At 42.0% G+C, this 72089-nt stretch overlaps 2 protein-coding genes across 3 annotated transcripts in view; both read right to left on the bottom strand.

Moving 5' to 3' along the window:
- Positions 1-8466, bottom strand: part of Tlr8 (toll like receptor 8) — a 14124-nt gene extending 5658 nt beyond the window's left edge. The window contains exon 1 of the mRNA XM_028883565.2: positions 8343-8466. The gene's annotated coding sequence lies outside the window, so the exon portion shown is untranslated. The remainder of the gene's footprint in view (positions 1-8342) is intronic.
- A 35502-nt stretch (positions 8467-43968) lies between these two features.
- Positions 43969-70671, bottom strand: Tlr7 (toll like receptor 7). 2 transcript variants are annotated; one of them, XM_028883551.2, is made up of 3 exons: positions 70517-70671; positions 70124-70208; positions 43969-47857 (listed from the first exon to the last, which is right to left on the bottom strand). In XM_028883551.2, exons 2-3 carry the CDS (start codon positions 70124-70126, stop codon positions 44708-44710), a joined length of 3153 nt encoding a protein of 1050 aa, XP_028739384.1. In that variant the 5' UTR covers positions 70127-70208; positions 70517-70671; the 3' UTR covers positions 43969-44707. The 2 variants fall into 2 exon arrangements, with proteins under 2 accessions (XP_028739384.1, XP_028739385.1); XM_028883552.2 differs by having other exon boundaries at positions 70553-70671.
- Between the last annotated feature and the right edge of the window lie 1418 nt (positions 70672-72089).

Here is a 72089-nt window from a genome sequence, read left to right as displayed (position 1 = left end):
ATGATTAGACTGAGGCTATAGGTTTTGGAAGAACGGCATCATTGAAATATAGTGTGTCATTCTAATAAGACCAAGACTACATGCTATCAACATGACTTTCCCAGTTGATGCATACCTTGATCATCTCACTGAGAGAGTTTTGGTAAGGTTCCTATTACAACTTGTAACTACAAAATAAAAAAAAAAAAACATTGATTTTTAAAGAGGACTATGGGAAACATGTGTCATGATAAAATCGTATCCCAGACATTTTCCTTTGCAAACTAATAAAGCTATCAATAGGTAAGACATTCTTGGTGAATCAAGAGAACAGGCTCCATCTACTGTGGCCCCACTTTCTTCAAATTAAGATTTCTATACCTAGTTTCAAACACAATTATCTATTTCATACAAAGCAGAGCAATTGAGCATGAAAAGCACTAGGAACCATTTGCCACCAATAGAGGAGTCTATGGAGGGTTGCTCAAAGTTCTTTCAGGATGAAACCAGTCTCTCACACAGTCTAAAGTAACTGGGTATGAGTCATGGGTCATGGGAAAAAAAAGAACTGAGTGAATAGCTGGAAGTTTCTAACACTAGGTTCTCAAAAGACACCGAGACAAAACATGAGTGGACACATTCCAAATAGCTGAAATTTGAAAAGCACATCGAATGGTGAGCAGTGAGCAGCAAGAAAGTTGAGGAGAAATGGCTGATTGACCAGTTGATGCCTCGACACTCCACACAGGCCCTCACAGAGTTTCTGTTCATTGTTGTCCTAGTTACTGTCTCTTACTGTGAAGAGAAACCGTGACCAAGGCAGCTTATATAACAAAAGGCATCTAGTAGGAGGCTTGCTTACAGTTTCAGAAGGTTGGTCCATGATTACCACAGTGAGGAGCATGGCAGCAGGCAGGCAGGCATCATTCTGGGGCAGTACTGTAGCTGAGAGCTTACATCTGACACAAAGTTGTAGGCAGAAATAGGGGGAGATTGGACCTGGTGCGGGCTTTTGAAACTTCAAAGTCCACCCCTAGAGATACACCACTTTCAAGAAGGCCACACCTCTTAATCCTTCCTAAATAGTGTACCAACTGGGAATCAAACATTCAAATTTATAAGGCTTTTGGGGCTATTCTCATTCAAAATACCACAATTGCTGATTGCAAGGTATTCAGCTGAAGTCCAGGAAACATCATCAAACACTCCCTGGCAGAGCATACCATATCCGTCTGGATTTTAGAGGGGCAGAGAGTGTAGACACCAAAATAACCTATCAAAGGCTGCATTTCTTCAGTAAAGTGTTACTGTAAGGGTAGCAAATGGAAGCTGAACCACCAGATGAAGTAAGGTAGACTTCTTTTTCCTTTTCCTCCTTTCCTCTCTCTCCTCTCCTGTCTTCTTTCTCTCCTCCTTCCATCCTCCCTTTCTTCCTAGACTCTTTGATCCATTTCATCTGACTATTTGTGCTTGATACATACTTAATATGTAGAGCCCTCTTATGGACACAGCCTAGTAGAACATGAACCAAAATCTATCTTCTTTCTCCTTCTTTCTCTCCTTATTCCCCTCACCTCTTTCCCTCCTTCAGTTCTCTTCTCTCTCCTCTTCTTCCTCCTTCTTCTCTTCTCTTCCTTAATCCTTTCTTCTTTCCTCTTCACCCTTCACTCTCCTTCCCTCTTTGATATGTTAGAGATGGAATTTAGGACCTTACACATGCTGGGGCAAGTGCTCTACCACAAATTCATGTTCACCATAGTAAAACACATATAAAATGATACCTATGAGAATAAAATAGAGAAGCAACAACTTTTCAAATAAAACACAGAAATGCAATAATGAAAATAAAATATATAGAAGCAGACAGACAGAGACAGACACATACAGAGATGGGGGAATTCCATGAATAGTTTGCATCATAGAATCCTGGGAAGGTTTGGGAGTTGGGAAGCAAAGCTATCTCAGAGGAGGCAGACCAGTGGATTGGTTAAAAGTCTGAATAAGAAGTTAGACTGGGGAGTGGAGAGAGGGTCCAGTGGTTAAGAGCACTGGCTGCTCTTCTGGAGGACCTGGGTTAAATACCCAGCACCCACATGGCAGCTTATAACTGTTTCTAAGTCCAATTGCAGGGGATCCAACACCCTCCTCTGGCTTTTATAGACACTGAATGGAAGTGATGGACAGACATACAAGCAGGTATAACACCCCCATATAATATATATATATATATAATGTTATGTATGTATTATGTTATATATTTTATGTTAGATTATCCTCATTCCACCCCTTACCAAGACTTACAGTCTGGAATGGTGAAATCCAGGAGCCTTAGACAGAAGTCAAGGCCAGTATGAGCTACTGGAGAGAGAACAGGAAGGGATAGAGGGTTAAAGAATGCTCTGCTGGTGGAGCACAGGACACCATACTCATTCCATGCTCAGCTCTGGGAACTCTGGCATCTGTCTCACTGATGAACATCCACTTCAGCTGCCTGGGCAGGAAGCTTCATGGACTCACTTTGGGGAAGTAGGGTCTGGATCAAGGTGACGCTAGGGAGACACATGTCATAACCCCAAAATAATAGGGGACCTTGAAAACAAAACGTGGTCAATGAAAATCCATGATGGACCAAAAAGCATCTTTAAAAAGGGCAAGGCCTCATTTGCTCCCCTCACCTTGACTCCAGTTCCAACAGAACATTCTACACATAAACAGGTATGGGTTGAGGGCTGAGGCTTGCTGAGTTTTTTATTTTCTTTTTGTTTTGAGACAGGATCTCAGTCTGTAGCCCAGACTGGTCTTGAACTCATGATCCTCCTTAGCTCCCTGAATGCCAGGATTACACTTGCATGTCATCACACCTGGCCTGATTTGTAATTTCTTTCTTTTTATGAACGATTTATTTTTATTTTAAATTGTGTATACTTTGCGTGTGTGCGTGCGTGCGTGCGTGCGTGCGTGCGTGCGTGTGCGTGTGCGTGTGCGTGTGCGTGTGTGTGTGTGTGTGTGTTGGGGATGTGCATGTGAGTACAGGTGCCCCTGGGGGCCAGAATACGATATCAGATATTTTAGAACTGGTGTTACAGGTGGTTGTGAGCCCCCCTACTTGGGTGCTGGGAACTGAACTCTCGATCCTCTATAAGAGCAATGCATGCTTTTAACTGCTGAGCAGTTTCTCCAGTCCCTGGTTTGTTTTTAATGAAAGCAAAACGAGATTATTTATCTTGAATACTGAGCTTCCTGGTGCCCCGTCCTTTCTTAGAGTTCTCTTCAGAGCCCCCACAAAGGATTCCAGTCTGCCTATATCTCGTGGATTTTGGACTTGTGGTAAAAACAGTGAAAGCATATATTTCTGCTGTTTGAGCACTCACATTTGTGACACTTTGTTATACATTGAAGTGATAATGGGTTAAAAAAACAAACAAACAGTGGTTCAGTGGACCCCGCTACCAGGATATTTGATCCAAAAAGCTCTGCACAGTCATGCTCTTGAGCTGACAGCCTAAAATCCCTGCAGAGGGGGAACGAGCTGCAAGGCTCAAAGGATTTATTGGGTGTTACCTTGGTCAACCAGAGAAAACCGAAACTCATTTATTTCAAGAACATCCATGAATCATAAACAGCAACCAAAAAAGTAACAACAGAAAGAAAGAAAACTGCTTAACTTCCTTCTGTCTACCGAAAAACAGCTGCCACCACTCTGGAAGTAGTTTCATTGCTTTCTTTTTTCTGTGCATCATCTGCACACTGATTGCATCCATGGTACACAGCCTTCGGTTCTCTTGAAGGCATCAATCAACCCAAGGAGCTGTATCTTTGTCACCTCACACAAATCTTTCTTTTCCTACTGTACCCTGATGGACACCTTTGGAAACACTGGTGTATGAAAAGAACAGTTCAAAAAGTGCCCCCTAGCTGATTAGGGTTGGGCTGGGAGCCACCCTGTACCTGTTGGTCCAGTGGCCTTCACACAGGAAAGCTCTAGGTGCATGAATACTAGAACCATAGCACCTCTAGGTGAGGCAGAAATGAACCCCACACAATCCACAGTGCAGGTGGGCGGCAGGGTGTAGTGTTACACCCTTTTTGCTAGCCTCTTAGCATTCAAGCAGTCATTTTACATAGATAACCCCTTCCTTCTCCCTCTTCAATGTTTTCTTCAAGACAAGTTTAACTCATAGGCAAGGGAATCGTGAGGCCAAGACCAACCCGAGTTACCTGGTGAGATCCTGTCCTAAAAAATAAAAAGTAAAAACCAAACCAAACCAACAAACAAAACACAAAAAGAATATGGTAATGTAGCTTAGCAGTTGAGTCAGTTGAGTGTTCACCTAGCATGCCAGAGGTCCTGAATTCTTCCCTCTAGCAATACAAGAAAAATAAGTTTGATTTTCCTTTAACACGGCGTAATTTACCTTAGACCAGCTGTACCCCTTTCTGGAAATGGTCCTGCTTAGGCTTGGTAACTCCAAAGGGTCCAAAAATCCTATTGGTCATTATATACAAATTGAATCACTTAGCTATTCTGGCACCATGTGGATGGGTTCAAGCAGAGCTGAAAATTTGCTAGCCTGAAGCTCTGCCTTACTTTCAATGGCTTCAGATTAGTTTTTATTTGATAATATTGATCACTGATTTGTTATGCCAGTTTACTAATTAAGGCATAGATGTACACGGGGCTTAAGAGATGGCTCAGTGCTTAAGAGCACCTACCGCTCTTGCAAAGGATCCTGATTCAGAGCAACCTGTAACTCCAGTTCCAGGGAATCTTACACTGTCTCCAAGGGCACCAGCCATGCATGTGGTACGCTTCCATACATGCAGGCAACCACTTATATACACAAAATAAAATATAAATATTAAAAATAAATAGATATATAAATATGATTTATATTCTTAGTTGATTCTTCATTTTGTCTACCCTAAATCTTATGGATTCATATACTGCTTTGGAGAAAACATAATGCCAATCAAATGTACTTGATGCTGAAGAGATGGCTCCTGACTCAACATATTTAAGGATATGCAAAAAATATGCCTTTTGGATTGTGGAGGGGTTTGCCATAAGGCAAGTACAGTGCATGCATCTGTTTATTTCATCCTCATAAAAATCAGCAAGGTAGGTGGTATCATAAGCTTCTGTTGCCCAGACTTGGAACCTAATACTTTGAGAGGTTAATTTATTCAAGGTTGCTTCCATAGTAGGTAACCAAACTGAAACAGAGCATAAATATGCTCAGATGACTTACTGAGCTAGGGCTGGAACCTAAGGAGCAAATTGACAATTGTCTGGTTACAGTGATGAGCAAAATCATCATAGCTGGGGGCTGGAGAGATGGCTCAGTAGTTAAGAGGCTCATTGTCTTTGCAGAAGACCTGGGTTCTGTTCCCAGCACATATTTGTTGAGTCACAACCATCTAAAACTCCAGCTCCGGGCAATCTGACACCATTTTTGACAACTATGGGCACCAGGCACACACATGGTACAATACACACATGCAAGCAAAACAGTCAAACAACTAACAAATAAACAACTCTCAAAAATAATAAACCATCATATATTTCAAATTTACATGATACAAACACTGGGGGCAGATACTCTTCTTTGCCTTTCTGTGCTGATTAGGCCACCACAGAGAGCATCCCTGACATTCCTGATCCTCTGAATTTCAATAGGATGACACCAAAGCTACTGAGTTTAGATAGAGTTATCAATGAGCAGCTCTCAAATCACCTGAAAAGAATGCATAACTTGGATTTGCTAATGCCCACCCAGAACCACAGGCTTCGTGTTAAAATAAACACTTTGTTTATATTTCTGAATAATCATATGTTTGCATCCATAGTTTAAAAATAGTAAAATCTCAGCCAAGGCTACACAGAAAAATCCCATCTCAAAAAAAAAAATCTTTAAAAAAATAGTAAAAATCTGGCTGGGGATATAGCTCTGTTGATAAAATGCTTGCTTTGAAAGCACAAGGAACTGATTTTGACCTCCAGAACCACCTTAGAAAGGGGTGGGGTGGGGGAGGAAGGAAGAAAAAGAATAGAAAAGAAAACCTAGGTACAGTTGCTGGAAAGGCAGAGATAGTTGTATTAATGGGGCTCAGTGATCACCCAACATAGCCTATTTGGCAAGTTCCAGCCAAGCAAGGAACCCTTTTTGAAACATTAAACATTAAAGTGAACAGTCTAAGGGATGACACATATGCATGCCCTTCTGAACACACAGGTGCACACACACACACACACACACACACACACACACACACACAAACACACACACACACACACACACACACACACACACACACACACACACACGTAAAAATATCAAACCTTTCAGCTCTATTAAACATCCCAGTTAAACTTAGAAAGGCATTACTTCAGAATGGTGATGTCCAGGATAGACCCAGTGGCTGTCATAACGATGTACCTAGTTATTACTTAACTAATTATGGTTAATGACCTCTGCCATGACATTCTCTCTCAGTCTGAGCTTCCCACAAGCCTGTCTTCTCTCCCATCAAATTCTGCTGGTTTTAGGATTATCACATGGAAAGATAAGAAGCAGTGATTGAAGGAGGATGAACTCTATGATGGACAACATAACTGTGTCATAAGAAAGTAGAATATAGAACAGTGAGAGAAAGTAGTCTTGTAAAACTTTGGGTCATCATGCTCAGGCTGAACTCCAGACATAATACTAGTATCTTGGGTTGTATCTGGGCAATCAACTGCCATCATATTTATCCATGACCTCACCTTGTCAGAGAAGTAGATCTGGAACTTCGACTTTGCTCTGTGAAATCAAGCCATGGTGGCTAGTAAACAAGCTTCAGGGTTTTCCAGAATCTTCTCTCCCATACCCAAGAAAATACTATGTTCATTAATAAAGAGACCAAATCCTTCATTTGTCACTGAGAAAATGGTTTTTAACTGTGGCTTCACATTGGAGATACAAGGGGGCTTCAAAAGCTACCAGTGCCTAGATAGACATAACCCTTTTATCCCCTTAAGATTCTCTCCATGGTTCTAATTTGTACCAAGAGGTTCTTGACTTCTACCTGTCACCAATGGGACTGAGGTGGGTAGTTGTACAAGCTTACTTTGATTCTGTTACTAGTCTATATTCTACTTTCTAATGTCACAGCTATGTTGACCATCATAGCAATTTACCAACTGGAAACTGCACAAGTTCAATTGCAATGTCACATGTGCTATTGGTCTATTTGGACCAATCTCATATAGCCCACTGAAGTCATTTATAACATTTAGTGCAAAATAAGTTGATATCCAAGATCCATAATAGACCTTAAGTGAGCATCAAAATTAACTTCCAATAAGTTAAATAAACGTTAAATTATTGTCAAAAAGCACACCAATGACTTTAATAAGCACTAATGGCTGGGGAAAATACATATGGTCAATTTTGGGTGAGATTCTTTTCAAGTCAGACTTTCCAAGTGCTCTTCAAACTCCGCTGAATCTTATATAAAATACATCATTCAGAAAGACTTGTAGTTTGTTTGCTTTTCAATCTGATACTTTTTGACACTGATGAAAGCAGACCACTTACTGTATCTAGACAATGTAGAGCAAGAGGGGCAGAGGCAGTGAGATGTGTGTTTTAAAGCTCCAAACAGGAAAAGTAGCTGTTGCTACTGAAATTCAAGCCTTTAGGAGTTCAGCTCAGCCATCACTGGGCTGCAGAGATTGATCTGTGTCTGTAAAGCAGTGGTTCTCAACCTACGGGCTGCAACCCTTTTTGGGTCACCTAAGACCATTGGAAAACACAGATTTTTACGTTACGATTCATAATAGTACCAAAATTACAGTTATGAAGCATCAATGAAAATAATTTTATGATCGGGGGAGTCACAACATGAGGAACTGTATTAAGGGGTCACAGTCTTAGGAAGGTTGAGAACCACTGCTGTAAAGGGAGGGAGCTTACCATGTTCCACAGCCAAAGGAAGATTAAAAACGTTTGTCTCCCCCATCATCTCCAACCCTGTCATTCCAGAAGAAAATACGCTCTTTAGCGGGGCCAGAAAATAATAGACCAGCTCAAATTCTATCTTGGAAGGGTCTTGCTTTCCTGTTTAAAATGATATGATTTTCACTGCATTGGACTTTCAAAGTTTACTCTCTAATTAGTTTATATGAACATCCACACATGCTCATCAGACAGGTAATCCTCCCCGGCATGCAATGTGTGCTGCTGGATTCCATTGACTTCTGCCACTGCTTTGCTCAGTTAGTACTTTCTTTGTTCACATCAGTAGTCACCAACCCAGATTTCTGGGTAGGAAACCATGTTTTGCAGGAGATCTTTGAGACACAATCAGGCCCCACTTACCTCTTTCCAGTTGCTGTCCCTTCACGGTTCTCTTTCAATAGCTTGCAGCAGCAGCAAGTGTGGTTCCTTGTATACAGTAGGTGTGCAGAGAGAAGACATTGGCTAACTTCTGAAATTTGGTCTCTTTAGCATCAGCGGAACCTAGGATTTGCAGAAGTTTATATGGGAAGACAGGAACTTGTGATTTCCTAACTGTTGCCAAATCACTTATTGGCCGTACTTCAAAATTTCGCAACTTAAATCAGAGGAAAAGTCATTTATAAAATTATTTTCATATAACCCACACAGCATACTTTTGTGAGTTGATATGTATTTATGTCTATGAATATCTTAGGGTGTTGGGGAGCTGGATTGGGGGAAACAGGTGATGAAACACGGAGAAAATATCATTTTAGTGAAAAAAGATGTCGTGTATTCCTTTAAAAACACTTTTGCCATGAATTTGTATTGAATTTGGAATTTCTGAAACTCATGTTTAGTTGTTTAAGTCACAAATGCTTCTGCTTTGTTGCACACATTTTATCAAGGCTGCCACACTGTATAGGTGGCTAGGGGGTTGCTCACTGACCCATGGCTGGGGTCCTTCTACTTCATGTAGCACCTGGCATGCAATGTAAGCTCAATAAATGTTCATTCAAAGAGTAAAATGAATGTTCATTGCGTGAAAGAATGAGTGAGTAGACAATGAGCATTCTAAAAGCTGGGGATTTTTCCTTCTTGGATTTGGTTGGATAAATTTAGTCTTAAAGCTTCCAGGGCCAGGACCACATCAAGTTCCCCCTGGAAAGGTGTCCACAAGTCCACAATCAAGAACCTTGGAACCAAATCTGGCCCAGAATTCAAAATGAAATTTTACACAGGAACATTTGACAATTTGACATGCTGATTAATACTACCAGCTTTGATCTCTAATTATAAAAATATTATCGTGCTCAAAAAGTAATTTTATTTTTTTCATCACTAAGTAGATAGTACAAAACTGCCCTCAACTGCTATTTGGTTTTGAATTTTGTAAACAAAATAGCTGTGGGAGATTGTTTTTCTCTCACTATATGAGGACATATATGATACCAGAAATTTGCCTCTTGTCCTGAAAAGCCAACTCTTTCCAGAAAGAGCTTGTTGGCCTCTGGAGAAAAAAAATAGGTCTGAGTGAGATGATTTGTCCTATAGTACCCTCTCCCACCAAATAAGAGGTAACTACAGTGAGGTGACATTCATTTATGTGAACCATAGAAGGCCTGGTTATGAAGGAATGCCTTGAAAAGTCACAGCATGGCATGGGTGATCATTCCTAGACTGACCAGTCCTTGAGGAATTCAAGATTTGGCCATGGCTGGGAAAAGCTTTCCAGGACCCAGGTCATCATGGAACATAGGCAGCTCAGGCATTTGTGACATAACCAGCCATTTTTTTTTAAGAGAGGAAAGATTTATTTTTGTTTTCATTTGCTTTCAGCCTAAGAAATGATACAGTCCATCACCACAAGGAAAGCATAGCCTCAAGAGTACCAGGAAGGCCTCAGAAATCATAGACTTCATCTATATACCTCTCACTTTCTTGGTTTTGCTTGAAACACTGTTCAGAAGTTCTAGCCAAGTATGATGGTACACACTTATAATCTGAGCACTTGGAATGTAGAGGTGGGATGATCACCATACATCTGAGAACAGCTTGGTCTCCATAGTGAGATCCAGGTCAGCAACTCTTTCCAGAAAGTGGCTTCACACTGAGATTCTGTTCCAGAAAACCAACACTCTAAACAATAACGGCACCAATAGAAAAGCAGCAAGGTGGCTGAGCAGGATATCTTGGACTAGATATTAGATACTAGAATATGACTCTTGTGGTCTGGGTTCAAAGGCTCAAAATACCAATGAATTATAGAACAGTTAATTGGAATCTTCTAAAATATGATTATACACACACACACACACACACACACACACACACACACACACACGCACACACACACACACAGGCTTTATCTGCCAGGCAAATGCATAAAATAATCTGTTACTGTTTCCAACCAATGATGAGAATGAAAAGAGAATTGACAGGAGGGCAGGAAGGACCCTGAAAAGAAGAACTTCCATCCAACACACAGAGTGGTCAGCTAATCCTGCCCTCTGGTCAAGCCCAAGAGTTAGCATTGGTAACTGTTGGGATTTCTCTGCATTCCCTGCCTGCCCTGTCTCTGACTGGCAGGTATAAAGCTATTGGGTACCTCCTAAACACACATTTCCCTTTTCTCTACCAAGCCATTTACCCTTGACTCATTCCCAGTCTCCGTGGTTGTTTTCTATTTGTATACCTATTCCTCACTTCAACTCCTAGCTCGAAGTGTTTATCTCTACAACTTCACGGTGCTCCTTAGGAACTGATGGGCTCTCTGGACAGACACGTTAGCCAGAGACACTCTTCTATGTGAGTTGATAGAGTTCCAAATCAGTGAACAGAACTAGGTAAGAGGAAGGAGGGCTTAAATGACAGGCTTATTTGACCATATGGTTGAGTAGGTAGGCTTGCAGAGGACAACCTTTGCAACTGTGCACAATAGTGCATTTGACCGTGATGGAGGGGCCTGTCTCCTTCCAATGGTTAGTATAACTGCACAGTAACAAGAGAAGGCAAGATCCCCACAGTCCTCTATAAGTTTTTTCTTGAGTCCTTCTATAGCTAAAGAAGAATCACCTGAAAACTCTGTTCTTCCCCCCAGTTCCCATTCTTTTCTGCATTTGCTTAAGCCAGACTCTTCCAAATACTGACCTGTGATCCCACAAGTAAGCAGAGAAGTTAAGAGCTAAAAAGGGTCCTCAAATCTTATGAGTAAGGGAATTGAATCCAAAGGCCAAGGGTTCAATAATGGGAAAGTAGGTATTCAAACTCTCACCACTCAAGTTCCACGCTAATGCATTTCAAAGTCTCTCTTCACACATGTCCCAAATGAAAAGTTGGATGGTATCGAGTATTCTGTCACTGTTTTGAGGAAAGGGTAGTAATGCATTTTCCATCTCTTTCAACCAGTGTCCTGTCCTTACTTCCTAGCTCTTTTATAAAAATCCCATCATAACCACCCAGTTTCTCTGCTTTCATGTACAAATATTTTAGGATTTTAAAATTACACCTAGTACATTAGCATGTGTGTGGGGGGCATGCACTACGGCTTACATGTGGAGGTCAGAGGACAGCTTTCAGGGGTTGTTTGTTGTTTGTGTGGGTTCCAGGGTTCAAACTCCTGTCGTTAGGCTTGGCAGCAATGACCTTTACTCACTGAGTCATCTTGATGGCCCTGTATATAGATATTTCAAAATATTTGTTGTTACTTTTGTTTGTGTGTGTACAATGTATATGTGTGCATGCATGTGGCTGTGTGTGTGTGTGTGTGTGTGTGTGTGTGAATAAGATCATATTCAGGCCACGGTGCATATGTGAAGGTTAGAAGACAACCTTGGGTGTTGGTCCTTACTTTCCACGTTGTCTGGTACAGAATTTCTTTGACTTTAGTCTAGCTAGCCCATGAGCTCCTGGAGATTGTTCTAGCTCCACCTCCCATCTCCTTGTAAGGGGTCGGAGATAAAGGTCCTTATGCCACCATGTTGTGCTTCTACATAGGTTCTGGTGGTTTCAACTCAGGCTCTCATGTTAGCATGGCAAGTGATTTTACCCACTGAACCATCTCTCCAGCCCTCATCACAACCATCTAGTTCATTTCTCTAGTGACGGACTAGATATTTTTTTTTTCTGGTGATCATTTCTGTGCTTCTAGGTCCACCAAAGAAAACTGAGGTATGGATAAATATTCCCAACCTAAATGGATTTATGAATCAGAGAATCATTATAGGGAGTCTACGTATGGCAATACCTCCCTTCCTCTAAGTATGCCCGCCACCATGATATCTCTAACTCCACAAATAGACTGCTGGGAGTAAGGTGGGAGACTCAGTAGATTTAAACAAAAGGGAGCAATTTCTAAATGTAGATGCTATAGGAAAACTATACAAGAAATAATTAGTGTACCATTCCATAGGCAGGATGGATTGGCTCTGGTCTGGAGAAAATGGACTGCAAAGAGAAACAAAACAGGGAAAGATCTGTTTTGTATCTCAACGGAGAGGTGGGCCAATGATTAGAAGTTCAGGATCAGAGGGAACTTAGAAGCCCTGGGTAAGTTGTGAGACTCAGAACAAGAGGAACTGGTTACTTCACAGCCCATTTGAGTCTGAGAAACAGTAGTATCTGGAATTTTCCTCACCACTACCGAGTGGGAGAAGAGAAGGCTCAAGATTGCTACTCCGGTTTGTCCTAAGTCCCAGAATACCATAACATGGACAGACTTGGAGAAAGAGTAAAGGCTTGCTGCAAGATTGAATTCTGGATCCAGTCAGGTCAGGGGACCTGTGGTTGGCAGCAAGGACTGAGGGCCACAGCAAATAGGCTGGTTGATGAAGCAACGCCATTCTGTAGATTGTTGTTGTATCTGAAGTCATGTGGAAATGCTTTATAGCTCATTACATTTTAATCACCAGCATTCATTATCAATAGGTAAAGGGATGTCTTTCTAGAGTTGAGAGGCAACAACAAGTGAAGCCCATGGGGATCAGTGGCCACAGGACAGTGCCAGGGCTCCAGCAATAGGAGGCCATATGACCACAGATAGGAAGTGTTGGCTTTGGGGACAGGAACACATTCATGAACATGTTCACATGAAATTGAGTACTGGGTCAAAGAGTCTTCACCAGAGAAAGGAAGCCCTTCCTGCTAGCTGACTTTTGTCAGCTGTTCTGGGTTATGATTCTGTTGTCATTGTCCTGGCCATTTAAAGTTCTTCTGGGTACACTCACTGACACACCTACCGGAACAAATCAGAAAAGAAGGGATTGGGAGAAAAGGATACTTGCAGCTTGGCCCATAGGAAGGTCTGGTTCCTAAGAACTTGTCTTTTCATAGCATCTTCTAATGACTTGACTTGCTACTGGGAATACTGGAAAATGGATGGGATTTCTAATTGTTTTGCAAGTCTATTTTTATTTTTTAATGAAACAAAATCTACTATCCAAAAGAAAGAAAGAAACAATGAATGAAAAGAAAAGAAGAAGAAAAAAAATTTTTCTAGCTAGAGTAAGATTCCAATGGCTAGAACCGGGGAAATACTTTAAAATATATGGGACTTCAGCCCAAAGTATGACACAAACATCTATGATTTCATGCAGAGATAATATATGAATAAATGATTAAATACATGGGAGAGGAGAGACATCTTTCACATTTTAAAGAATTCCAAAGAGTTCATGGAGATTCCCATCCTGTCCCACCACTCAACTGCCTACTTCCTACATGGACTGCAATTCATTGTCAAAGAGTACATCATGGAAATGAGGGTGTTATTCACCGTTGGGAATTCTAAGACAGCCATGTGACCAACAGTGCCATGTCCAGCTGGCAGCAGGTGCTTCTGATAAGTGTGATGTGGTGGTTTGAATGAGAATGGCCCTCATAGCCTCATATATTTCAGTGCTAGGTCCTTAGTTGGTGAAACTGTTTCAGGAAGGCTTAGATGTGGCCTTGTTGGAGAAGGTGTATAACTAGAGATGAGCTTTGAAGTTTCAAAAACCCAATCTCTCTCTAACTTGTGCTTTTTTTTTCTCAACATGTAAGCTCTTAGCTTCTGCTTCTGTGCCATGTCTGCCTGCCTGTTGCCATGCTCTCCACCATGATGGTCATGGACTTACCCTTTGAAACTGTAAGGAAGCCCCTAATTAAATGCTTTCTTTTCTAAGTTGCCTTGGTCATGGTGACTCTTCACAGAAATAGAACAGTAACTAAGACATGACATTGACATGACACTTTGAAGTGCGATCCTAGTTAGTCTTATGAGGGAGACCAGCTTGGGCCCCTCCCCCCCCGTGCCCCCCGTACTCTTGAGCAGGGAGAAATAAGGAATATGTAGATAGAAATATAGAGGAGAGAAAGACAGTTAGAAACATAGGATAGCCTGGGGAGGGTCTGGGTCAAAACCCACCAACCTCTTCTGTCTCTACTAAAGGACTTTTAAAGTAATGCCAAGAGGTGGAGCAAAAGACCTCCCCCAGCACAGCCAGGTGTAGACCATCCCAGATACCTGATGCCATGCATGTGGTCCAGTCATCCTCTAATGCAGCCCTGTTGTGTAAGGCAAGCTCAGATCTCACCAGAAAACCTTTGTGGGCTCCCACAGTCTTAACAATAAAAACCTGGAGTCAGATGTTGGGGTGAAAGCTGATAGATCAGAGAGTCAGAACAGCCAGCCACCAGAGACTTCTTACCTCTATGAAATCTCAGGCTGAATGGAGGCGAGGGGGAGCTATCCTGTGTATACGAACCCTCAGACTGAGTGGGCCAAGATCCTGTCTTCACATCCCTAGTGCTAGGATTAAAGGTATGATCCTCCCAAGTGCTGGGATCAAAGGCATGAGATCCCAGTGCTGGAATCAAAGGTGTGTGCCCCAACTGCCTAGCTTTCTTTCTCTTATAGAGTGGTTCAATCTCATGCAGCCCAGGGTGGCCTTGAACTTCTAATCTTCCTGCTTTCTCATCCCAAGTGCTGGGATTAAAGGTGTGTGCCACCACTACCTGGCCTCTATGGTTAACTAATGGCTAGCTATGCCCTCTGATCTGCAGTCAAGCTTCATTTGTCAGAACACAAACAAAACATAATACACCAGCACTTCACCTCTCTGTGGGTGTCTCATCTCAAAAAACATCATGACCCCAGTCTAATCATGAGACAGTCATTATACAAAATCAAATTAAGGAACATTCTACAGAACACCTTACCTGTACTCCTCAAAATCAAGGTCACCACCTGCCTAGGCTCAGTGTGCCAGGTTCTACTGACTCCCCATGGGAGACCTTGATTTGGGGGATGTGGGGATGTGGGATCGCTTGGGAGGGAGGGCTAGGGGTGGGAGGAGGGAGGAGAGGGGATCTGTGGGTGGTATGTGGAGTGAGTAGAAAATGTCTTAATAAAGAAAAATGAAAAAAAGAAATAAAAATCAAGGTCATCAAAAATAAGGAAAATCTGAGCAACTGTCATAGGAGCTTAAGTAGATGGGATGAACACTATAATATAATGTATCCAGGACATTATAAATAAGCTACTGCAGTCTGAATAAACTGTGATGTGTAATCAATGAAAATATGTCAGTATCAGTTCATTAATTGTGACTAATTTCTCATAGTAATGTAAGATACTAGTGGTAAGAAAAACTGAGAGAGAAAAAAGAAAACTGATAGCAATATTTCTGAAAGTCTAAAATTATTCTAAAGTCACACAACTATTTACTCATTAAAAATAAAATAGATGAGCGCTGAGATATGGCTCAGTGGTTAAGAGTTCCTACTGCTCTCCTGAGGACCTGAGTTACAATATCTAACACCTACATCAAGTGACTCACAATTGCTTATAACTTCAGCTCCAGGGCATCTGACATCTCTGGCCTCCAAGAGAACCCATATTCACTTGCCCATACCCACACACAGACACATAATCAAAACTAAAATAAATCTTTAAATAAAATAGATGGACAGGCCCGCCTGGCACTTTGTGTGTCAGGCAGGTGGAAGACACCCATGGGGCAGCCTAGGTCTTCAAGATCTGGGCTGCCTGAAGCATCCACAGGCTAGCCAGACACCACAAGGCACCAGGTGGTTGGGTGTCAATATCATGAACAAGTATATGGTGGTGAAATTGGAGAGAAAGAGAGGCAGAATGAGGTGGAATGGTCCATGTACTGTCGTAAGAGGAAGTTCTGAAGAAGGAGGATTGAGAGGAATGGGCTGATATTGGTGGCCTGCTTGCAACCCGGGATCAAGGTGACATCCAGGCCTGGGCTGCTGCCTACAGCCATATCTGGGTCTACAACAGCCGGGGTCTATGTTGATGTCCATGACTCATGTTGCCACCAGGGCCTCAGGAATGCCTGGAGTGTGGGCTGACTGACACCTGTGGCCATTGTTGTGTCCATGGGCTGTGCCACCACTTGGGGGCATGGTGGTCTGAGTGAACTGTGCTGCCACCTGGGGAAAATGATGACACCAGGCCTGGGTTGCTGCCAAGGGCCATGTCTGGGTCCATTCCCCTGCAGCAGCCAGGGTCTGTGTTGATGTCCAGGGCTTTGGTTATTATCGAAGGCTGTGCAATATAATAACTGGGTTGTGGTCAAACACCTGAGTCCATGTTGGTCTCCAAGGGCCATGCTTCTGTTGGAGCCATGCTAATCTGGATGGCCTATGCTGACACCTGGGGCCATGTTGATATCTAACCCTGGGCTTCGTCGAGGGGTCATGTCTGGGTCCATGGCCCTACCACAGCCAGGGTGGTTCTGAGTCTATATCTGTGGCTCCTGATACCATTGAAGGCTATGCTGAAGCCAGGGGTCTGGACCTCCATCTGGGTACATGGTGACATCCAAGCCCAGTCTGCTGCATGGAACCATGTCTGGGTCCATGGTCCTAACACAGTCAGGGTCTGTGATGTATGTGGCCAGTGGTGCCACCAAAGGCCACACAGATACATGGAGTCTAGGCTGCTTCCTGTGGCCATGTTGGTTTTCAAGGGTTGTGCTGCCACAGGGGCCATGGTGTCTTCTGGGCCAGGGCTGCTGCTGAGGGCCATTTCTGGGTCTGTGGCCCTACAGCAGTCAGGGCCTGTGTTGATGTCCGTGCCTCTTCATAACATTGAGGGCAGTGCTGATGCCAGGGGTCTGGGCTGCCACCTGGGCCATGTTGATGTCTGAGGGCTTCACTACCATGGAGGTCAGGCCAATCAGAGTGGCCTACACAGACACACAGGCCCAGGCCCAGGCTCCTGCCATGGGCCATATTTGGGCCAGTGGTCCAACAGCAAGGTCTGGACTGATGTCCATGGCTAGTGTTGCCACAGGGGGTCATGGAACCTAGCGTGTTGAAATCCAAAGGCCATGCTGAACCAGCCCTGGCCCTCACTGGCCCTCACTGGACAGTATAACAGAGAGCTGGCGCTGCTCCTGCCCTTATGAGAGAGCTGATCCCAGCACTTGAGAGAGATGCTCCTTCCCCACACCATGGGCACGGGAGAGCTGGATCTGCCCCGCATCTGAGGGTGTGGTCCCAGTGACACAGACAGACCAGCTCCATTGCCACCCAGACCCACATCCTGGGTCTTAGGTTGGCTCAGTTGTTGGTCCAGCTGCCTCATCTTTGACCTGCTGGAGTGCACAAGTGGACTGGTCCTACAGAACAATAACCACAGAATCTCCATGACTCGGGGCAGCAACAGGCTATCTGAGGAGAGTTTCGCTGAGGGCCCAGTTCAGTGATGATGGAGTACCAGAAACCAGAGGCCTTGAGTCAGACCAATGACTCATTGAAACGAATGTTTTGTGGTGGGGTTGATACTGCGTGACACACCACAGCTCCCAATGCCACTAGGATGAATGAAGAGGTGTTAGAAAAATAGAGGAGCGAGATGCGTTTTTAATTTTTTCAGTTATTTTGTTTTTAATTAATTTGGAGGGGCATACTACAGGGGTAAGAGATAAATATGGAGGGATTGGGAGGTGAGTGGGATTGGGGTGCATGATGTGAAATTTCAATAAAGAATTATACTTAAAAACACAGAGAAATTTAAAATAAAATAAAACAGATGATTTTGCAAACTGAGACTGAGAAAGGCAGCCATTATGGATATGTGTATGTATATGGAAGCATATATATAATAAAATGTGAATTGCCTTGCTTACAACAAATAACAGCAGTAAAAATCATATGAGCTAGGCACAGAGGACATGCCTGCAATCATGGGCTTGGAGGGCAGAGACAGGAGGATCAGAAGTTCAAGCTCATCCTCCGCTATATGGTGAGTTTAAGATCAACCTGGGTGACATGAGACCCTGTCTCAAAAAACAAAGCAAAGCAAACCAAAAAGCAACAGTATAAAGAGGAGACAGCTTTTTCCAGAGCCACAAAGATAGAAACTATGAATACTGGTGGCATGTGGAGAAAGCAATGGTCATAAAGGAGAGGAGTCTCTCTGTTCTTGCTGTATTCTAGTTCTTTGCATGGGGTCTAGCATGTAGTAAGAGTTCCACGAAAATGAGCTTTATTTTCCTGGATTTATTTATCTTATTTTTTATGTGTTTGAGTCTTTTGACTACATGCATGCATGTGCACCACATGTGTGCCTGGTGCTCTTAGAGGTCAAATCCCCTGGAACTGGAGTTGTAGATGGTTTTGAAATACCATGTGGGTGCTGGAAACCAAACCAAACCTAGGTCCTCTGTAAGAGCAACAAGTGCTCTTAACCACAGAACCATTTATCCAGTCCAAAATGAACTCCCCCACCAAGAGCCCAGGACCTGGCACTTGCTAGGCAAATGCTCTATCATTGAGCTAAATCCTCAGCCACACAAATTTTAGTGCAGTTTTAAAAATGTGTATCAGGTATCATAGTCTAGCTTTAAACTCACTATGTGGCTAAGGCTGTCTTCTTGACCTCCTGATTCTCTTGCTTCCACCTCCCAAGTGCAGGGATATAGGAATGGATCACCGCTCCTGGCTTATGTGGTGCTGGAGAGCAAACCCAACACTTTCATGTGTGATAAGCAAGTGTTCTACCAACTGAGCTACAGTTCCAGCCCTGAAAATTCATCATTGAATCAAAGTTATGGGAACAGAGCTGTCACAGGGGCCAAACAGAGCAACCCAGGAAAGAGGACAAACCAGGATTGAGCACAATGATGGGGCTGTGTTTTGTGATCGCTCCACGATGCCATGACTTGCCTGGACTTGCCTCACTCCTGGCTCTATTGAGGCTCCTGTTTTAGGATCTCAAGGGTCTAGTCATTCTCTGCTTCCTCCTTTCAAACTCTTATCACAAAAAAACAAAAAACAAAAAAACAAAAAAGCCGGGCAGTGGTGGTGCACACCTTTAATCCCAGCACTTGAGAGGCAGAGGCAGGCAGATCTCTGAGTTCGCAGCCAGCCTGGTCTACAAAGCGAGTTCCAGGAAAGGCGCAAAGCTATACAGAGAAACCCTGTCTTGAAAAACAAACAAACAAAAACAAAAAACAGCCCCCCCAAAAAAGCAAAAAAACAAACAACAACAACAACAAAAAACCTCTTATCACTCATTGGTCAAACAGTGTGGAAGGCACTCTAGTTTCTCCAGGAAGGCAAATGCTGTCCATTTAATCCATTGCACTCAGCCCTGGTGGCTAAGTAGATATTTCTAGAATAGGGAGGGAAGAAAAGAGGAATTAAAAAGGAGAACCTGTGGTGGATAGCTGTGACTATTTCCATTTCTTACAGGGAGGAACTTGTAAAGAAAAATTGGGTTATGCTGGCTCCTGAGTTTGTGCTCTTAACCATCATATAATAGTGCAATGATGCTCAGCGGTACAAGAAACTGTAGAAGTCACCTAATTTGTCAAAGAGAACTTTACCCATGACAATCAAGAGAGTAGTTTTGACAATGTGGAGGTAGAATCAAGTCTGGTTGTAGGCTAAACAAGAGCAGAACATGAGCAGATGTGCAGCAGCCATCCAGTCCCTTCCACATTCCCAAGGTGCTGTGCAGGTTACTATCATTGCAGCTCACACACTGCCATATGAATGGACTGGTGAGCTGCTAGTCAACTTTCTCTGTAATGGAGAGGTATTCTCTTCTCAACCGCCCCTCACAATACTCCAGAATCTCCATTCTTGTGGCCACCTGAGCTTCTTGATAACGCGCTAAGTCTTGGCCTGATTTCTATTTCTTGGACAGGTCTCTGGAGGCTTCCACTTGACCCTAGCTCTGTAAATCAGGGGGACTCTCATTCTGTGCTCTCATGAGTGTCTCCGGCCATGATCATTTGGGACACAGTCTGTCACAGTTCTGTCCCGTTTACTGTCTTCTTCTGGTGGATGTAGACTCTCTGCATTCTGTCTCCAAGTGCCCGTGGATCACTCAGTGGTGTCCATTGACCTGCACCCATCTTTGATCCTTCTCTTTCACAGCTCACACGCTTCTTTTCTTGTTATTAGAATCTCATTCTCAGAATAATACGAGCGGGCTTGCTGAGAACCCGTAATGTACCTATGCTTAGTTGCTAAGCTGGGATTTGAACGGAAAGCTCCCTGGCGCTTTTCATTGTCCGTTCTAGATTTATTTTTGTGGTTCCACCCGACGTTCTGTAGCACATTGGGAAATGTGTTGGAAGGCTGGGGTGATGGTGGCTCAAAGAAGTAAGTGCAAGCATGGAGAGCCAAGACTGACCCCTGGACCCATTTACAAAGCTGGACGTGGTCGTATGCACCTGTAATATTCTAGACGGGGCAGTGACTGGCGGATCTCTGGGGCTCGCTGGCAGACCATCCTCACTTAATCAGTGAGCTCCAGGCCAATGAGAGACCCTGTCTTCAAAGGCAAAGTGGTTGGTTCTGAGAAAGAAAACCAGGTGCTGACCTCTGGCATCCCCCTTACAGATACACAAGTGTGCACATGTACAGGCACTCACAGACAAGTGTGCACCCACGCTCACCTGTTTTATTTTAGTTTGAGAATAAGGGCTCTTTGAAGGTCAGGCTGGCTTCAAACTCACTTTATAGTCCTGACTGGCCTCAAATTTTCAATCCACATTCCTCAGCCTCCAGAGTGCTGGGATTATAGGTTTGTAGGTACCACCATGTCCAGCAAGACTGTAAAACGTGAAACCAAAGAATATTGTATGTATCCAAGTCAGTCTTACTCAATTGTCAGTTGGTAAAATGAAATGGAGACACAGAGGGTGGCATTGGTAGAATTGATACATATATACATATGATTATATTATTATGCATATGTATTACAATATTATTCCCATGTGATTCCAAACATTTGAATACAAGAATGGATGTTTGTTCTTCAGAGTTTTTAAAAATATGTATCTTATCATCTAACTGCATACAAAATTCGTTTGGAAAGATGGATCACAGGGGTCAGAGATGTGTCTTAGTGGGTAAAGGCACTTGCCACCAAGCCTAAGAGCTTCAGTTAAATCCCTAGAACCACACTGTAGAAGGAGAGAACTGATTCCTCCCACCCACAGCAAAAATAAATACGTGTCTGAAAATGTGCTATTTTCTAACATTTTTGTGTGCTTAACACTTCTGTTTTGGATATAGATGTGTCTTCTGTTTTTTTCTTTTTTAATTTAATTAATTTAGTTGTGGGTTTGGAAGGTTTGTTTTGTTTTGAAACAAGATCTCTGTCAAGAACCTAGGCTCGCCTGAGACTCATAATGCCCCTGCCTTGAGCTCCTGTGTGCTGGGATTATAATCTGACTTTTAAAAATAATTATTTAAGAATGATATGGATATAGCATTTTATTTCATGCGTCTCCTCTGGACCAACATTAGTGTTTCACGTCCAGTTTTTGAAATCGCACACCATGTTAGAAGGAAGTTAGTTGGAAAACGAGGATGGTTCCTGTGAGGAGAAGGCATCCCAATGGAGAAGAGCGGTTCCCCAACAGATGAAGTAAAGGCAAAGAGCCAGTTTCAAGTGAGAAGACCGAGTGATCTGCACGGAGAGGGTATGGACCGGCTTTCAGTTTAGAAAGGGGAAAGTCTGCCTCTTCTCGAGGCCTGGGAAGGAAGGCAGACAGGCGGGTGTGTGTGAGGGTGGGGTTGAGACCTCTGGTTTCTGTCAGATCCTGGGGAAGTTGGTGACAGGAGACCTTTTACTGTAGGGGGAGGGTATTTGAGGAAGTGCTTGTGTACTCTGGGAAAGGCTGCCTGGCTGGAAAGGTCGGTACCAGAAACTGAAGACTGAAGACACGTGGGAAGAACCTGGGGCCAGTGAATGATTTCAAATACACTAGGACAGCCTGGAAAGTGCAAGAGAAGGTTTGAGACCCTGGACACGGTATGGAGATGAGGATCTGTGAAGGGGATGTTTCTGTTAGTTTTCATTCTCTTCAAGCTTTTCCTTTGTTTAAGGTCTCACAACTTCTAGGACGTCTGTTTCCCTTCTTTCGACATGTTTTTCTTTCCTCTTTCCTTCTAGTTCTCCTTTTCAAGTTTATAATTCTGGGAGTGCCACATGTACTATTGGAGAAAGCCTCCTGTCAGTAATGAGTGGAAAACCCAACCAACGGCGAAAGAACTAATAATCATTCTGCCACGAGATGGCGCTCCCACCCAATGGTTCGGACATCTTAACCAGCTGCCTATCTGTGCACCTCACGAATAAAACTTTCGTCGCTTGGATCAAGATCATCTGGGTAGGGTTTTTAAAAATTATTATTATTTAAAATATAGATAATCGAGATCACATTCAGAGATCCGTAGGCACTGCAGCAGGACCTAGGAATGTGCCCAGAGTTTTTCCACCAGGGAACTCTGAGAACCACTGGACAAAGTAAACATGGTACTAAATGCATCCTCTGGCTAGTGGTTGTCAACACTGTGACCCTTTAACACAGTTCCTCATATTGTGGTGACCCCCAACCATAAAATAATTTTCATTGCTACTTCATAACTGTAGTTTTGCTACTATTATGAATCATAACGTACATAAATCTGCATTTTCCGGTGGTCTTATAACTCCTGTGGAAGGGTCATTGAAACTCTGTGGGTAACGACCCACAGGTTGAGAACCTTTGCTCTAGACCCAGCTCATCAGAGATGCAAATAACTGGGCTCTATCTCCAGACTTCCTTCCACTGGGAACAGAAATATGAGTATTAACAGGTGATGTTTATTTTTCTAGCACTGAGGGTCAAAATCAGGGCGATGAGCTTTCCCAGTGAGTGCCATCCCTAGGCCTCTCAGATGACTTCGATGGCTGTTTATGTTGGAAAATCTGCTGCAATAAGATTGATTGGATTGGAAAGTAGTGCTTCTTTCTCCTTTTGCTGATAGGAATCCACCTCACATTTTGAAATCCAAAGCTGAAGCTTCAGTTTTAACCAATTAAATGAGAGCCTGCATAGTGCTTTATTTGTCCCCCCTTTTTTTAGCTGTCCAGGTAATTTCAAGGTGCAGTCAAACTTAAGATTTACTGTAAGCTAGGTGATGGTGATGGACACCTTTAATCCCAGCACTCTGGAGACAGAGACAGATGGATCTCTGTGAGTTGCAGGACACTCTGGTCTACAGAGCGAGATCCAGGACAGCCAAGGCTACAAAGAGAAACTCATTCCTGAAAGTAAAATAAAAAAAAAATACTGTAAAAAGTGAAGGAATTATGGCTGAGGTTTACTGGGACTCTCACAATAAAGAAATATCCCTTGCTTGAATGTTATGGTTTTATCTACACAATAAAACTCCTCGTGGTTGTAACCTTTGTTATGGAGAGGACAGAGTTCTCTGCCACTTGGGTGCTTACCTGGGTTTTAAAAAATTGAAAGCCACAAGTTGAGAACAACACAGCTCAACTGCATTCCTCCTGGTGTATGGAACAGTAGATATAATGATGAATTAAGAGTACAGAAAACTTCAAAGATATACATACATACATACATGTAAGCAAAACACTCATATACTTAAAATAAAAATTTAAAAGAACAAGAAACTACTTCGCACTTCCTCTTCTATCAGGTTCAGTGTCACTGGATTTATGTTGATGTGGTGATTTTGTGTCCCCCAATATATTGTGTGCCCTAAAAAACTTATCTGAGGTCAGAGAACAGAATAGCCACTAGATAGACTTAGAGGCCAGAAAATGGTAGCACACACACCTTTAATCCTATCACGTGGGAGGCAGAGAGCTGTCTGGATCTCTGTGAATTCAAGGCAACACTGGGAACAGAGTCAGGCATGGTGATACATGCCTTTAATATCAGCACTAACCAGAGAGGTCTGGAGGTCTGTACAGGCAGACAGTAAGTGATAGCGCTGGGCAGGAAGAGGAAATGATGTAGTTGGGCTGAGAGAGCAAATGAGAGAACAGAATAGAAAGGAATATAGGTAGGTGTGGGTAGACATGAAGTAGCTCACTTTGGAAGCTGCAGAATTGGTAAGGTGAGGTTAGCTGTGGCTTTTCCTATTCCTCTGATCTCTCTCAGGCTTTAACTCCAATTTCTGACGCAGAGTTTCTTATTAATAAGACCATTTAACAATTCATCTACATGTTGAGGTCTTTGATTCACTTGGACTTGAGTTTTGAAGTAACCTTGAATGTATTGCCACAGGAGACCACTTCCTAAATATAACACCAGTAGCATAGACACTGAGAGCAACAATTAATAAATGGGACCTCCTGAAACTGAGAAGCTTCTGTAAGGCAAAGGACAAGGTCAATAAGGCAAAACGACAGCCTACAGAATGGGAAAAGATCTTCACAGACCCCACATCTCATAAAAGGCTAATCTCCAAAATATATAAAGAACTCACGAAACTAGACATAAAAATACCAAATAATCCAATTAAAAATTGGGGTACAGATCTAAACAGAGAATTCTCAACAGAAGAATCTCAAATGGTATTGCTCAACATCCTTAGTTATCAGGAAAATGCAATTTAAAATGCCTCTGAGATACCATCTTACACCTGTCAGAATGGCTAAGATCAAAAATACCAATGACAGCTTATACTGGAGGATGTGGAGTAAGGGGAACATCCATCCACTGTTGGTGGGAATGCAAACTTGTACAGCCACTTTGGAAATCAGTATGGTGACTTCACAGGACATTGGGAATTAATCTAGCTCAAGACCCAGCAATACCACTCTTGGGCATATACCCAAAGGATGCTCAATCATACCATAAGGGCACTTGCTCAACTATGTTCATAGCAGCTTTATTTTTAATAGCCAGAACCTGGAAATAGCCTAGATGTCCTTCAACCAAAGAATGGATAAAGAAAATCTCGTACATTTACACAATGGAGTGTAAATGTAAAAAACAATGACATCACGAAATTTGCAGGCAAATGGATCTAGAAAAAATCATCCTGAGTAAGGTAACCCAGACCCAGAAAGACAAACATGGTATGCACTCACTCATAAGTGGATGTTAGATGTAAAGCAAAGGATAACCAGGCTACAATCCACAACTCCAGAGAAGCTAGGTAACAAGGAGGACCCTAAGAGGGACACACATGGATTGCCCTAGGAAAGGAAAAGAGGTAAGGTGGGGGTGGGGAATGAGAACATGAGGGAACAAGATGGTCGAGTTGGGGGAGGGACAGAGAGGGAGAGCAAGGAAAGAGATATCTTGATAGAGGGAGGCATTATGGGGTTAGGGAAACCAGGTGCTAGGGAAATTCCCAGGAATCCACAAGGATGACCCCAGATAAGACTCCAAGCAATAGTGGAGAGGGTCCCTGAACTGGCCTTCCCCTGTAATCAGATCAATGACTACCCTAATTGTCATCATAGAGCCTCCATCCAGTAACTGATGGAAGCAGAGGCAGAGATCCACAGCCAAGCATGGGGCTGAGCTCCTGGATTCCAGGAGGGAGGAGGCATTATATGAGCAAGGGGGGTCAAGATCATGATGGGGAAACCCACAGAGACAGCTGGTCCAAGCTAGTGGGAGCTCATTGACCCTGGACTGACCACTGGGGAGCCTGCATGTATCCAAACTAGGCCCTCTGAATGTGGGTGTCAGTTGTGTGGCTTGGGCCATTTGAGGGGCCCCTGGCAGCGGTACCAGGATTTTTCTCTTGTGCATCAGCTGGCTTTTTGGAGCCCATTCTCTATGGAGAGATACCTTGCTCAGCCTTGATGCAGCAGGGAGCGGATTGGCCCTACCTCAACTTGATATGCCAGATTTTGTTGACTCTTCATGGGAGGCTTTACCCTTTTCTGAGGAGTGGGTAGGGGGTGAGGTGGGGTGGAGGAGGAACTGTGGTTGGTATGTAAAATAAAAAAAAAAAACTTAAAGAAGAAAAAATTACAAGAAGCTATAACAACTACCCTCCTCCTTCTGTCCCCTCCCCTCTCTGAAACAGGATCTTGCTTGGTATGGAAGGAACTCGTGATCCTCTCTCTTTTGTCTGCCAAGTGCTAGGAATACAAGACTCTGTGCCACCATGTCAGGCTCAATATTCTACTTTCACGAATGCCTAGCAGTTGTTAGTGGCTAGCTGAGGGAGGCACCCTTATAGGAGCAAACTCTTACATTATTTCAGTGTGTGTGTCTTTCCATTTGGTTTCACCTAAAATTATTTTTGGGGCCTGGGGGAAGGTGAACATGCCCAGTGGTATATTTCTGTCTGCCATCTTGATAATGCAGCTAATAATGCCCAGAAGTGTTTCTGTCTTCCATTTTTTTTTAACCTTTTGAATGTGTGCTCCATGGATTTCTTTCTCCATATCTTAAACCAAGTACACCCAGTAATACCCTACCCTCATTCCTTCTCCAACTATGACCTTAAACTGAGCATTCTTCGAAATGTACATCTTAAACTGAGCATGCCCAAGAAGATGCTGGCCCCAATGTGCTTTCCTATATGAATATTTATATACCCCCTGAATAAAATCCTGGTGCTTCCTTTATCAAGGAATGATACCAGTATTCTCTTCCCTTTCTCCATTTTTTTAATCTTCTGTTTGTGCTTATTGACTTTGCAGTCACCAAGAGGAGACCCCACTGTGACAGTAACAATTTCAAATGTGTTTGTATTTTTTTTTCATAGGCGTTCATTGTCTGAATTAAAGTATCAACTATTGAGTATCTTTGAGACTTTAATAAAATTATTTTAAAAAGGTACTACTAGCTAGCATCTCAAAAATAGAAATGCAATCAGAGTTCTGATGTCTGAGTTTGTAAATCACACGTTTTCCTTTTTACAGAGCCAACATGTTCAACCGTATGTGAGCCTTTTAAATCTGTGGAGAGTAGCATATTTAAGGCACTCACGTGGTGCAAACCCATTGTATAAGGGCAGCTTCTTTTCTCCCCTAAACTAACCAGATTTCAAGAATTTCCCATTGGTTGAGTTTCCCAACACCTAATGTGTTTAGGAGTCATCTGGGAACTTCAGGCTCTTCTCTAGGGCCTGAAGATTACGACTCTAGGTTTGGGAATCTGCTTCTACATTCTGATGCTGCTCTCTGAGGACCATATTAATTCCCAGGGAACTAACTCTCAGTCTCAGTTTCCACAACTCCTACTCCTTTTCCAACAGGACTTGAACTTCCCTCTTCTATGAACAGAGCTTATTGAGGGTAACAGGTAGCTTCCATTCCTCTAGGTAAAGTGAGCATGCTATAGTTCACCTCTTCATTGGCAACATCTACCTGTCTGTGGCCTCTTGATCTCTTAGCGTCTGTTCTCCTGGGACTCCTCCATCCTCCAGTCTCTTCTTTTGACCTTCTTTTCCAGGTTCATCTACAAACCATGGAAGATGAGGACAATTCTAAGCACAGTTTTTTATCGTTTTTCCCTCTTGTTCCCTACCCTGTGCCTATTCAGTTGTTGGCAGATCTCAGAGGAAGTTTTGTTGTATTGCCTAGGGGATATTTGACATTGTCTGGGAACATTTTGAGTTGTCACGATTTGGAGAGGTGGGGCATACTGCTAGATATCACAGAATGCACAAAAAAGTTCTTATCCCACCACAACAATGAATTTTCTGCCAACAGTGTAGAGACAGAGGAATTCTACCATAAAGAGGTATAGACCTGCTTCCTAGGGTCTAGGGAGCACCTGAATTTATTGTTAACTTTTAGATTCTAATTTAGCTGATCTGTGGTGGAGCCTTAGATATTGTACGGCCTCTTCTCTACCTTTTCTTCCTTCGTGTGTGTGTGTGTGTGTGTGTGTGTGTGTGTGTGTATGTGTGTGTGTATGTGTGTGTGTGTGTATGTGTGTGTGTATGTGTGTGTGTATGTGTGTGTGTGTATGTGTGTGTGTATGTGTGTGTGTGTGTGTATGTGTGTGTGTGTGTATGTGTGTGTATGTGTGTGTGTGTATGTGTGTGTGTATGTGTGTGTGTGTATGTGTGTGTATGTGTGTGTGTGTATGTGTGTGTGTATGTGTGTGTGTGTGTATGTGTGTGTATGTGTGTGTGTGTATGTGTGTGTGTGTATGTGTGTGTGTGTATGTGTGTGTGTGTGTGTGTGTGTGTGTGTGTGTGTGTGTGTGTGTGTGTATGTGTGTGTGTGTATGTGTGTGTGTATGTGTGTGTGTGTGTATGTGTGTGTGTGTATGTGTGTGTGTGTATGTGTGTGTGTGTATGTGTGTGTGTATGTGTGTGTGTGTGTGTGTGTGTGTGTGTGTGTGTGTGTGTGTGTGTGTGTGTGTGTGTGTGTGTTGTGCAACCTTAGGTGTCATCCAACACGATTCACCCTTTTTTTTAGACAGGATCTCCGACTGCTTAGAGTTCATTGATTTGGCTAGGCTGGCTGTCAGGAAGCCTCAGAGATCCTGCCATATCCACCTTCTCCCCTCTCCCTTGCCTTCCTAGGATGGCATGGGCATTCTCCTCTCCCTGGCTTTCTTAAAATGAGGGTTCTGGCAATCAACCCCCACCCCGGTTTCTCATACTGATGAGACAAGTGCTTTACCAACTAAGCCACTTCCCCAGTTCCAGATACTGCATATCTAACAAGCCTCCTGCGAATACCAACGTTTGTGCTCCGAGGACCACAGTTTGAATAGCAAGGTCCTGCCCCAAACGCCCATCTATCACCACCACTGTCACAGGAGACTGCAGCAGCCTCTCTCGAATTCAACTCATTTTCTTAGACTTCATAGGCCACTAAAAATGACTGAATTAGCATCTCCAGTTTAGCTATTTGAGGGCTCCCTGTTGCACAAATCCTGATTGGTCTTATAATAAAAATCTGGAGTCAGGTATTGGGGGTAAATGCTAAAAGATCAGAGGAAACAAGCCACAGCCACTTCTCATCTCGCCAACTCCTCAGCTGAATGTCTCTGAGTCCTCAGGTGACAGGAGGGGGCTGAACTGTCATCTCCTTCCTTGTATTCCCCTCTCTAAGGCCAGCCGTATCATGTCTGGTCTCAACCTTCCTAGTGCTGGGATTAAAGGTGTGTGACTCCCAAGTACTGGCACTAAAGGTGTGTGCCACTGAAAGGGAAAAATCAGTAGCCATCTTGAGAGACTCTTGCCCCTCCCCTCCTCCAAAGATACTTGCTGACCAGCAGTTTTAAAAGTGATCAGAAATTGAACTTATGAGGCTGGGTTAATAAATCTATGTATCCTGGACTTGGCAAAACAAGATATGGGGAGTAATGGACTCAACTGGCCAGAAGTTGACCTTAGAAGAGAGTAGGACTGCAACAAAAGATCTGAATGTGTCAACAAAAGCAGGACATAGGGAATCAAAATGTATGTCTCTATAGATACCCTGAATCCTATTAGCAATTAGTAACCTTGTGCTACCTCACCCCTAGCCCCCTTGTCCAATACCAAGCTGCATGTAAACTTTTCCCATATAAACCCCTTAAAGTGAGTGCTCAGGGTCATTCTCCTCTACCTGCTGTGTTGGATGTTGGATGGCAGACCAAGCTTGCTTGTTTTGTTAATATGAACTTCTGTGGTGTGCTTGCATTGGATAATGGCTCTGTGGTGGCCTGGCTCTGTTTCTCTTTTAGACTGGATTAATCTCACATAGTCCAGGGTGGCTTTGAAGTCACAGAGATCCCTCTGCCTTTGCCTCCTGAGTGCTAGAATTAAAGGTGTGTGGCACCACTGCGTGGCCTTTATGGCTAACTCTATGGCTGGCTCTGTCCTCTGATCTTTAGACAAACTTAATTTGTTAGAGCATATACCAAATATTACCACAGCTCCCAAATTTAATATTATTAAAACAGATCATTATCTTCCACTTATTATCTCAGGCAAATAAGGTCCTCTTTCACTCAAGTAGCCTTCCTTGGGGCAGTTTATCCCTCATACTTCTCACTCTCACCCAGTTCTTGAGAATTATATAGTCTTACCAAAACCTCTTCCAGTGTTTCTTTTCTTTTCCTTTATGGCACTGGTCAGATGAACACTTTCTGAATAATCACAAGTAGCACCATGCTAGGCCCATGGCAGGCACACATTTGCTGACTGGCTGAAAGAATGAATGGAGTTGATAGCCTCCAGTTATTACAGCTATGCAATGCAGAACACAAACGTCACCATCTAACAAATTCCTGTAGTAAGGAGTAGAAGAGAAAAGCAATAGAAGCCCACTGATAATAATGAGTCTTAGAAATTATAGCTTTAGCCTTCTGAAGGTAGATACATAGTGAAGAGAAACACATAAATTTCCTATCTGCTTGAAAGGGAAGGATCTTCCTCATTGAATGAATTCAAGAATAACACCGTGTTTTGCAGACTTCATTTAAAAAAAAAACTTTTATTGATTCTTTGTAGATTCCACTTATCTCCTATCCCCTTGCATCTGCCCTGTGCTCTTGCAATCTCTCCCCACAAATCGAAAACAAATTTGAAAGAAAAATCAAATACCAAACAAAACAAACAAAGAAAACAAAACAACACACACAAAAAAGAAGACTCTTGTCATGGAAGCTGTAATGTGGCTGGTCAAGTCAAATAGTTTACCCTTAAGTCCATTCATCTTTCATCTTTACTTGCAAGTAAAGGTTGCCTTGAGTCATTGGTCTGTCTCGAGGCCTCTGGTCTGGGCTCTAACACCCATATTGGGCTCTCATTTGGGCTCCTTTTGGATATCCAGCTGTCCTGTGTCATGGAGATCCTGCTGTTTTGGATCTATAAGTTCATCCCTTCTGACTTCATTTATTTATAGAGACAACTTAGTTGTGAACTTATTGTTGATTCAGAATAGTAATTCAGAGGGTACTTTCTCTTCATTTCAACACAAATCCCTATGAGGAAGGATGGGTACTTCTCCCTGATTCACCCCTCCCCCATAATTCTTATGCTTCTCAGGAGAGGTGGAATGACTTGTTCCATGGATGACAATGGGGAATGGTCCTTTCACCTTTTCCCTACAATCCCATGGCTTCAACTCTCCTGAGGCAGTCTGCCCAGAAGGAGAGTGCCTTGTCTTTGCTTCTTCTGCCCTAGATAAGCTCCAGGATTAGGAGCCTTCACTCTAGATGAAAGGCTTGCATTTCTACTTTTCCATGCATGACTGAGTGGGTCATCTCAATTGAGTGGAGAGATTGGAGATTTGCAAGATGACATTTCCAAGTAGTCTTTCAAATGTAAAGAATACTAGTGAGAGGACCAAGCAGATGCCATAACAGGCTGCTCAGTCTTCTCTCATTGATCAGGCCTCAATTTCAGTTTCCTGAGACTTGAGCAAGCAGTTTCTGCGAGGGCCATGAACAAAAGACATAGTCCTTGCAGTAGCTCCCTTTCTGCGTGTACTCTGACTGCTCAAGGTTCAGCCAATTGTTTACTGTCTGGGACCCCTCACCAACTTAGAGCTATGTGCATGAGTCAAGGACAGAGCCTAGACCACTGAGCCAGTCCCCACACTCAGTACATGCTGGGCCAGCCAGCCCCCATGGCAGCTCAAGGACAAAGTCTGGGACTTGTCCAGGCCTGCCTAGAAATAATAACGGTAACCCCCAACCAGTAAATTCAAAGGTTACACACCCTCACCCAATCATATGATGCAAAGTCTTGTACCACTCTGCTTGTGGTTTTTCCCTTTAAAAACCCCTCACCCTGAGAGCTCAGGGCCGTCCTCCTCCACCCGCTGTGTCAGAGTTTTGGGCATGGACAGCTTGCTTGTTGTCAGTAAACTCCTGTGTGTTTTGCATTGGGTATTGGCTCTGTGGTGGTCTTGCTCAGGAGTCTTGCAACACAGGCGGGCATAGCACGAGCTTCTTTTTTTTTTTGGTCAAGGCAAAACTTCACTCTTGAACAACAGGGTATGCTCAGAAGAGTGAACATACTAAGAATGGTACATTTGGTATCACTCTAACTCAGGGGGCATCTGTATCTTTTCCTCACTGACTGGGGTCTGACCTCACAGTCTTAGGCCAGTCCACAAAGAATTGACACACAGAAAATGAAGGAGGTCTGGGAAAGGTGTCACCACTCCAAAAGGGTCACTGCTTCAGGCCATCAATATGCAGCAGGGTGCCTTTGTGTAAACAAAGGTTTTCCTGGCTGGAGGGGATTAAAAATTTGCATTATAGTCTTACAAAGTGAGGAAAATAAAAAGATTTGAATACATTGTCCTAAAGACAAGTTTTATAGTATTTGGTAAAAAGGACTCCTATTTAATTTCTTACAAATCCTTCCTCTTATTTTTCCTCAAACTCATTAAGAAGTCAGGCCTCCTTTTCATCCAATCTAATAGGGAGATAGCATCTTTTTAGTAATAGTTGACTCAATAACCAGAGCCAGGCCTCTACTACAAAGAAATAATTATTCTATTGCATTGCCATGGTTTTCAGTGAACAGGCTTCTAGGGATGGTTCCTTGGCCAGGAGATTGACCCTGACCCATTGGAATATTAGGTCTACCCAGGCCAGAGATCCTATTCTTGATCAAGAAGAGTTTTCAAAGAATACTCACTCTTTACCTGACCCCAGCATGAAGTGTTTACCTAGAGAGTGGTGTGGGTAAGCAGCCCCCTCAAACCCCAACAATGCGGAAAACCTCAATCTTGCTAAGTAGACTTCCAAAGTTCCAAGTAAGCTCCATTGTGACTAAACTTGGCCCAAGCATGGAGGCCAGCACCACCTCAAAAGATGTAAAGCTTGCCCATCACACTCTTGGAAGAAATCACTTCATATTTTTGTGTATGCACACCTTGATATGATGTCCCTAAGGTTGCATTTTAGATGAAGTTTTAAGAGAAAAGGCTACATCAGAAGAACATAAACACACATACGACAATGAAGAAGACCACATATATCCAGAATCAGAGAAAATCTCAGGAATGGGAGAGCGAGGGAAGAATAAGACAAAGTCATTTCTCATTCTTTAGAGAAGGAATCATAAGCCAGCCTTGATGCATGGGGAGGAGCTCTGTCCTGTCTCAAGGGCTGCTCATTTCTGAATGGAGACAGAGGAGCAGGTAGGGGGTTGGAGGCGAGGTGGGAGGAGGGGGATGAGAGGAGAAGAGGGAAGGGAAATTGCTGTCGGTATGTAAAATAAATGAAAAAAATTGTATTTAAATAAAATAAAATTAAAAGTTCATTAAAAAAAGAGTAAGGAACTATCGTGTTTTTGCAAACCAACATTTGACACTACTTCACACTTTTATATCTTCCTCCTCCTCCTTCTTCCCCTTCTCTCCCTTCTCCTCTTTCCCCTCCCCCTCATTTGTGTGGAATCACAGGAACCATGAGAACAAGGGAAATCTGGGACCTTGGACCAAGAAAAGGGGACTTTCCTCAGATAAGCTTTCAGCAGGAAATGGTTGGCATTCTTATGGCAGAAGAAAGGTAATAGAAAATGAAAAATGTATTTAAGAGAAGAAAGTTTACAGAGATAATCTCTGGATATCTGGCAGAGTTAAGACCATAAATAAAAAGCAAGACTGACCAAAACAAGCTTAAGAATATATATTGAGAGCTGGGTGGTGGTGGCACACACCTTTAATACTAGCACTCAAGAGGCAGAGGCAGGCAAATCTCTGAGTTTAAGGCCAGCCTGATCTACATAGCTCCAGGATAGCCAGGGGTACACAATGAGATTGTGTCTTAAAAACAAAACAAAACAACAACAACAACAAAAGCAATATATCAATATATGTTGAATAGAAGAGCTAAGTAATTGTTGTCTTTTAAATTTAGCATTTAGAGGCTGGAGAGATGCCTCACCAATTGAAAATAATAGCTTCTGCTCTTGCAAAGGACTTAGGTTTGATTCTATAACTCCAGTGCTAGGGGATCTGATATCCTCTACAAATATACAAGCAAAACACCCATACACATAAAATAAAAACAAAATCTCAAAAAATATAAATTTTGAATTTATATAATTTATCAATATACTATATAGCACTTTGTATACAGTAGCTATTATTAGTAAAAATCTTCCCAGTTATAGTCTGCTAAAAGAAAACAAATTTCAAAAATTCACCTCATGAGGAATATGAAATTTACCTCTTGAGATGACTAATTTGATCATAAATCCAAAATAATAGAATAAAATTAATAGTTAATATTTAACAAAGCATTTGGTAGATAATCAAGCCCTGTGCTGGATAGTTTCATAGATTATCTCACTTTGCCTCACAACTAACATGTATAAGGTGGGCTGGCCTTTTCAGTATTTATAACACATGACCAATAAGCATATACATACAAGCATACATGGGTATATATATATATATATATATATATATATATATATATATATACATATACATATATATGTATGTATATGCAGAAGTACAGTGTGTGTGTGTGTGTGTGTGTGTGTGTGTGTGTGTGTATGTGTGTGTATGTGTGTGTGTGTGTGTATGGCATAATCTTTGACTCATTTTGACCTTTCTGGAAAGTAGGCATGGAGTCTCTAAGCATGAGCCTATTCAGCAGTATTTTTTTATGAACTGATAGTCAAGCAAGGGGAAAGGATGGCTAATACTCAAACTATGGAGTCACAGCAAGTTTCAAAGGCACCATTTCTAGACTGTGGATAGCTTGTGGTAGGAGAGGAAAGCTATTGGTTAGGTCTGACAGATGAGAGCTACAAAGTGGATGAAAAGAGAGAGGTGAAGAAGGGGTGTGTGCTCTTTTACTACTCAAATAGGGGCTACATTCTAGGAAAACAGGAGAATATATTGCAGTGAAAAGAAGCATGCTCAGCTAGTTACTGCAGGGTTACTCATCTACATAGGTTTTCCCAGAAGGTCATGTATGAGTCTAGACCCACCTTGAAACATTAGGGAAAAACAATGGGCATAAATGGTTGTGAGGGTTTATATAGATTGCCAACTTGACAGCATCTAAAATCATTTAGGATCCATGTTTCTGGGCATGTCCATGAAGGATTTTCTAGAATGGGCTAACTGAAGAGGGATGACCTACCCTAAATATGGACATCATAAGGGGTCTCTTAAAAAAGTTATCTGAGCACCAACATTCATCATGCTCTGCTTCCTGACTACAGATACCATGTGACCAGCTGCTGTTCAGCTCCTGTTTCTGTGATTTCTCCACCACAGTGGACTGTTCTCTGGATCTGCTGGCCAATAATCCCTTCCTTGCATCCTTTTGTCACAGAAGTCAAACAAGTAACCAATACAGTGGCAGAAAAAGATTTGATGCTCTGTGCTCCCATTTTTATGTTGCCCTTTTACCAGTAAACCATGCTTATCACGCCTCTGGCACATTGTTGCACAAATACACTGGGTATGAAAAAAATGATAGCCACAAATATATGTTTTAAGGAGTTCTGTGAAACAATCCTTTTGTACACTATGAATATGTATTACTTTCATTGGCTAATAAAAGCTGATTGGCCAATAGCCAGGCAAAGAGTATAGATGGGGCGATCAAACTGAGGATACAGGGAGAAAGGAGGGTGGAGTAAGAGAGTTGAGAGAAGAAGCAGGGAAGCAGGAAGAATGTGCCACACTAAAAGAGTTATTACCACGTGCCAGAGAGTAAATAAGGAATATGGGTTAATTTAAAATGTAGGAGCTAGGTAGTAATAAACCTGAACTACTGGCTAAGCATTTACAATTAATACAAGCCTCTGTGTGATAATTTGGAAGTGGCTCCTGGGACAGGAAAACTCTGCCTACAAAGGAGAGGAGTATGTTTGTTTTTATGTGGTATTTTCTTTCCACTTTGGAGACCCAGCTAAGAAGCTCAGAAACAGGACATCAGCACCTAAGAGGGATCCCATGCTCCACTAGATGGCACTCTCCACCATACATACAGAACAACAGTTGGTGCCTAGGTATTCAGGAAGCTATTAGGAGAATTATAGTAAATCTATTTCGCAATCCCCACCCCCACATGCAATTTAAGTAGTCGTTTTATTGACCAGCTCTTCCAGGGCTAATATTCTTTTAGCTTAAATTTGTCCCAATGCTCTTGTTCAATTTTTTTTTCCCATATCTTAGCCCTGAGCAGAATTGCTGCTTCCGTATATAAAGTCTATCTCCACCTACAAATGGTGCCTAGTGGGGAGCTCTATTTGTGTGTTTAAATACAGTTCTAGTCGCTGGTAGTGGGATAAGAGAATCACGGGTCATACTCAGAAGAGAAGGAGCTTTTAGGCACCTCGGGGTCTTAAGCTTTATTTGCTACAGAGATCCACATATGAATAGCTACTGGTGCCCCTGAGGAAGATGTGCTTCCCAAGTTTCTCTGTGGGTCTGCTTCCTCACAAATGTTTGGGATCGTTGCTGAAGTGCACATTCCTGGGCCCCAGAGACCAGAATTTCTGGTCTGGTACGGCCTGGATTCACATTGTTTCCAAGCTCTTTGGGAAGATCCAGCCCCAGATAAAATGAAGATAACCGACCAGACGTGTTGGGTAGAGATAATCGTGTTTTGATGGGTCGGTTGTTTCCTCTGTAGCCTTGAGCCGTCACCTTCACCTCTCTGATCACTCCTCATTTCTGAGTTATCCTGTTATCTGTAAGATAGGACCATTAACACCGATCTCAAAGACTTGATACAGTGATTTAATGGAATAAATGAAGTACTTCCTTTGCATTTGCTGCTTAATAGATGTAGCTTCTTTCTTTCTCTTCCACCCCACCATTGGAGAACAGAGTTGGGGTACCAGTGACTTCATCTTGTAGCCTTCTCCCTAAGATCCTAATCACTTTCTCTTAGCCTGTCACTCCCTTTTATGATCCAGCCCTCATGAACAGGAACAAAAATATAGAATATTTGAAAACACATTCTCCAAGAAACAAGCATGGTGACACACATCTATAATTCCAGAACTTAAGAGGCAGAGGAAGAAGGATTACTGCAAACTTGAGGCCAGCCTGGGCTACATAGCAATACCTTATCTCAGAAAAACAGAAACAAAATCAAAGCCCCAAATCTCTGGCCCAAACAATATGCATCCTTCTCATTCATTAGTTAGCCTGACTTGGATTCTTCTCAAAGATTCTGTCATGATCTGTTAATAAGCAAGAACAATAATGTGTTAAAAACAGTCCTTGTGGCTTATGTTACCCAGGAATTTCAGCCATGATACCCTAAACTAAAGGCAACTACATTGTGGGAAATGCAGGCCTAAGAATAAGACATAAGAACTTTAATTTGTCTTATTTAATTAGTATCACTGGGTAACTGTCTTGGTTATTGTTTTATTGCTGTGAAGAGACACAGTGACCAAGAGAGAAGAAAGGAAAGCATTTTGCTGGGAGTTTGTTACAGTTTCAGAGAGTTAGTTCATGGCCAGGATGGTGGGGAGCATGGCAACAGGTTGACAGGACAGGCATGGACACTGAAGCTGTAGCTGACCAGAAAGTTGGAAGCTGAGAACAAGAGACTAGGTCTGGCATGGGCTTTTGAAACCTCGAAGCCCAGCCCCAGTGACACACCTCCTCCCACAAGGCCATACCCTTAGTCCTTCCCAAACACTCCTCCAAGTGAGAACAAACATTCAAATGTATGAGTCCATGGGGGCTATTCTCATTCAAACTACCATAGTACTTATGCCTTGTATGCTGGGTATCCATCTGGACCTTGCCCGAGAATGTTGTTCACTGTGACTGCAGGAGGGCAACCAAGTCCCAGTTAGTCACAGAGCTCAGGGGATCTTTATACCAGAGTGGTCCTCTTGGATAATGGGCCACAAATATGGGCTCATGTAGCTGAATTCCCCCCCCCCCCCCCGCGCCCCATGAGATGTCAACCTTTACAGTTTGCTGCTACGTGAGTCCCTGGAATGTTCATTCTATTGCATTGCCTCTGATGGCGATATCATGTGCTATGTTGGGCTGACAAAAGCAAGACAGTGTTCTGGTTATGCATCTCTGACTATCCTTAGCCTTGAGAGCTGCATCCAGCTGGAAGAACACTCAAAGTCCTTTTCTGTCTGTGGCGGCAACTGCCTGCTTCCCACTGGCAGCTGCTAGGTTTAAGGATGTCGTCTACAAGGCCACGAGGATTTCCTCTTTCCCTGCAGATCCTATCAGATGAGTTCTGGAGAGTGTTCATTTTGAGACACTGTGACTCAAACCTCTTCAGTCATTTTAAGTCTGTGAGCTTTTCTAAAAGTTTCAATTAATATAAATCATCAAGAAGGGGCAGGGATGAGGATGCAAAGAAATGCAGTCACTGGAATGTCATAAAAATATGTTAGAGATGAACTAGTACCTGAAATTCAGGGAACCTTCAAGGCAGCGTATCTGGTTGTGTCCAGTATTTTAACTCCCGTGGTTGGAAGTTGCAATAAGAATTAAGAATCTGAGCCAGGTGGTGGCTGTGCATGCCTTTAGAGGCAGAGATAGCAGGATCTCTATGAGCTTGAGGCCACCCTGGTCTACAGAGAGCTAGTTCCATGATAGCCAGAGCTACACAAAGAAACTGTCTAAAAAAAAAAAGCAACAAAAAAAGAAAGAAGAAAAGAAAGAGGAAATAATCTTCACTTGAATGTGGCAGAGCAAGATATCACTAAGCCAATTATAGACAATCATGCTCACTAAAGTAGGTATGTGAAATAGATTTTTTTCCCCACAGTCCACACACAGATAATTGGCAAATGAAGAGTCCACTTACAACCCTGACTACCTTCTCTTTCTCAGGAATTCCTAGAGACTTTCTATGGCCTTCTAAAACCAAAAGGAAACTGAGAGCAAATGGCGAGATAAAGGAAAACCAGAGGGAAAGAAAGAAATCCATCTGTGGGGGCTGGGGAGAGGATTAAGTCCCAAGTGAATGTGTGTTATTGACATGTGCATGGCCATGTCAAGGCCTCCAATGCCTCAGACCCATGGCAATGGCAAGGCCTTTTCTGTGTGGAAGTATGGATGGATATTGATGGTATGTGCAAAAATTATGAAGCAAAGCTCCTTCCTCTTGGATGACTGCAGCTTGAGACTGCCCAGAGAAATTCTCTACTGGGATTAGCTAATCTACTTCCTCCTCCTTTTTTGCTGTGTATAATAAATACCCTGAGTTTCTCTGTTGCTGGTGTGTCTCCATCAGGATGCACAGCCCACCAAATCCCAGCTTTTCTATAGGTGTGTCTGTTATGTCTTCATTCTCTTCACTGTCCCAGTTAGCTTTATCTCAAAGCCATGTAGATCATGGCAGAAACTAGGGTATGAAACTGTCTTGTTGTAAGTTCAGTCTCACTAGAACCTTAGCCGAGTATGTTCACCAGTGATCTCCACACCATCTCCTCACGAGTCTGGCACTTTTTCTCCTTTCGACCTTCACCCTTCTCTGTAGTGCTTGGTTTCATATTATCTTCATCACATTGATCTTTTGGTTGTTTCCTTCTCACACTCCTTGCTGGCTATTTGGCCTTCAGTTTGAACAAATAAGTCCCCAACATTCCTTAGGGTCAAGGGCTCAACTTTCAATCAGATACAACTGTCAGTGCACTCATAATTATTGATAACATTCCTAGAGCCTGACAACCCAAAGCTCCAAGAAGAAATGAACAATCCTACTCAGTTGCGGTGCCTATGAACTGTAACACTAACCAGTATGGCACAATTACCCCAATGATGCAATAGTGGCATTCATATCCTGGTGCTAACTTTGTTCTCTACTTGGACCCAAGGACCATTCAACATGAGGGAAACCATGCCTGGTACTAGAAACCTGGCCAACTACCCACAGCTAGTGAGGTCATAGAGTTTAGAGGAGAATCTACTATTAAACCAGCACAATTACTAACCCCACTCTAAATATTTATCCCCATATGCACAGATGAATATAGCTCGCACCCCTCATTAAAGAAACTTCTGTTTGTAGCAGACAAGAGACCATTACAGAAAAAAACACAACTGGTCAAAACGCAGAGAACAAGTGATTGTGTGGTGCCCAGTCAAAATTGATACTTCCGTAACACCACTCCTGCACCCAAGGCTCTGGGAAGAGGAATCCGCTCGATTTGTTTCCTAGAAATGACAGGGAAGCTTTACCCTCAACAATATGGCTGCCTAAAGGAGGTCTGAACAGAGCACAACACCAATAGACATGCTTCACCTTAGACAAAGATCTACAGGCAACTAAAGAATCCTGAGAATGAGAGGGATAGTTCTTTCCCTGGAGTGAGCCCCCTGACTGGTTATCCAGCATCAAGTAGTTATCTCTGAAATTATATATACACAAGTAATGCTAAATGGATTGAGAAGGTTGTGTGTGTATGTGTGTGTGTGTGTGTGTGTGTGTGTGTGTGTGAGAGAGAGAGAGAGAGAGAGAGAGAGAGAGAGAGAGAGAGAGAGAGAGAATAATAATAATAATTAAAGAAAAGAGACTATGAATTTGAGAGGGAACAAGGAGGGATACACAGGAGGGATTAGAGGGAAGAAAGGGAAAGGGAAATTTATGTAATTATATTTTGATTTTTGAAAAAAGATTTGTTTTGTTTTAGTTTATGTGTGTGAGTGTTTTGTCTGGATGGATGTCTGAGCTCCACATCTGTGCAGCACCAGTGTGGCCAGAAGAGAGCACTGGAACTGTATGTAGTTAAGGATGGCTGTGATCCACCTTGTGGATGCTGGGGCTTGAACCAGGGTTCTTTGGAAGAGCAGTCCATGCTTTCAACAACTCATCACCCTCTCTCCAGTTATAAATGGCTTGTTCTAAGATTGGAGAACAGGTTTTACCCACAAAGAAGTCTGTGTCCTCATTACCCTCATCATAGCTTCTTTTGTGATGATTCAAGATTCCCATATTCCCAGATCACTGCATTCCTTTATGTACTCCATATTCCTTGACTACTTTAGGAGACCTAAAAAAGTTCAGGTAGATAGAGCTGCAAGTATTAGGATGCTGGACCCAGAGAACCCGAGTCAGGAATAGTGTGCTACATCACATTCATCTTTTCTCTCTGCTACAAACTGAAGTTGTTCACTTTGTCTTTTTCTCAGCCATATCATGTACTCTGCCCAATGCCCCGTGTCCAGGATCATTAGAAATATCCAAATCTTGCAAAGGTACAATATCTATCCAAGACCAAAGGACAAAACCTCATCAGGCCATGGTTGCAAGTAGCCAGAAGTTAAATATTGATGGTGGAGTGAGATTTAGGGAGAATCCTCAAGTCTTTCCTAGGACATAGGACATCAACAGGGAAACTCCTTGTTCAGAGCTTTCTATGGAAGTAAAGTTCTCATGGTAGTCAGACGTGGTAGCTTTGATCTGTGCACTCTATGGACAGCTCCACTCCTATTGACCCTCACAGAGAGCCATTAGGCCATTAAAAGAGTGACTCCTCATTACAATAAAGCTATGCAACAATAAAAATCTGTTGGTGTGTTCTGAGTCATTTTCCCACATCAAACCACTGTACCTAACATCATGTGGAAATATACTGGTTCGTGAGTTGTTGCATTTTTAGTTTCCCTTCCTCTTAGTGCTTTTCAGAAGATACTTAAGTTCTCAAAGTGATTTAAGCTTTATAAATCATCAAGATAGCGTAAACTTGACGAATTTAGGTGTGTTAGTAGAAGAAAATATATAGCAGCGAAGGGCTGGTTTTCGTGCCATTATCTGTGCTTTTGCGGAAGAGCATCATTTATTAAACACAATGAAGCTCAGAGAAATTGTGAAATGCCTGGCTCTAGTAACGTTAATTGCTTCTCTGTGGTTCCAGAGGTTATTTTGGAAATTTGCAAACCTTCTTAATTGTTTCCTTTGGAAACAATTTATGTACTATTTCTTCCCAGATACACCTAAAGTAAAACTTTTGGTATTTCCACATACGAAGAAAATACACTTCCCCTAAGCGAACACTTCAGGTTTTGAAACCTATACACATTATTTTCCAAATGGCAAGTTGGTCATATTTCAAACTTTGGACTCAGGTAAATTTATACCAAGTTTATCTTAATAATATCTGGGTTCTTTCTGTTATCTTTGAATATGAAAGCTGAAATTAAAATTGATGTTTTCAGCATGGAGAGATGGCTCAGTCAGTAAAGCCCTTGCTCTGTAAGCATGGGGGCCTGAGTTTTATCCCCAGAACTTCTGTAAAAACGCCAGATTTCGTTACACACACTCTAAGCTCTGAGGCAGAGACAGGCAGGGTTTACTGCTCAGGCGGTGCAGCTTAGTTGCTGAGTTCCAGGTCAATAGGAGACATTGTTTTTTTTTTGTTTTTTTTGTTTTTTTTAGGAAATAATTATTTTTTATTTTATTTTATAGTTTAATTTAATTTTACATATCAGCCACGGATTCCCTTGTCCTCCCCCCTCCTGCGCCCCCCCCACCGCCTTCCCCCCAGCCCAGCCCCTATTCCCATCTCCTCCAGGGCAAAAACTCCCCTGGGGATTGAGTTCAACCTGGTAGACTCAGTCCAGGCAGGTCCAGTGCCCTCCTCCCAGGCTGAGCCAAGTGTCCCTGCATAAGCCCCAGATTCCAAACAGCCAGTTCATGTACTGAGGACAGGTCCCAGTCCCACTGTCTGGATGCCTCCTAAGCAGATCAAGCTAATCAACTGTCTCACTTATCCAGAGGGCCTGATCTAGTTGGGGGCCCCTCAGCTATTGGTTCATAGTTCATGTGTTTCCATTTGTTTGGATATTTGTCTCTGTGCTTTATCCAACCTTGGTCTCAACAATTCTCGCTCATACAAACCCTCCTCTTTCTTGCCAATTGGACTCCTGGAGCTCCACCTGGGGCCTGGCTGTGGATCTCTGCATCCGGTTCCTTCAGTCATTGGATGGGGTTTCTAGCACGACAATTAGGGTGTTTGGCCATCCTATCACCAGAGTAGGTCAGTTCATGCTGTCTCTCGACCATGCCAGTAGTCTATTGTGGGGGTATCTTTGTGGATGTCTGTGGACCTCTCTAGCACTTTGCTTCTTCCTATTCTCATGTAGTCTTCATTTATCATGGTCTCTTATTTTTTATTCTCCCTCTCTGTTCTTGATCCAGCTGGGATCTCCCGCTCCCCTAAGCTCTCTTTCCCTCGACCCTTGCCCTTCATTACCCCCACTCACGTCCAGGTTGTTCATGTAGATTTCATCCATTTCTCTGTAGAGGTTTGCAGGCATATGGATGGATCTAGAAAAAAATCATCCTGAGTGAGGTAACCCAGACTCAGAAAGACAAACATGGTATGTACTCACTCATAGGAGGATACTAGATGTAAAACAAAGATGACTAGACTGCTACTCATAACTCTAGGGAGGCTACCTAGAAAACAGGATCCCAAGAAAGACACAGGGATCGAGACATTGTCTTAAAAGAAGTGGATATCATTCCTGAGGAGGATACCTGAGCTTGTCCTGTGGCTGGCACGCACACATACACAGACACACACAGACACACAGACACACAGACACACACAGAGAGACACAGACAGACAGACACACACACACACACACATAACCCCCCTGATGATTGCCCTGTGCTAAGCTCATCTATCGTGTGTGTCATTCCCCTCTGCATTACAAACAGAAATAAAGTCAGACAATTGACATCCATCTAATTTGTCATCCCTGATAACCCTAAACACATATTCTTTCAATCTCCCTTTTGAGTTTATCATGGAAGCCATCTAATCATTATGCACCATGGTTGCAGATACTTACAAATATTGGCACGAGTTCACAAAATAACATTAATTAACACAGTCATTTTAGAGAACATTTTACTTTGGAAACAGTATTTGCCACACACATAGCATATTTCAGCAGATAATTATCATCAAATGCAAAGAACGTAATTTTGCCTGAGGGGATATCATTCTCTTTTTTTTTTAAATTTTTTTTTCCCGTTTATAAATTGACCATGTCCATGGATGGCAAAAACGTTTCTCTGTTTCCCCACAGAACCCATCAGTAGCCCCCAGGGAAATGAGTAGGAAGCACTGAAGCAGCTACCAACTGTCCAGTACCATCATTTGGTGTGTACCGCAGGGGATGCTCTATGATAGTGACCCAATTGGCTGAGAACTTCTCTCTGTTCTTATTGCATTGAATTCTGGGACAGTTTAGTATCAGAGAAAAGAGCTTGAGTATTTTTTGACCTATTATTGAAAATACTAGTACTTCTTAAGGGCAGATGCAGGGTTCTTCTCAATTGCATGAAGATGAGTCAGAGCCTTATGTTTCCTCCTAGCCATTCTTCTTCAAAAAATATTTTATAGATGAGCTGGGGGAGATATTGAAATATGGATGGTGACACAAAGAAAGAAGAAATGTTGGTCTATCAATCCCCTTTCCCTAATTTCTTTGTCATGCATTGATGATTTCCCACTAATTTGAGCAATGGCAGCTGTTAGGAAATTTTCCGACATTCTTTTATTGAAAGCTTTTTGAAAGATTCAGGCAACCAGGCCTGTTGCCACATATGATCACATTCTGCAAAGAGCTAAACTGTTTCCTTGAACATTCGACTGTAAGCCACGTGATTGTCTGTGGTCAGAGCATTTTTTAGGCACTGCCAAAAGTATGGCTGAGCCTGTGGATTTGAAGGCCACTCAAGGACGGAACTCCCACAGAGCCTCTTTCGGAGCTGAAGAAACTTAGACTTCTGCAAAGGCTTCTCCAAGAATATCAAGATAATCACATCCACTTTTTCATCCATGAGCCTCTGATGGGACAAATAAAACGCCACCTTAAAACTCTCTGTCTTGGCATAGTTCTGTGTCATCACAAACACTGTCTTTTTGCTGAGCTGTATGCTCTGGGAAAGGTTTTCTAGAACTGGCTGCCCTGGTAGCCAATCCCTTTCTTCTAGACACAAATTAAAATGTTTCTCTCTTGGATCTTCCAGTTTAGCCACCAGCTCCTGTAAAACCCATTCTGTCACAGCCGAGTTTTTAGTGTCATACACAATAAAAGCATCATAGCAAGACTCCATGGATTGCAGGCGTTGGTATCCCTTTATCTTGGCTTTCCAGAAATAGTAAATGTACCACATATCCCAGAAAAAGAGGTGACTTGCTGTCATAACTACCATCAGAAAGAGGACTGAAGATACGGAAATGGAGAATAGAATTAGGTTAGTGAGATCTAACTCACACGTATATAGATCCAGGGATACGACACTCTGGCCTTTGTGTGCTCCTGGCCCTGCACAAGTCACTTCAGTGGCCAGGTAAGGAATGTCAACATCTGTATGATTAACCCACCAGACAAACCAGACAGCATCACAGTTGCACAGAAAGCGATTGTGATGTAAAAGCAACCTATCTAGACTGTTGAGGACATTTTCTGGGAAGCTAGTCTTCTGAATGACCTGGATCCTATTTGAACTGAGGTCTAGATAGCGCAACTGGAAAGCATCTTCTAGAAAATAGTTTGTCAAGTGCCTGATTTGATTATGCTTAAGAATCAGTTTCACGAGACTTTTGGAACAGTTGGCTAATCTCTCAGGGACATTCTTCAGTTGGTTATGGCTGAGGTCTAAATTTTTCAGACGTTTCAGTAATGGGAGTTTATCCCAAGAGAAATTTTTGAGTCCATTTTCAGCCAAGGAGAGAGTCTCTAGATTTGGTGGCATACCCTCAAACACCCCATGAGGCAAAGAATTCAGGGAATTTCGGGAAATATCTAATTCCTCTAAGTTGAACAAATTCTTGAAGAAGTCCAAGTATCTGTTATCACCATCTCGCCATAAAACATCTAAATGGTTGCCTCTGAATTCCAGCACTTTAAGAGAGTCACTTTCCATGGTCCTGCTAGCAGAGGTAGAGATGTCATTGTCATTCATCATGAGCTTCTTCAGAGACCGTAATTTCTTGGTGAAGTTTAGCATGTGAGTAATTCCTTCTGCTTGAAAATAGTGGCTGTTACTACTTAAATCCAGAACTTCCAGTTTGTGGAGCTCTTCAAAGGCTGTTGAGTACAATAAATCAAGCCGGTTGTTGGAGAAATCTAAGTAGCGCAGCTCTCTTAGTGGCTGGAATTCACTGCCATTAAGAGTTTGGCCAATGGTGTTTCCTGACAAGTTGAGGCATTTGAGGAATGAAAGATGCTGAAAATCAGAGGGCTTGATAAAAAATATATTATTTCTACTTAGGTCTAAGGTCTGCCCAAATGCATGGCAGTTTGCATTCAAAGGTAGCAAAGTAGGCAACTCTCTGGTTTTGAACCTACAGCTCCGTGCATATTCATCATATCGGAAATAATGTAAGGTCTCTAGGACCTGGGGCCCATGCCGGTCTACAGAAGTTCGGGCATTAAAACAGGAACCAACTGCTCTTGGCTCTTCTGAAGGGGATATTTTATTCATCGAAAGGTCTATGAGTCTGAGGTTTTCAAACTGTTTGAAAATGTTGAGGTCAACAATTTTTATGAAGTTAGTGCCAAGGTCAAGAACTTCAAGACTGGGAAGCTTGTGCAGTGCAGAAAGGCTAGAGTTGTTCAGCTCTTTAAAGACATATCCCTTGATATGCAGAATTTTCAAGTTTCTCAGTGAAGAGAGTGAATGTGGTAAAGTTATAGATGCATGGTAGACCTGTAGCTCATAATTGAAGGACAGATCCAACTGGACAAGATTGGGGAGAAAATTCAAAAATTTGGCCTCCTCAATTTCTCTGGCCAAGTAGTTTTGGGAGAGGTCTAGTTCTTGGAGACTTCTCATGTTTTTAAACCACGTGTGGGGCACATGCTGAAGAGAGTTACTGTGTAGACGTAAAACTCTTAATTCTGTCAATGAATTGAAAGCATTGTCGTGGATCTGTAAGGGGGAGTTATTTTCACACGGTGTGCACACATATGGGACATTATAACAGCGAGGGCAATTTCCACTTAGGTCGAGAATTTGCAATTGGTTGAGGTTACTAAAATCGTCTTCTTGGATTTTTGTAATGATGTTGTTATAAAGATAGAGTTCTATTAAATTAGATGGCAAAATGGTGGGGACAGCTGTGACATTGTTATCCTTCAGTGAGAGAACCTTTAAATTATTCATAACAAGGAAAGCATCTTTTTCAATTGAAAAGGAAACATTGCAAGGATTTCGATAATAACAATTTTGACCCAGGTAGAGTGCTTCAATGTTGGCCAGTTCTGTTAGATTCTCCTTTGTGATGGAGAAGATATTGTTGGCCTCGAGGCTCAGAAGCTGTAAGCTGGATGGGAGATCCTGAGGTATCTCTAGAAGTTGGTTTCCATCCAGATAAAGGGCTTTCAAGTCAGAGAGTCCACTAAAGCTTCCAGGTCTAATCTGCAGCCTTTTAGTACACACATTGGCTTTGGACCCCAGTAGAACTGGTACACAGTTGCATCTGAAATCGATCTCTTCCAGGTGATTCAGCCTACGAAAGGAGTCTGGAGAGATGCTTGGTATGTGGTTGATGGTAAGGGTGAGGTTGGTGGTATTAGTGGGAATGCCCTCGGGGATTTCTGTCAAATGCTTGTCTGTGCAGTCCACAATCACATGGGTCTTTTCGAGATCTAGCTTGACATCACAAGGTAGAGTTTTAGGAAACCATCGAGACCCAAGGACTCTAGAAACTAAGGTCATATTTAAAAAGATGAAAATTTGTCTCTTCAATGTCCATATTGGAAATACCTGAAAATAAAAGGAAGAATAAATTATTGTTATAAAATATACTGAGGAACAATTCAAAGGTCCCATTTGTTTCTTCTCTCTCAGTAAATTATAAAAATAAACAGCATAGGTTTTTTTTTTTTTTTTTTAATATATAATAGTGTCAATAGCACCTCTGGTCCTGTGACTGTACTTGTCAACCACTGATGTTTCTGATAAATTGCTTTTATGTTTTGCTTGTAGAATCTCAGCTTTCTAACAAAATATCTTACAGAATTTATTCATCTTTTGTGAGTATACATGCGTGTGTATGCATGTGGGTGTGCATACAGCAAGACAAGATTGTGGAGGTCTGAGGACAACTTGTGAGCATCTGTTCTCTCCTTCCACCTTGTGGGTCCTGCAGATCAAACTCAAGTCATCAGGCTTGTTGGCAAGTGGCCTTACTGTCTTAGTTACCGTTCTATTGCTGTGATAAAACACCATGACCAAGACAACATATAAAAGGAAACATTCTGTCAGGTTCTTGTTTATAGTGTCAGAGGGTGAGTCCATGATCATCATGGTGGGTAAGCATGACACTGGAGCCGTGGCTGAGGGTTCACATGTGATATGCAAACTGCAGTCAGACTAGGACGGGCATGGAAGTTTGAAACCTCAAAGCCCAGCCCCAGTGACACACCTCTTTCAGCAAGGCTACACCTCCTCCAGCAAAGCCACACCTCCTAATTGTTCCCCAAAGATCCATTAACTGGGAGCCGAGTATTCAAACATTAGCCTATGGGGTCGTTCTCATTCGTACCACCATAATTACCTCCACCGAGCCTTCTTCCTTGCTGCCCCGAACAGTTTTGAAGTTTCGGAAGCAGCATTGTCTCGTAGTTGTTACATAGAGTGCTACAACAGAGAGCCACTAAACTACAAGATTTGGGGGCTAAGAAATGCTGAAAATATATACACTTGAGAGGAACAAAGCATTAAGACTCCAGTATAATTAATGTTTTCTTGCTCAACCTTCCTTGGAACATACGCAAAAATCTCTCATGATTGTCAAGTCCCATACTATTCTAAGGACAATTTTTTTTTTTTAAAAGATCCATTCTCTATTACAAATTAAGACACAGCTCAGCAGCAGTAACTGGTTTTCCAAATGGCATTCGATTATTAAACATGTGTTTCTGCCATTCTGTAATCTGGGTCTCCTTTTGGATTGTTTTTGGAAGTCACTGCAGAAATCACTTCCACGATGATTTGCCATGCTTTCCCTGTACATGGGTTTTGTTAGCTTTTAGGGTTTGAGATACCTAGTTGGGGGAGAAAACACAGAGTTACACCAACCTTGAGGCAAACTGCTGCTTCAAGCTGACAATGCATCAGGATTTGAAGGAGAGCATTACCCTGATTGGGGAGAGTGGAGCCTGATCTTCGAAGGGTCTTTGTGAGAGAGGAGGAAGAGAGGAAGGTGTTGGACCATTGGGATAGGGTCCAAGGTTTACTGACATCACCATTGTTAGATTAGAGACACTTTCTTTTTCCTTTTGAAAAAAGAAGGTGTTTCTGAGGAGGGTATTTGAAAAGTCTCAAGGGTATTCTTGGAAAAGGCGCTTCTGGAAAAAAATGGGTCTAGTTAGTATGTGATGTATCCAGTGGTCACTTTTCCTGCCTGTTAGCCAGACTCCATTTAGGGCTTCATTATCTGGAAGAGCCCATTCCCAGGGAGCTGAGGAGGGGAGAACTGTGAGGGGAGGGAGGATACAGCTGGGGGTGGCCTGTCAGCTTCCAACAGTGGCTGGGTTGATTACGAAAGAGACTGCATCTGGAGGGTGTGGACTGTATGATGTCACTTTGGAAAGTTACGAGAAGCATCATCAGGGCACTGCCTGGGTGAGCCATACTCACATCAGCCACACTACTGGTAGAATGGGATGTCTAATAGGACTGAAGGAGACCATAGTTAATCATTGTGCTAAGACTAAATAAACCAAGGACCTCTCAAGAAAAATGGAATATATAGGCACCCATTTCTAAAGGCAATCCTTATAAAAATCTAAGTGTAGCATAGGAGGCTTTCCAGTGATAAGTGAGAGACACTGAAGAGGTCTGTTTACCCACTGGCACCAAGGCAGAGTGGCTTAAAGCACAGGCTCGCTCTTCTGTTTCAGGAGTCTGTTAGTAGTCTACTCCAGAACTCTCTTTCAGATTCACTAATACTTGTACATGGGGTGATCTAGCCTGATTTGCTATGACAGACTTCTAGTTCAACTATTGATTATGTCCTAGCATTGACTGAGTCTGACAATATATTATTGGTGCTATCTAATAAACCAAATGTTTACATTCCTTAATTCCTTTAATAGGGGACAAACAAGCCACAAAATTTTCTCCGTCTTTCTCTTCCTTAACACAGGATCAGTGGTTCTCAACCTGTGGGTCAAGATCCATCCAGGGGTCGTATATCACATATTTATATTACTATTTATAACAGTAGCGAAATTACAGTTATGAATTAGCGACAAAATAATTTTATGGTGGAGGTCACCACATCATGAGGAACTGGATTGAGGATTCACAGCATTAGGAAGGTTCAGAACCACTGCACAATCTATCTCTTAAGGATCTCATAGGGCTCTTTTGTTGTGGTAGTGGTAGTGGTTTTTGTTTGTTTTGATTTGCTTCGTTTTTGCTGATTTTCACATACCTAAAGTTTGTGCAAAATTGTCTCCTCTCCTTCTCTTTCAGTGCCCTCTATTTTCTTCCCTATAATTAAAATTGTTCACAGAAAGGCTGGAGAGATGGAGCTATTGATAATGTGCTTGACACAAACTTGACCTGAATTTAGGACAGAGGCTGATGCTTGGAGCTCACTGGCTAGTCAGTCAGTCTAGCCTGTCAGTGAGTTCTGGATTCAGTAAGAGACCTTCTCTCAGTCAAAAATGTGGAGAGCAATAGAGTAAGACAGTGTTGATCTCTGGCCTTGACAGGTATATACCTGTTCATGGACAAGTGTACACACATGTACACACACACACACACACACACACACACACACACACACACACACACACCACAGTGAGTTTGGATGAGCTCCTTCATTGTCTTTTTCAACATCCTTTTTGCTTTCTCATTTTTAGAGTATTTATCTTATTTTTTTATTTTATATGTATGGGTGTTTGGGCTACATATATGTCTGTATACCATGGATGTGCCTGATGCCTGCTGAAACTAGAGATAAAAACAGATGTAAATTATCATGTAGTTGCTGTAAATTAAACCTGAGTCCTTTGGAGGAGCAGCCAGTGTTCTTAACCACTAAGCTACCTCTCTAGCCCATGCTTTCCCATTTTTGCTGACACAGTATTTGCTATGACTATTCCAAAACTTTGTCTCTAGGATCTTATTCTTCTAACTCACATTATCCAATAAACTTTCCAGCCTTCAATCATTATCATACTGTATAATGTTCCAAATGGTTCTCTTTTTTATAATATTAACTTAAGGTTTTTATCTATTACCAAAATCTTGCCTGTATAGATAATTTTTTAAAGATTTCTCACTGGGTGGTGGTGGCACATGCCTTTAATCCCAGCACTTGGGAGGCAGGCAGATCTCTGTGAGTTGGAGGTCAGCCTGGTCTACAAATCGAGATACAAGATAGCTAGGACTGTTACACAGAGAAACCCTGTCTCAAAAAAATAAAAAAAAGATTTCTGTCTCTGTCTCTGTCTCTCTGTATGTGTGTGTGTGTGTGTGTGTGTGAGAGAGAGAGAGAGAGAGACAGAGACAGAGAGACAGAGACAGAGAATCAGTCTGTGTTTCTCTCTGTGTGAATTACATGTCTGTTCAGGTGCAGAGTCCAGTAGAAGGCATTGGGTTTGTGCTTGGGAGTGGGGCCTGCCCTGGAGTGTGGTCAACCTACCAGGCACCATGTCATTACAAAAAATGGACTCTCCCTCTCCCAGCACCTATCAAATGCTAATCACCCCTCAGCTAGTAGTAGGATTTCATACCTACCTCCCATTTCCATGCTGGAATTTTCTCTGTCATGAGCTTGCTTACTTGCACATGCTGTTACAATTGCTGTGAGTTTGTATGTGCATATGCCCTGTTATGACTGAGAAACTATTTCTTTGAAGTCATCCTCCATCACTGGCTCTTAAAATCTTTCTGCCCCTTCTTCTGCAAACTTCCCTGAGCTTCAAGGTATGGGTTACCCATTGTCCAGTCATGAGTATCTGTGTTAATTGTCATCTACTGTAAGAAGAAGTTTCTCTGATGAGGGATGAGAGATGCACTGATCTTTGGTTATAGTGGTAAGTCATTAGGAATCATTTTAGTACTGCATTCACTTAGGAGAATAATAGTATTAAGTTCTCCCTTAGGGTCCACAACCTATCTACCTACAACCCTTTAGCCCTTTTAATCTAGTTACCCTTCAAAGTTATATTTGTCCAACTGGAACACTCAGAGATACCTGGATTACATGGCAGTAGCCCAGGAGCTACAAAAAGCCCTTAGATAAATATGGTGATAGATATGGACATCCTCCTAAAATATCAGTATAGAGACTTAGGGGAAATGTTCACTACAGTTAAATGAGAGAGTCAAGATAGGAGAATGGACCTTAGAAGAGAGAAGTAGAGTATACTCTTAGTGAGGATCCTAGACCCTGGGTCTCAACCACAACAATGCTTCTGACAGAAGATGTGATGCATGTATGATGGAAGACATCATAATTGTACAACCAAGATACAATGTATTGCTAGATGTGATAGTGTGGACCAGAGAGGTGAGCTGTATTCCAGAAGAGGCCAATCCAGATAAAGGACAACAGTCAAGGGCTCAGTGGTGAGGAGCGCTTGCTGCTCTTCCTGATGATCCAAGTTTGATGCTCAGCACCCAAGTAAGGTGGCTCACAACCACTTGTAATTCTGGCTTCAGGGGATCGAGTGCCCCCTTCTGTCCTCCACAGGCACCAGAACTCATGTGCACATTCATGTAAGTGTACATGTAATTAGAAACTAAAATCTATTTTTAAAAAAGGACAATGGTTCATTGGGTACTCTCTTCCCATGAGATCTGTTGAAGAACAGAAGTGGGACATCCCCAAGTTAACTGATTTAAGAGAGGGAAGTGGTAGAGTAACCAGCAAACTAAGTTTCCCCAAATGTTCCTAACTTTGATATTTCATCTCACCCCAGTTAGAATGGCCAAGATCAACAAAACAGCTGACAACAAATGCTGGCGAGGCTGCAGAGGAAGAGGAACCTTCATTCACTGTTTTTGATACAGTCACTCTGTCAATTAGTATGGAGAATGCTCTGAAAACTTAAAACCGCATCTACCATATGACCCAGCTACACCACTCTTGGGCATATGCCCAAAGGACTCGACATCCTGCTCCACAGACACTTGTTCAGCCATGTTCATCTCTCTCTTAGTCACAATAGCCAGAAAATGGAAACAACCTAAATGCCCTTCAACACATGAATGGGTAAGGAAAATGTGAACAAATGCACAATGGAATGCTATTCAGCTGCAAATAGAAGGGAAATCATGAACTTTTCGGGTACATGGGTAGATCTAGAAAAGATTATGTTGAGTGAGATAACCCAGACCCAGAAAGACAAATGCCACATGTTCTCTCTCTCTCTCATCTGAGGTTCTTAGCTCCAAATCTTCAGATGTGAATATACAACATGGAGTAACCACAGAAAAAGGGACCATAGGTTGGGGTGGGTGGGAGGGAAGTACCAGGATACAGGTGATATGAAGTGACAAACTGAATAATGAGGAGGGGACTTCTATAGGGGAAGAAAGAAGGTCAGTAAGGAAGAAGTGATGAATAATATCATGCTTGTATGTGAAAGGCTCAAGAAATCATATTATTTTATATTTACCTGAAGTTATATACTATATATATATATATGTGTGTGTGTGTGTGTGTGTGTGTGTGTGTGTGTGTGTGTGTGTGTGTGTGTGTGTTGGTCAGGGTAGTCTAAAGGATACAGGTTATTGATGTAGCCCTTGCCCTTGGTTGCTTTTCAGGGGTTGAAGGGAGACCCTATTGCTGAAGACATCACATACTTAGGACACATGATTCAGACGACTGGAGCTAGATCTGACATTAAAGTCTCTTTTCTGCAGTCCAGCTTCCATAGGACCAGAAAATACTATGCAAACTGCCAAGAGAAGGAAGCAATTAAACATCTTTACTCAGCTGCAATGTCTATGAGCCATGACAATGACCAGCATGGCAAGACATGCATAAAGGTACAATAAGTAGTAATTACATATTAATGGCAACCAACAGCTATATAATTAGACTTATGGCCCATTTGACCAGAGGGAAATCATGCCTGGTGCTGAAAACCTAGTTGGCTTCCTAGGAATAGCAAAGTCATGGATCTTAGAAAAAAAAATCTATTACTACCACTTATAGCTAGACCAGCACAATTCTTTACAATATTCTGAATCTTATCCTTATACCCTCAAATATTAGATAATTGTAGCTTTCACCCCTCATCAGAGAAGCTTCTCTTCACACCCAATTGAGTCTATCACGGAAAACCAAACCTGGACACACTGCAGAGATCACCAGATCACTGGGAGCCCTGCACAAACTGATGTATCTACGTGACAGCTCCTGCATCTGCGGCTCAGGGAGCACTTCAGAAGAGAGAGCAGAAAGACTGTGAGAGTCAGAATACTTGGGAAGTCTGCTGTGAAATAGTCTTTCTTAGAAATAGCTGCATAGAAATAGAAAAGACCAGAATAATGGCAACATCAATGGAAATGTTAACATGGAAGAGGGAAATTTTCACAGGGTCTCACCCCTAGACAAAGAACTACAGGCAGCTATTGATTACTGGGAGAAGGAGAATTAGCCTCTCCCAGGGCTGAGCTCTTATTGATTGTTTAGTGTGAAGTCATCAGCTTGCAAACCATAAACACACAAACAACAAAAATGGACTCCACAGGTTGTATTTTTATGTATTTATGTGTACACATATGTACACAACAAATATAATCAAAGAAAAGGTGGCTATCAGCTTGAGAGTGGGAGAGCATGGGAAGGGTTTGAGGGAGGATAGCTGGGAGGGCCTGGAGGAGGAAAGGAGGAGGAAGGGGCATAGGTCTATTTTAAATAAATCCATTTTTAAAAAAGAAAAATGAAGACTCTAAGGAAGCTTAATCACAGGCAAATGAAGTCAGGATTTAACTAGTGGTGGACGGGAGTTTAACAACCAGCTCCCCCCACCACAAAAAACTCTCACTTGCTAAGTCTTGATTTGTTACCACTCTCAATTTCTTTTTTAAAAAAGAATTATTTCTATTTTATGTGTATGCATGTCTACACCATGTTTGTAAGTGCAGCATGTGCATGAAGTACCCATAGAAGTCAGGAGATGGTGCTCGATCCCTGGAACTGGAGATACAGACAATTGAGAGCTGCCATGTGGGTGCTGTGACCTGAATCTGGATCCTCTGGAAGAGCAGCCATTGCTCTTAACTGCTGTGTCATCTCTCTAGTCAAGCGTTTTTAATTTCAGTTGTGTAAATATTGCCACCTGGCCAATTTTGAGCTACAAATATGATATCACTTAGTGAACAGTTGGGGATAGATGCATACAATTGCTCCTGTAATCCAGTATTTGTTGAGTCTAGCAACCACTAGGCTTAAAACACACAGAGACAGCGACTGTGAAATGCACCACATTTACACACTGACATACTACAAATTAAATGCAAATTTAATCAGAAAGCCTTTCCTCCCTCATTTCTCAATTCTCTCTACCACCTGCCCACTCTTCTAGTCTGCTACTACCTCCCTTCCCCAGTTAGTCATTTGCTCTCATGTGGCCTCTGCAATGGCTGCCAAACTCATCTTCCTGCTTCTCCCCTTCTCGAGGATTCGTTTATCAAAGAGCATCAGAGCATTCAACATGAACCAGATCAACTAGAGGGATTTCTAACTACTCATTGAATAGAACACAAAGTCTTTGTCATTGTTTATCTTGTTCAGGGCCTGAGTTTGGTAGCCTTCTCTGACCTTGAATCATCTCTTCCCTTTCACCACATACCAGCCATCTGGTCTGCTTTCTGTTCCACATTCAAGCCAAGCTGATCACCATGTCATTCTTGCCACCTGCTGTTTCTGACATTGGCTTTCTCCTCTTCCCATGGCCAGGTCGTTTCTACCTCTTTGCTATCTGCTCAAGTGATGCATCTTCAGAGAAGGAGGGCTTCCCTGACCAATAACTTATGTACCCTCCCATGTCATAATAGTGATACTTATAGTACTAGTAGTTGAGTTAGACAGCACTTGCCACAAGCTAGGCACCATTGAAGGGTTTTGATCTTTACAATGCCAGCTAAGGATAGCTACAAGTCTTCAGTCTTTTATTCAAAGTGATTAAGAGCAGAAAGGTTTTGAATTCTTTAAGACTTCAGAAAGTAACCTCCACGTACTTGGTATTGCATGATACCTATTGGGCCCTGGGAGTGGCAACTCCTAATTAAAAACACAAACATTCTGCAATAGTACACAGGGTTTTCTACTCTGGGTGGGATTTAAACAAAGAATAAGTAGCTTTCTAGTTTAGGTCAAGATTGTCTTTCACATGCATTCAGTTGTGTCATGTTGCTATCAACTAGGTTAGGATGAAGTGATTGGGGATTTTCTGCAGACCTATCTCTATTTTATGGATAAGTCAACTGAGACACAGAGGAGTGTGTATGTTCTGTACTAGACTTAATAGCACTCAGTACAGTGAGACTTTCTTGCCCTTGACTAGTGCTCCATTGTGTTGCTAAATACACAAGTGAAACAGTGAATACATGAAAAAATTAATGAATATCAAAGTAAACAAAATGCCTTAAAAACATATCATAGCAGCTCACAGTTATCTGTAACTCCAGTGCCAGGTAATCCTTCACTCTCTTCTGTCTTCTGTGGGCACTGCACACATGATGCACAAACACACATGAAGACAAAACACCCATACAAATAAAATAAAAATAGAGTAAAAAAGTGTCTCCTTAGAGAAATTCCTCAGGCTATACTTGCACACTCAATGGAGGTTTCCTCCATCTCCTCTATCTGCCCAAGTCGTTCTTGTGGAAAAAGGTTAAGAAGTCCTGCTATCAAAATGCCCAGCTCAAACCCATCATCTCATGTCCTGCTGTGCTGAGTCTACATGGAGCTGTAGAGGGATTGATGGATTATGAATGAGAAGAACTGGATCCTAGTCCTGGTTTGGTTGTTCATTACCTGTCTCTGAGCCAGATCCTTTGCTTAGGAGACCTCCCACAAGAGAATGACAGACCCAGGAACAACATAGTGCACACCATGTACCCAGCCTACATCTCACAACCAACACAATAGACAGCAGACTAGGCTGTGCTCCAATTGTTCCTCAGCTAGTGATTGTGCAATGTACCCAGCGAGAAAAAAATTATGAGGAAATATCAGAATTCTACCTTATTAGTTACTTTTAAAAAATCACTGTGACAAAAATCCCAACTAGGGCAACTGAAGGGAGAAGGGGTTGATTTGGGCTTGCAATGACAGTGGATTTCAGATCATCACAGCAGTGAGTGCATCTCAGTTCATGTTGGTGGGAGTATGAGGCTACTAATCATATTGTGTTTGTAGGCAGGAATTAGAGGGGACAAGAAGTGCAGTGGGTCTATAAAATCTCAAAGCCCACCTCCTAGGGGGCCTACTTTCTCCAGAAAGGCTCTGCCTCCTTAAGGTTGTACAGCCTCCCAAAACAACACCATCAGCTAGGGACCAAGTGTTCAAACACATGAATTTGTGATAGACAATTCATACCCTAACTATACTATCCATTGACTCACATGCATTCTCTCATTGGTGGTTACGCATTAATTAGTAGAAAATACACGGTTTGTGCACTTAAGGACCTCAAAATGTTATAGAGGAAGGAAAAACTATACAAATCTAAAATACAATGTAAAACTATTAGTTTTTCCAGACAAGATGCTGACCCTTCTGTTATAGTTTAAATACATGTTGTTCTTATTCTATGGAATATTTTTTCATACTGTCATCTTTTAATTATTCTCAAAATCTGAAGGTATCTTTTCCCTCTTTTCCATCTGACAGTGACAAAAATTAGCATATAAATGTTTTACTTTCTCATAAATATCCAGAAATCAGTAATTCAGAGCCACTGTGTCAGCTACACTCAATGAGTTCCCAAAAGGGTGGATTTAGATGTTCTGGATCATTCACTCTGTTGTACAACCCAAAACATATTTTCCTCATTTGTACCCCTAAAGATGGCTGCCAGCAACAATGTCCACATTAAAAGAAATCCTGTCGAAGTACATTGAAAGGAAGGGGACTATCTCCACTGTTTAAGGACAGGTTTCAGAAACTGACTGTCTGCCTTCCTCTAATATCCTGTTGACAAGAGCTTGGTCACATGACCACATTTATCTGCAACAGAGTATGGAAATACAATTATCTTTCAAAGTGGTATTTGCTCAACTAACAGTAATTGAATTCTCCTTGCACACATGAAAACCTAATTTTAAACTATAGGATTTAGAAATAGGTTGTGAACCGTGAGAAAGCTTGAATCGAGTAATGCTGACTTTGTAAGGCTGTGGGCAAGAAAGACTCTGATATCAGAGGTTAAAAAGCTGGTGACTCACTTTATCCTGCCGTGCATGGACACTTGACAAATAGCTGTGCTGTGTTGGAAGACAGAATATGTGCAGACAAAGTTTACTCTTAGGGGAAATGGTTCAACAATGTTCACAACAACGGGACGTGTCAGAGGCTTTCTTGCTGTAGTTTAGCAGTTTTGTGTGTGAAATGAACTAAGACAGAAGTCAGCCAGTCTTCAACAGGGCTGAAAAAAATATAGTTTTGTGCAGAGTGATTTTGTCTGTCTGCTGCCCTGAGTGCAGAGTTGATGAAGACTTTCTTTAATTTGGAGCATGGTCAAGTGGAAAAAGCCAAGTACTTTACCACAAACAAAGGCAGACATAATAGTCAGAGAAAGTAGCGCCTTAGAGGAAATGAGTGTCTGCCCACATACATTGTTTTCAAGTGCTTTCCATTAAGCATTTGCTAGCAGACAATGAAACCCAGTTCAGGGCAGAAATCTGATTAAAAACGTTGTCTTGCATTTGACTCACACAGCCTCAGGACGGATGATCCATTTGAGAGAGAAACAGAGAACACAGAAAGAAGACAGAACATGGAGTCCTTAGGCTACAAACAGTCTGGAACTGCTCTAATGTGATAGCCACAAGTCACTTTGTGGCTATTTCATTTTAAGTTGATTAAAATTCAGTTTCACAGTCACACTAACTGTAATTGAAATGTCCCCAAAGCTCTACCAGGCTTATGGCTACAGGACACAAAATGTGAGACATCTTCATCATTGCAGAAGGTTCTGTGAGACATTGGTCTAGACCAAGAGTTGGCAAATGTTTTACATGGAAGCAAATATTTTTGTGAGTTCTGAGTCAGCCTAGGGTATAGTGTGAGACCTTGTCTCAAAGAAACAATTGCAAAAGTAAATACTTGACAATAGTCTCATTGTGTAGATACTTAAATAACCACTTAGTGTATAACAGATCAGAATTACAAGATCCAATGATAACAAGAACAGGTCACAGAACAGACTGAACCTATGGGTCATAGTCTTCAGACCCCCAGTATGACATTAACTCTAAGCACATTCAATCCAAGTTCACCATGGATAAAAAGAAATGATATCTCTGGCAAAGCCTGTAAATCTATACATGTCACTGATTTCAAAATTATGTCCATCTCCCAGTTCCAAGGAGTGGATTCATTTCCAAGAAAGAGAGTGAGAAGCAGACATGATGTAAGGTGTACAAAGACCCAGAGCTTGCTCTCCTCGCTGTTTATTATACTATCCCTATGTCTCCATATTGGCAAGGAATAAACACCTTTAAGTCCCCAAACTATGTTTTGCCTTTACATATACTTCATTGTAATAATGTCAGCCAACCACATGATGAGAACAAGTGAAACATTTGCTAAGAAAATCAAAACTTTTAACTTTCTCAAAATCCTACAGAAGCTCCACATTCTGTTATCATAACTAGTAAGGCTTTTGCCCCGAACAATAGATTTTTTTTTTTTTTTTTTGTGTGTGTGTGTGTGTGTGTGTGTGTGTGTGTGTGTGTGATGGTGGCCCAAAGTGCTTCATTAAGGCTTCTCACAGGAGTGTGGGTGAGGGGTTATTAACAAGAGCATGGGCAACTTACCAGTCTCCTCACCACTAAGGAAAATGTCTCCCCTTTCCCCACCAACTACCAACTGCCTATCAATTCTTGCGGGGGGGGGGGGAGGCAGGGATTGAACCTTTTCTGCCTCCAGGAGGGAATATTTATGGGCCTAATCGTGTGCAGATTGAAGATCAGAGTCTATCAAGAGTACAAGGAGACCCTAAGGAGTCAAGCCTCTAAAGGAAGGGTTGAAGCACAGCTCAGAAGGGTCATGGAAGGGCATGAAAGTAGATCTCCGTTAGGACTCCATCATTGTCCTTGCTTCCCAGCTCTATCTTTTTGAAGCTGGAAAAGTGAGAGTACAGAGTTCAGCTGTGTCATCTGGGAACAGGTACAGCCAAGCAAAGGCTACCAGTACAAGCGTCCTGTGCTCAGTGTTTGAGCTCAAGCAGAACTGGCCCTTAGAACATTATAAAGCATGAGAAACTTCTCTTAGCTTTCTGTGCAGGGTGCATTGCAAGCCTGGTGGTACTTGGAGACACCTGCAAAGCTTGCACTCAGACGTCTGCCAGCAGGAACCTGAACTGCCGTGTGAAACCTGGGCTCTGTGTGAGCAGCAGTGGACGGAAGTGCACTGTCTGGACAGAGCCTTTCTAAATTTGGTATTAAAGGGAAACTATGCTTTCCCAAGGCTGCACAACTCAAAAGATATTTTAGAAAGCATAGCTTAAAAATAAAAAAAATCCCTTTATTCTCATGGCAATTTCACCTCTTAAAACACTGGGAGGTATTTGTTTCAAAAATATGTTAGTTTCAATTAACATTGTTTTAAAATATAAAGACAAGTCTTTCTTTGTGTGTGTATGTGTTAGAAATCATCCACATTATTTATTTTGTTTGCTTTGAGGAGAGGGGACAATGAATACCTAAAGACATACATCTTTCAGTAATTTGATTTATAAAATGGCATAGTACACCATGACACAGGCCTGGCTTTGATAATGAATCACAACTAATTACACATGTGAATGTACTGGGTAAATTTAGATGCTTAATTAGTGAGGTAATTATGGTCAAAATGGAAATATGCAATTTTCTATGCACAGGTGTTTCTATTCTCTCAGTAAATCACCTCATTTGCTAAAATGGAAAATGCAGAATTCATGTGGAGCAGCCACAAATCATTTGTATGTGTATGATCACGCTCTTTCTAATGGTTGCCTTTTATTCTTAGCATGTGCCAGTTGTTAAAATAGACATACCATTTGGATAACATCATTAACTCTTCATATTGAAATTGAAAAGGCACAGAAATATGCCTGTTTACTGAGGAAGAAGCAGAGACCTGAGAGGCAGTTGCAACCTCAGATGCCAACTCACTTATGATCGATCACTTGCAAGTTGCATCCTGTAGTTACAGTAAACACACTCAATACAACTTGTGCTTGCGTTTTTGTTAATTTCCTTTTGGATTAAATGATTCACGGTACTCTAATATCTCAGGTTGGTTCTCTTTACTATTGTCTGGGAGAGAGAAGGAGGAGACATTTTCATAGGAACAGTTTACAAGTATTAGAAAAGCATTCAATTCAGGCCTGGTAATGCAGGGCTATAATCCTACTGCTTAGGAGGCTGAGGTAGGAAGATCACGAGTTCGAGTCCAGCCTAGCAAACTTAGCAAGACCCTGTCTCAAAACAAAGCACAGAGTAGAAAGCTGTGGATGTGGATCTGTGGGAGAGTTTGCCTAGCATGGGTTCAATTTTCCTGGGTTCAATTTTCAGTACCAGAAAGAAATTAAAACAAAAAATTATAGAAAGTATTCTTACATTTTGGATGAGGCTGGATTGAAGGGGAAAAAGGAGAAATACGTCTTGGCTTCAGCATTTCTTAGGAATGTCATTCTCTGCCCATAAATGCCCTTAGGCATTTTATGAATTTATAAACTAAAATTCACTTCTTAGAAGGGAACTCTATAATAATGTTCTCATTCAACAAACGCTACTTGTCAGTGCTAGACAACATAGGGGAATGGTGGAGAAAATGATTCAGGCCTTCGTCTCTACCCAATTAGGAAGCAAAGGCCTCCACTGCTGTCTTGCCCAAAGCCCATCTGTTTTCTAAAGAGAAAAAATCATATATTAATGATACATAATAATGGGTTTCATTATGACATTTTCTGCCTTATGTAATTATTTTGATTGTTTTCGCCTCTTCTCCTCCCAGTGATCCACTAGTCCTTCTATTTTCATGCCTATTTATTTATGTATGTATGTAGAGAGCTGGCTACATCTTATGCACAGAGCTCTCTCTGCCTCAGGGAAATTCATGTGAGGGGAAAATAAGAGGTTATGGCACAAAGGCTGCCAGGCCTGCATGTGCTGCTGCTTGGCCACCCTTCAAACAGAAGCTAGAACAAACAAGTCTTCAAAGTTGCAACAACTCCACTCAGGTGCATATTTTTTTTAAATTGTAATTGTTTTTTATTCTTGGGAATTTCATATATGAATACAATGAAATATGATTATATCCATCCCTAGTTCCCTCCTTGAACTCTATCATATCCCTTCCAACATACCCCCTCCTAATTTAATGGAATTTTTTTAATCCAGTAAGTCCAGTTAATACTGCCTATATGTTCACAGTGCCAGAATATGCTACGGTAGCTGCTGCAGGAGAAAAGATCTCAATGATCTTACCCAATCCTATACTCTGTATGCCACAACACCAACCTTCCAGGTAAGATGTGTAATAGTGGCATAACTGTTATGGGGCAACTGTTTTTAGATTGGATTTGAGACCTCCACATGAGGTAATTTCATGCCTGATACTGTTACTGTGGTCTAAAGTTCATGGTTGGGGACATCATAATCTCTTGTGTAGAAGCTGCTACTTTTGTTTTCCTAAATGGTCATGCTGCCAAATTGCCTTGTGAATATTTATGTTTCTACTCATAGACTGGTGTTGCTCTCAGCCTAGGGCAGAGAAGCTTCTGTTTGCAGTGGGCAGCAATCAGATCAGAGGTGGATGATTGGTCAAAGTGATGAGACCAAGAGAACAGATGCATAGCTTCAGTGGTGGGACTCAAGCTTGATTCAGATCTGTACTGGCTGGTTTTGAGTGCCAATTTGACACAAGCTAGAGTCATCAGAGAGGAAGGAGCCTCAGTTGAGGAAATGCCTCCATGAGATCTAGGTGTAAGATATTTTCTCAAACAGTGATTGATGTGGGAGGGCTCAGCCCACTGTGGATGATGACACCCCTGAACTGGTGGTCCTAGGTTCTATAAGAAAGCAGACTGAGCAAGCCAAGGGAAGCAAGGCAGTAAGCAACACCCCTCCATGGCCTCTGCATCAGCTCCTGCCTCCAAGATCCTGTCCTGTTTGAGTTCCTGTCTTGACTTCCTTCAGTAATGAAGAGCAATGTGGAAGTGTAAACCAAATAAACCCTTTCCTCCCCAACTTGCTTTTTGGTCATGGTGTTTCATAATAGCAATAAAAACCCTAACCAAGACAAGACCCAAACCCTCTTGATTTTAGACTACCATTAGATTCCCACTCAATATCCACAAGCATAGATATATGACTAGTAATTGGAAGCAACAGTTAACAAACTGTACCCAAGTTCATGCTTTGCAAATAGTTATTTTTATCTTCCAAACATTGTTCATGCATGAGGTGTGGTTATAATCTGAGGTGCGAGGAGGAGATGTATGTTACTGGGAACTATTTGATGGTGAAATATGAGGAAGTAGAGCTGAGTGGTTTGTGTCTCTGTGGCTTAGGCTTGCTTGTAACTCACTGTACATGCCAGGCTGATCTCAAACTCCTGGTAGCTATCGTACCTTTGCCTCCTGAAGCAACATGAATTTTCTGATACCATCAATAGGTCAAGAGCTCTTCTTGGGGCTTGGAGTGAATTTTACTCTTTTGAAGATGAAGTTCTCTAGACACAGAAAAATGCGTCTGTTCCAAGTTGGAAGTTAGATGATACGTTTTGTAGAGAAAGAAAATACAGTCTATAATAAAGGAGACATCACGGAATAGTCACACAATGGTCAAAGGAGAAGTGTAAGGAAACTAGAAGATAAAGTCAGAGAGGTAGTCCAAGCATGCAGGGCCAGGTCCACCCTTCTGGGAATGGTGGTCTCTCGTGAGTGGGGTTTGGAGCCACTACATGTTTTCAAGATGGCTGAAAGCAGATGTTAATCTTTTACAGTGGTGTAGAGAACAGAGGATAAACAGTTTCTGCAAATGGGCAAATACGGAGACAAGTGCAGAGGCTGTTAAGGAGGTCAAGCAAAAACCAAAATGGCAATGTTGGAAGTGATGAGAACTGGCTGGGTATCCGAGGTCCTTTGAAGGTACAATGATTTCTAAGTACCTAGAGGAATGTTAGAAGTATTGAGCAGCACACATATTCCAAGGGTTTTCCTGTCAAGAGGAACAAAGACATAGCCAGTAGTGTTTCTCTCTTTCCCACACTCTTTCTCTCCCTCTCCCCCTTTCTCCCAACTTTGGAGTCTAGTAAAAAGCCTTACTGTAGTACTGATACCATATTACAGAGATCACAAGGAGAGAGGCACTGGAGGAGCCCCCACGGCTCTGGATCCCAGGCTCTCAAGGCTCCTATGTGATTCAGACCACAATCTCTAACTGCCACTGCAGAAGAAAGTCAGTATGAGACTTGCCCAGACAAATCAGGCAACCCCTGACCCATGACAGGAAGTAGTATAGAACTATCCTGTTTGAAGCTTTTCCATTTGGAGGTGATCTATCAGGGATAGGTAATGGAACAGAGTCAGAGAGGACCTAAGAGTGAGGATGTCCTAGACAGGTCCACAAAGGGGAGATGCAGGAAAGTTCTCTTCTAATTGCTTTGTTTTCTTAGTGAAATGGGAAGCAAGGTAATAAGCTAAGAGTGAGATGTTTGGGAGATGAGATGCTCAGTGTTTGGAGAGAGAGGAGAGAGTGTAGAGTTGGCCCACGGATCATGAGTTGAACATAGGAAAATGTATATAATAAAGGACAACTTGGAGCAGTAAGGGTACCCCAATCTCAACAAAATTGACATTTTGGTGCATTAAAACCCATTTTAGTCTTTCTCTCTCTCTCTCTCTCTCTCTCTCTCTCTCTCTCTCTCTCTCACACACACACACACACACACACACACACACACACACACACACACACGCACGCACACACACACAGCTTTTACACAGCTATTACAGATTAAATGAATGGATTATTTTCATAAAATATTACAGAATGGAATTAATGTTGATATTCACAATTCTTTTTCCTCCCTCTCTTTCTCACTCCTTTGCTCCCTCCCTCCCTCCCTCCCTCTCTCCTCTTCTCCCTCCCTCCTTATTACTTTCTCTCTCTCCCTCTTTACTTTTTTACCCACCCACTCAATCAACTTACAAGAAAGCCAGCAGAGTGCGTCTCCTCTAGTCTATTGCATGTCAGTCTTCAGAGCATGGGTTCCCTTAAGTCAACTACTTCTGCAATCCCCTTTCAAAATCCCAGAGCAGAACAAATCCAAGTTGCCTGTGTCTAAAGCAAGTGTTGGAATTCACTTTCAGGGAGGGGTGAAGGAAGCAGGGAAAGGAGTGAGGGAGCTCAGTGAAACTGTGGAAGGAAGCCTGGGGAAGTTACATCCTGTTGGGGAATCTGTGGCTGAATGGGCCTGGGACATCCAGACATGATGGCAGCCTGCCTGGAGAAGAGAAGAGAGGCACGTGAAAGATGGGAAGAGTGAGTAGTCATTGCTGGAAGCCCTTGAATGTGAATTGGACCTTTGGCTAAGTTGATATGATACCAAATAGTGTGGTAATGAGATTTGTAATAAGTAAATCTCCCTAGGAGTGGACTAAGTGCTGTGAATAAGGGAAGTTGCTGTTTATAGACTGAGTTCTTGCTAGAAATTTCCCTAGTAGGAGGAGGGGCTTGAACTTGCCCCAACTGAATGTACCAGGCTCTGCTACCTACCCATGGACCTTCCTTTGGAGGAGGTGGGAATGGGGCACGGTGGTTTTGGGGGGAAGGCTGGGGGGTAGTGGGAGGAAGGAGGACAGGAGAAACTGTAGTTGGTATGTAAAATGAACAGAAAAAAAAAGAAACACAAATTACCTACACATAAAAAAGGAATTTCCCTAGTAGATTTATGACTCAATATCGTCTTTTCATGAATTTTGAAATATTTCTGACCATAGACTAATCTCTGCAAAATGTAGATTCCATGGATATCAACCTCCCATTGCCTAACAAAAATTGCAGTTCAAGTCCAAAAGGATATAACCCGCTTTTAAAATAAAACACACTTTTTTAAAAAAAAAAAATCATAGACTCTCTACCACTTCAGCTTCAGGTTTGAAACTAAGAGAATGAAATAATGTACAGTCTTCAGTAAATAGGCACTCGGCAACTACCATCTTTTATAGTCATCAAAGATCTAAAGGCATTAAACTGTATTTGACCTTCAATTTTATTATCTCCTTTATTTCCATAAGCCACAGAGTGGAAAACAGTTTCTGCAAAGAACATTTTAGACTCTGTAGGTCATATAGCTTCTGTCACTGACTAGTTGACCATCATAGTCCCAAAACAGCTATAGACACAAAAAAGAATACTATTTTGTGAGCATGTAAACTTGAATTTAACTTTAAGGTATAGTAGATTAATAATTTCCCTTGATATGTTTCAATTATTTATGTATTTGTTTAGCAGCATTGAGGATTGAAACTAATGCTTTGTACATGCCAAGCAAGTATGCCACCACTGAACTGCATTAATCTACAGTAATTAACCTCCCACGCATCCTCATGTGAAGAACTCTGACTAAGTGGGTTGCACATAGAACAGAAGATATACAAGAAGGAAGGGGACTTGAGGAGATGAGTTTCATTGGAGAGGGAGGGAGATGAGAGAGGGTGATGGAGGGGTGAAAATGACCTCAAGTCATTATAGACATGTATGAAACCACCAAGAATTGCAAAAGCACAGAGAGCATTCTTAGCTTTTGGGATTTACAAAAATGACAGCTTGGATATGGCCGCAGATTACTCAATCTCAGCCATAAACTTTTGTGAGATTAGAGATAGAAATAATCTATTCTTGGGATGCAAAGAGGCTGCCTGATTCATCTGGAATGATGTTTTTAATTCCACCAAGAGCTTACAACTTTTTTTTTTTTTTGGTTTTTTGAGACAGGGTTTCTCTGTGTAGCTTTGCGCCTTTTCCTGGAACTCACATGGTAGCCCAGGCTGGCCTCGAACTCACAGAAATCCGCCTGCCTCTGCCTCCCGAGTGCTGGGATTAAAGGCGTGTGCCACCACAGCCCGGCAAGAGCTTACAATTTTTAAAATAATTGTATTTAATTAATGTAGTAAATGCCTTATTGTCCCTTTATTTAGCCATGAAAAACAACAGCTGTAGTTAAAAGTAAAATGTTTCACTTTTAAAACTGTTTAGCCACTGTAAAAAGTTCGGTATTTTTCTTTCTAGTATTGATCAATCTACCATGTATCTCATGTAGTGAGGAACGTGTTAGTAAAAGCCAGGGCTTTGCCAGAGGAAAGATTTGGTTTTAAATCCTTAGTCTGCCATGTAAGAACTCTGGCTTTATGGTATCACTTTACCTATAACTGCCCACTTGTAAAACAGTTATAATGGGAGCTGAAGAAATGGATCAGCTGTTAAGAGCACTTACTGCAGAGTTCAGTTCCCAGCACCCACACCAGATGGCTCACAACTACCTATATCTCCAATTCTAGTGGGTACCACTGCCTGTTCTTGCCTCAACACGCACCTGCATGCACATAACGCACATAGACTCACACAGGTCCACACACACTCACATAAATAAATACTACTTAAATAAAGTAAATCCTTAGAATAATTACAATTCAGGGCTGTTTTGTGAAATTAAAGTATATAATACACTTATTTGTATAAACCATAACCATAGATTTTCCAGTGTTTGGTAAGCATCCAGCACTTGTCTAGTATGTGCATTAAAAATATCAGAAAACACACAGCCCATACTGATTTCTACTTTGCTTTTTCTTTCAATTAACCTTACACTATATATTTTTAAATACTCTTTGTTTAAAACATGACTCGGTGGTTCTGTAACAAACCTTCCCCTCTCATGGGACATGAGCTGTTTCCTTTGTCTTGTTCCATATACTATTTTGGCAAATAGTTCACCACCCACGTGGTCATCTTTAACTAGAAATTCTTGAAGTGGAATTTCCAGATTAAGACATATGACATGATTATTGCCAAGACTGGATATTTTCTCTGTTCTTTTGGGCCTTTTGTATTTCTTTTGAAAATTGCTTTTACGATTTTTCATGTCCAAGTACACTGATTTCCTCTTAGTTCTTAAACAGACTGATATCACAATGAAGCTCACATTTGTTGAGTGTTAGCTTGGCATGGAAGAACAGAGCAGTCTTAGAGGCCCAGCTTCAGGAGTTGGTCTGCAGGGACCATGTCCTCAAGCTCTTTAACCTCTCAAGCCCCAGTTTCTTTATCTGCGCCTCGGACCAGCTTTGGAGCCAAAATAGAGGCATGAGACTTGACTTACATAAGTGGCCAATAAATTCGACTCTGTTTTTCACCATCCTCCTAGCATGCCATCCTTAGGGGGCAAAGACAGATGTGGACATGTGTGTGCATTAAAATAGACATCTGGGTTTCTAGGAAATGAAACTCAAAACAGTTGCTTCCTTTGTAGTAGTGTGGTCCCGTGGGTAATGCTTCAGTAGACCTTAGAAATTGAGCTTGGGGCCAACGCGATGATCTGGAAATCACAGTGTGCTGCTAATATGAACACTCCTTTATAGAGTCTAGCGTGGGTGAAAAAAACATTTTCAAAAGAAGCTTTTCCTGATTTAGTTTTGGTCTACCTCATTACCACTTGCAAAGGTTTTGCATAAATGTATGGTTATTTCCCCGTGGCTCTGTAAGATGACTATAAAGATAGCATAGTGCTCACATGGTCAAAGAAAGTGAGTTCCAGCAGACTGAGGTGCAATGTACATAATTTCTCAGCTAGGCGTAGTCAGACTCGCTTTGACTGCATTTCAGTCAGGCTTCTCTAAGCCCTAGGCCTTGGTGTGGGTCTTTGTGTCCATCTTTGCTTTGCCTTGAGAAGGGGTCTTGCTAAGTCATCGTATTGAGAATCCTACCTTGGTTTAGGATCATCCCCCACCCCCAAACTCCCTCCATCTTCCATGCCCCAGCCCCCATTGTCTCTCATGGCATTCCTTACCCTACTCATTCTCCAGGAAATGGTGCACCATTCAGGCCTAACTCCAACAAGAACTCTGTCAGGCCACTTGAGCTAGAATCCCCCACATGCCTGAAGGTTCCTCTTAATAATTTTCTATCCACTGACTGCCACCCACTCTTTGCTTTAAAAGCCTGCTTGTTCTGGCTGTGTTCAGAATTGAGTTCAGGTGCATCCTGAAGCTTCTTCCCCTGGTGTGCTAATCCTGAGAATCCCATTTCACCTAATCACAAACTCTGGGCATCTTTGACAGCAGTAGAGCATGGGGTCCCCCAAATCCTAGATATATGTGTCTCCTGGCTCCACCTCTTCTGTACAGTCACTCAGATGTGGGACAATCACAACATATGGTAGGAGAAGCATTGCATTAAGTTACTTCAGCGACCTAGATGTCTTTACAGATCAAACTAGAGAACCAAAAACCGAAATCCTCACTTTCAACATCTACTTTTGCTTGCTACAGTATGTGTTTAACTTGTATAGGAAGTTGGACAGAGCAAGCAATGACTAATCTGAAATTATGAAATACTACCTTGATTCATCTTGCTTATGAAATATCACAAAGCAGTTTCTCCTAGGAAAGGACTCTCTGGGGAGGGAATCTAGGGGAGTATGTACTCTTGGCAAGCGTTTCGCTGCTGAGCTCCATCTCCACCCCTGAAAAATTCTCAAATATTATTCTCCCCAACTGATGTCAGTTCTTACCACGAAGATTACCAGTGACAAATTCGGGCTTCATTAGCTGCTCTTACCATTTTCAGTTTTCTTTCAAAATGTGGAGGAGAGCCGAGCCTGAGCTAGACCAGGAACAGCCTGAGAGGGACCCAGTGGCATCAGCTGTGAGAAACAGAGACATCAAATGTGACATTTCAAAGGCAGCAAGAAATATAGTAGTTTAAAGACATGCTGAGTCCATTGTTTTATAAATGTGATGTTGAGAATACTTAGAGTATTTATTTCATTGAAGTTAGATACAAGGACAGACTCCAGGAGACCGTTTCCAGTCTTACTAAGTCTGTCTTTGAGGAATCAACAGTTTAGACTACAATATTAGTTTCTTTCATTCTAGAACGGTTTTTGCATATGACTTGGCTTCCTTCCCTCCCCTTCCCCACTCTCTTGCAATAGTACATACGTCTACTTACTTAAATTATCCAAATGTATCCCAATGCTTCAAATACCTTTCGTGGTGGCATGGAGTGGTTCTGTATGTGGAGTTCTCTGAGACAGAGAGAAGGCAACAGGAAGCTCAGACTGACAGAACCTCTGACCTGCAGGGCCTGGGATTACCAAGTATGAAATTGAGCCTGGGTAGTAGGAGGGGGGCAGGAAGGAGCATGACTTTTTAAGCCACCCCACACATGAGGTTTGCAGAAACACTAGGTTCCTCTTATTTCTATCACCAGACTCGGGGCAACATCTCTAAATCCAAACAACCTTTTATACAAATCTTTCTCTTCTTTTATAACAGGGATTTTCAACGTTGCCACTGTTGATTGATGTGTGTGTGTGTGTGTGTGTGTGTGTGTATGTGTGTGTTAATGTATGTGTGAAAGTACAGATTCGTGAAGAGGCTGGGGGAGGACTTCAAGTGTCCCACCCTATCAATCTCTACCTCACCTTCTTGAGACAGTCTCTTACGGAATCCAAAGCTAGGCTGGGGTCAGCTAATCCTAGAAATCCTCCTGTCCACACCCCCACAATGCTGAGATTAGAGAAGTTATGCCATAATCACCACATTAATAGGGTTCTGGAAATTCAAATTCATGTCCTTAGGCTTGTGCTGCATGTGGTCTTATCTACTGAGCCATCTCCCCAGTTCGATATTGACATTTTTGACTGAATCATTCTTTGTTACATTGTAGGCTACTTGGTGGCATTTTGCCTTATCTCACTTGATACCATTGGCACTGCCTCCTTCCACTTGTGACAACCACAGATGTCTTCAGAGATTGTAGAGTATGCCCCAGCAGGCTGTTTGTTTTGGGTTGAGAAACATTGCTTTATAGATATCTTCAAAACAAGTCTAAATTTGCTTTGTCTTTGGCCCAGTTTGAAGGGATACTGGTAGAAAGGCTACCAGTTGGGTCACTCACTTTAGTTTCCAAATGTCAGCCATACTTGCAGTAGGAGTCATATAAAGAAAGACTTGCTTCTCAAAGTGTGGTCCCCAAGAGAAGTATCTCCTTTTTTACTGTTTATGGGAGCCCTTTGTGGACACACTTAAATTATTGTAGCTGTGTTTAAAGTTATTTAATATACCTATTTCATCAAGAAAGAAGATGCAGAGATTAATATGCGAGAATCAGCTAATAATGTCCAGGGTTAATATGCTGGCCTGCATTGGTACCCTAAGTTAGCTGAGAAAACATTAACTACAAGTAGACCATATTTTCTGAGGGATCATTATATCAAAACATGCAGTTGTAATTGGTTCATATTTCTGTCATTAAATACTGAAAATAATGATGCAAATGTCTTTAATTTTTATTTATTTATTTATTTACTATGTGTTATTGTTTTGCTCAAACGCATTGTCTATATATGATGTGAATGCCTGCTACTTGAGGAACTCAGAAGAGGACACTGAATCCTTTGTCACTATAGTTGTCCTCACAGGTGGTGATGAGGAGCCAAGTTGTATTGTTCAAGCTACTGGGACAAGAAGCTGAGATCTTGAGACTGAGAGTTTGCTATACAAATTCTGACTTCTGGTAA

The sequence above is a fragment of the Peromyscus leucopus genome, chromosome X (genome assembly GCF_004664715.2).
Source record: "Peromyscus leucopus breed LL Stock chromosome X, UCI_PerLeu_2.1, whole genome shotgun sequence".
Classification (NCBI taxonomy): Eukaryota; Metazoa; Chordata; class Mammalia; order Rodentia; family Cricetidae; genus Peromyscus; species Peromyscus leucopus.
Note: the sequence above shows the minus strand (reverse complement) of the source record. Positions and strands in the feature narration are given on the sequence as shown.